The following is a 62,391-nucleotide window of genomic DNA, read 5'->3' as shown; positions in this document are numbered from 1 at the left end:
TTACAAGCAACAAGCTAACGATGACAACTAAGCAGACAGCAACCTTAAGAGGGTGGGCTTGTGGAAAGCTCTCGTAAGCCTTCGGTAGACCACCAGGGAAGGCTGGCAGAATTTTGCCCTCAAGCCTAACTGTGGGCCTCCACGCAAGTATGCTGCAGCTGCTCTGTCAAAAATAAATCTAATGCTTGTAACCTCCTCCTGGCGAGGAGAAAGTCTCAGACCCTGGATCACAGTTCTTCTAGGGAGGGACTGTCACATGCTCTGTGAGAGCATACTATCTACACCACAACTTGCCATAATAACAAAGCACAGCATGTGTTGAATGAACTCCGTGTTGACAGAGCCGTGTCCTTATTACAAGCAACAAGCTAACGATGACAAACTAAGCAGAGAGCAACCTTAAGAGGGTGGGCTTGTGGAAAGCTCTCAAGCCTTCGGTAGACCACCAGGGGAGGCTGGCAGAATTTTGCCCTCAAGCCTAACTGTGGGCCTCCACGCAAGTATGCTGCAGCTTCTCTGTTAAAAATAAATCTAATGCTTGTAACCTCCTCCTGGCGAGGAGAAAGTCTCAAACCCTGGATCACAGTTCTTCTAGGGAGGGACTGTCACATGCTCTGTGAGAGCATACTATCGACACCACAACTTGCCATAATAACAAAGCACAGCATGTGTTGAATGAACTCTGTGTTGACAGAGCCGTGTCCTTATTACAACCAACAAGCTAACGATGACAACCTAAGCAGACAGGTCTAGTGGTGCAATGGATAATGTGTCTGACTACGGATCAGAAGATTCTAGGTTCGACTCCTGGCTGGCTCTCTTTGGTCTTTTTGCTTTGCTGTCAGTCAGTGCACGGCGGTCGCCTTTCCCCCGCTGGAGCTGTTCAGTTCCACTCTGGAGTGAATCGAGTTTCTGGGGCCGCCAGCACAGAGCCCGTGGGGTGCTCCCCTGGTTTCAAAGGCTGTCCCAACTGCTGATTTTTATTAACGTCTACTACAGCTACACCAATCGTATACCCAGCCTACTTGTTGCAAAAGTCCATACCACTTTGAAGTCACCCAGCCAACTTGCAGCGTAATCTCTTCCTCTTGTAAGTCTCTGAGCTGCAGCATTACCTAAGTGCTTTGATAAAACATGCATAAAAGAAACTATGGCTTTTAACCTCCTCTTGGAGAGGAGAGAGTCTCCGACCCTGGATCTCAGGTCTTCTATGGAGGGACTGTCAGGAATCCTGTAAGAGCATCCCATCCACACAACCTCTTGCCATAAAAACAAAGCAGAATGTGTGGTGACGGAACTCCAGGTTGACAGAGCCTTGTCCTTGTTTCAAACAATGTTCTAACAAGGTGCTGAACAGAGTGCCAGTGGCACAAAGGATAACGCTTATGACTATGGATCAGAAGATTCTAGCTTACGGAAACCATGAGACTGTGTATGAGATCAGAAAGAACTGAAGTTTGTGCAGACCGGCCCTCACAAGTGATAGTTCCCATATGGTCTAGCGGTCAGGATTCCTGGTTTTCACCCAGCGGCCCGGCTTGGACTCCCGGTATAGGGAGGCTTGAGTGTTTTTGCTTCTGCCCTTTTTGGCCAGCAGTCGGACTGCAGCAACCTTAAGAGGGTGGGCTTGTGGAAAACTCTCGTAAGCCTTCGATAGCTCAGTTGGTGGAGCGGAGGACTGTAGGTGGGTTGTTGTTAATCCTTAGGTCGCTGGCTCGAAGGAGGTCTTTTGCGCTCAGAGCTGCTTTCATGCCTGTGCAGTTCGAACATATCTTTGTTGTTAGAGCTCAAAGTTCACCATAGAGGTGAAAAGGAAGGGACTGTCACATGCGCTGTGAGAGCATCCTATCGACACCACAACTTGCCATAATAACAAAGCACAGCATTTAAACAACATTTACCGGTAGGAATGACGTCTTGGTTTACTCATTCTCTCTTTTTATTGCCGTATATACGGCTATTACACAATCATAATACACTGTAATAGCCTGGGTCGTTAGTTGCATTGTTTTGTTTTCTCACTACAATCGATCGGCTTAATCGAGCAGAGACCATCTCATTCAGGCGATCTCGGACCGATTGATTTGGCGCGGATGCGAGCGAGATTGCTGAATTTACATATGCCAAACGAATTGCGCTAACGGGGCAAACAAGACAGATTCCGAAACAAACGTCTATGTGTGAAAGCACCCTAAGATTGTATTTACACGCAATTGACAGACAGTCACAGCCAAACTTGTGTGACAAGGCAGCACTGGCCTGATTGGGCCAGTAACATTCTGTACACTGGCCCAAGCGTCTCGCACACTGACCCCGGGCCATCGGGCAGTCTGTCAAGCCCTGAATTATGTTTCCTTTGGTTTGTTCGGTTTGTTTTACTTCATAACAGGATCTGCTGCCTAATTGAAGGCATGTGATAGCGACACCCGGTGGTTATTCATTGAATAATGCATTCATTGAATGTTCATTTTTGTATAGCGGGCCAAATTCTATAGATATTTATAAAAAACCTCGCGGGCCACCGTAGTTTGGACACCCCTGGTCTATAGATTCTAACTATCAAAATGTTACTTGTTTTTGTGCCAATTTTGTTTTCTTTCCTTCGGTTTTTATTTGAACAGAACATGTGTGAGCAGCTCAGCTTTCTCGATAGCCTCTTATTCACCTGGTAGGTAACAAAGATGTTTTTCCCTCTAATAATAACTTGTGTTTGTGCATAGAAATATGCATAAACATTCACAAAAGCATATATAAGATACCCTGTGACAAAACCTTTTCCTTTTAACGAGTAAAGCTATCACATACTGGCCATTTTTTGCTACTTTTGGCCTTTGTAGATAATTGTTTGTACATTAATCACAAATGGATGAGAAACACTGTAACTTCAAACTTATTTGTGTTAATTCCAGGTGCTGTGAAATGTGTATAATCTGCAGAGGTAATCAGGTGTAAAGTGCTATATATCTGATCCAGTCCTCCAGCATATTTTTTTGCTTCAAATTAAAGTCTTTTACACTAAAAGCATTATGAAATTGGTCTTTTGTTGCTAATAATTGATTTATATTATCTGAAATATAACTAATTCTATTATATTTGAATGTTATACATTCAATTAGTGTGAATTGTCAATTAATATGAAAATATACATTTAAATATGCATATAATTTTGCTTCAATATATAAAGCTTTTACTGTGTGTTGGCCTGTTTGTGAAGCTAAATCTTTAACTTAAGTTGATTGATTTGCACTGATATTATATTTTCAAGAGTTCACACTTAGCTGATAATCAATAAAGCGTATTTGGCATGCTGTCCTGGGAGAGAGCCCTGAGCTCGTAATATCCTCGAGCCCGGGGCTCCCTCCCGTTAGAAGGGCGAGAGGGGAGTTCGAGCTCAGGTAGGTCTCGAGAACTCCCCTGCTTGTCGCCGCGTGAGAAGTGTAAACTAGGGTTGTTTTCGGTAATAATTTGGTTTAATCTATTGCTATGGTATGTTTTTGGACGGTGGGGGGAAACCGGGGGACCCGGGGGAAACCCACGCGAACACGGGGAGAACATGAAAACTCCGCACAGAAACACCAACCAGCCTGATAGGAGGTTGGACCAGCGGTGTTCTTGCTGTGAGGCAACAGTGCTAGCCACTGGGCCACCGTGTCGCCCTATCGGAAAAAAGAGGGAGGAAGTAGGGGTGGAAGGAGGGGGAAGCTTCAAGACGAAGATAACTGGAGTGAAAAACTCTGGTTATTTATAATGCTTCCGTAATTATCTGATAGGTCACATTACGGAGCTAATGAGGAGCCAGCAGTGTTGATCATAAGCACGTGATCCTCTCGAAATTAGTTCATAAATAAACCACACTTCAAGAGTTCACACTTAGCTGATAATCAATAAAGCGTATTTGGCATGCTGTCCCGGGAGAGAGCCCTGAGCTCGTAATATCCTCGAGCCCGGGGCTCCCTCCCGTTAGAAGGGCGAGAGGGGAGTTCGAGCTCAGGTAGGTCTCGAGAACTCCCCAAAAAAAGCTTTAAAGCTCGGGACAGCAGCCGCGTATTGAAGTGCCCCCCAAAAGGCGAGAGGTCAGCGCCATATCCGGCTGCTGGATATGAACTGAAGGGAGATAGGTTCCTGCAGGAGGGAAGTTGTAGCTCTGGGGTTGACTCCGTGGGAGTTAGAGCTGAAGGGTTAGACTCCTACAGGAGTCTAAATAGGGAGGGGGTGGAGGAAGACTCCTGTAGGAGGTGGGCAGGGACAAGACTCCGGGGGAGTCGTAAGTTGGGGGGTGGTGCTTAGGCTGGAAAGGTGAGAGTAGCGGAAGAACTTACTGCACGAAGGAAGGGATAGTGGCGGAGCAACTCGACGCTGAAAAAAAAAAGAAGCGGAGAAACTCGACGCTGGAAATTGGGTTGGGGAGTAAAAGATGTTGGGGGGGTGGAAGAGGGAGGGGATGGAGGAAAGAGCGGAAGCATTCGACGCTTGAAGGAAGAGAAGGAGGTGCGGAGAAACTCAACGCTATAGAAAATATAACAAGAGGTGCGGAGGAACTCAACGCTAGAAAACCAGAAAGATGTCAATTGAAGTGGGTGGGGTAATTGATTGGCTCCGGGGGAGTCAGGCCTTGGATGGTGTTACTTAGGCTGAAGAGATGGGAGTAGCGGAAGAACTTAACGCTAGAAGGAAGAGATAGTAGCGGAGCAACTCGACGTTGGGAAGGGGGTAGGGAGTAAAGATGTTGGGGGGTGGTTTAAGAGGGAGGAGGTGGAGGAAAGAGCGGAAGCATTCAACGCTAGAAGGGGGGGAAGGAGGTGCGGAGAAACTCAACGCTAGAGAATTTAGAACAGGAGATGCGGAGGAACTCAACGCTAGAAAGCAAGAAAGATGTATATTGGCCAGGGTAAGGGGGGGGGGGTAATTGATTGACTCCGGGGGAGTCAGATCTTGGAGGCGAAAAGGAGTACTTTGACGTGTTTTTGGAACCAGAAATGGAGTTACTGGACGGTTAGCGTCATCAGTAAAGTGGGGAGGAAGGGTTGGGGTCTTAGGATCTGCTCATCTGTAGGAATGCTAGAAGGATTTGAAATGGGGGTGGGGAGATCAAAATGTAAATGAGTGGCCATTGTGGATTTGATCTGTTTGCTCTGCAGGATAAAGAAACCATCTTCTCCCCCATTAAGCAAAATTAAATCAGAGATGGTGGGGTGGATGGAATGGTTATGAATTTGAGCGTCCAATATGTCGTAAAAGCCTAGAGTGAACATGCTTGTGAGTGCAGGCTGTGTGGAAACACTGAAGCCTTAGCGTAATGCGTGTATACATTTGAAGAGGATGCTACGTGTAATGGGGGGCTAGTCAATAATAACGGTTAAATACGCTCCTGCGGAGGCATTTAAACTGCAGTAGCAGTGCTGGGGAGTGTGTCAGTAGTGGTATGTTAAATAGAAGTGTATGTGTATGTAGCTTCTCTGCTGTTGCGGGGGTGCGGCGGAAGTCAATATCGGAAGGCAAGTACGCTTCCCCAGAAGTGTATTATGTGCTGTGCAGCATGTCGGTAGTAAATGGCTAAATGGAAATGTGTATGTGAGCTAAGGCAGAGTGTTACTGCTGTGGCATTGGTGCAGAGGGAGAATAAGGCTCAGCTGAGCATCTCTGCTGATGCAGAGGTGCGGTGGTAGTCAGTATTACAGCGTTATGAGTGCTCCCGCAGAATATTAATACTTCCAGTCGTGACATATGGAGATGAAAGAAATAGGGGCTCAGGTAGAGTGTCACCACAGTTGTAGTGGTGCTATGGTGAGTGTAGCTCAGCGGAGCACCTCTGCTGTTGCAAGGTGCAGTAGTAGTCGGTATATTGGAGAGTTGTGAGTGCGCCCACAGGAATGTTAAACGCTGTCAGTAGTGATATGTAGAGATGAAAGTGAATAAGGGTTTAGCTAGAGTGTCACTCAGTTTCGGTGGTACTGTGGGTGAGTGTAGCTCAGCGGAGCATCTCTGCTGCAGCGGAGGGTCTGTATGGATGCAATGTGTGGAAGTATTTACTGCTGTAATAATGCGGGGCAGTGTGATGCTAGTGGTATTGGACATGTAAGTGTATATGAGCTTGTATTAGGGCGTCACTGCTGCGGCAATTGAAAATTGGGACGACTCCCAAATGTGTCTGGGCTGTGGTGAACGAGAATGATTGGCTGTATGGGATAGTTCAAGTTGTGCTTGTACCTAAAAACACATCTGAAATGTTTGAGATGTGAGTGGGGTAGGAGATGTCAAAAATGTATATAGAATGTGCTTTGCGGAATTGATCGGTTTTGCTTAATAGAGAAAGATGGAGTTTCTTCTGTCAGATCAGATATGGTGAGGTGGATTGTGGGATTGAGATTGATGTTAATTCAGAGTAACTCAAAACCCAAAAGGCTAGTGTAAAAATGGCATCGTGGATGTGGGCTGTATGAGTGGAAATGTATCCTTTGTGTAGAGTGTGATTGTATTTGGAATGGATGTGGAATATAATGAGTTGGATGAAGGTCAGCTTCTGGGGCCGGCTGTCATGATGTCTAGAATGAGAGAGAATCAGAAATTAAATCTTAGAACATGGTATATGTAGAGCAGACATAATAAACAGTTTTAGCTGAAATCCATGCGAGGCATCTTAATAAGGGTATGGGCAACTGTGAGCTTCGTTGTCGCTGTGTGCGAGGATGGTAGGTGTGGGCATTCGTCTCCCACAGGATGGCAGATGGAAGCAGAGCTGAGGATTTGGGGTGTGCTTGTCTGGTGGTCCTGGAAGTACCTCTTAAAGACTGAGTGGTGGAGTGGAGTTTAACCCCTTAGTGATATATGATGTTTAAAATGCGAATGTATCTAACGCCGAGTTAATAGATGAAGCATTACTCCGTTTATGTAACTGTCTGCCTCCTTTTCATAGCAGTCAAGCGGGAAGTTTGTTTCTTTGCCATTTTACCTCCGACCGATGTGCCAATATAAAGTTAAAAGTGACACTTGTGTATGGACATATGAGCCACTGGTGTATTACAATTGGACTTCTGTACTTGATGTGGTGAATGTATCTCGCTGATTGGGTAATAATCTTCTCAGCAATTAAATGGCTATCAGATGTGGCAGAGTTTTTTTTTTTTTTTTTACATTTTATTTATTTATTTATTTATTTATCTAAATTAAATATATCAAATGCCAACATCAAACTATGAACTTTAAAAGTCACCACTTAGTAAAAACTGTGTTAATGGAATGATTGTTATGGGCTTTACTTTAATCCATGTTTAAATAACATGTTAGGGATCTTACATGATTAAAGTTGCAAGCATATCTGGCCCGATTAATTCACGAAGTCTTTTACAGCGGAGTTCATTCATAATTTATCGAGGGAGGGCGGAACCGTATCGAGTTTTAGAGCTCATTGGATAGTGACGCCTCTCCTTTCCGCTATTGGCTCGATGAAGTGTCAATCAAAAGATCGGCGGCCATTTTGTTTACCAAATACTAGTGTTTGTAAAAGACGCTACTGCATGCCGGTGACTAGACTGGATGATAACAGCGATGTTTATCGACGTATGAATATGTCGTGGACTATTGTTTACGGATTATGTTGCCTGGATCCTTGCAGTCAAATACTTATGGATCTGTGGACGGGCGGGAGGCTTGAAGGGTGAGTTTTTCGTTTGAAATCTTTCTAGTCACACGAGTCTTGTTTTCCAAAATATTTATAAAAGGTTTAGTCTTTGTTGGAGAGAAGTTATTTTCGCTAGGCTTACTCTTAAAGCGTGTTATATACGTTACCGAGGGTGCACTGCTATGAGAGCAGTGAGAGTTCGGCTTAATTTCATGGCTTGGATCGCCGACGCCTTGAGTTTAGTTGGGAGTTTGTAGACTGCGTTTGTGTGAGGCAGTTTGAAGTAGAAGGTGGAAGAGCTTGTGGGACGGCGTTTTGCGGGAATCCAGGCTCGATAGCTGGCGAGGCTGCGGCTGAATTCTCAGGGAGAGCGGGGCTCTGGCTGGAGTTGTTGTTTGTTTGTTTGTTTGTTCTTCCGTCTCGATGGGTTAAATGGTGCGATGCTGGAGCGTTTTGTAGCGGGAAGCGAGCTTCAAGATGAAGATAACTGGAGTGAAAAACTCTGGTTATTTATAATACTTCCGTAATTATCTGATGGGTCACATTACAGAGCTAATGAGGAGCCAGCCGTGTTGATCATAAGCACGTGATCCTCTCGAAATGAGTTTATAAATAAACCACACTTAGAGAAAGCATTTGATAGAGTGGAACATGACTATTTGTTTGAAGTGATTAAAACATTTGGATTTGGGGAGAATTTTAGGAAATGGATCAACAATTTTTATTATAATATTTTAACATGTATTAAATGCAATGGTTTTTTAACAGAATGTTTTCAACCAACAAGGTCTATAAGACAAGGATGTCCACTATCTGCACTACTGTACACATTAGAAGCTGAACCATTGGGACTAGCAATAAAAGCAGTCAATGGAATAAAAGGAATACAAATAGAAGAAAGAACTGAACATGAGCCAGTTTACCAGTATGCAGATGACACAACCTTGTTGGTTGAAGACATTCAAAGTGTAACAAAGGCAATGGGGATTTTAAATAGGTATTGTAAGGGGACGGGAGCTAAGATTAATGTTGAAAAGAGTGTGTGTATGAGGATTGGAAGGGCAGATGTTTTACCTCAGCACATACATTTTAAGGAAGAGTATGAACATATCAAGATTTTAGGCATTTGGGTTGGTTTGGATTTTAATAAAGCGGATCATTTTAATTGGGAGGGAGTTTTAAAAGGGGTTGAAATTAGATTGAGGTATTGGAAATTGAGAAACCTGACATTGAAGGGAAAGGTTTTATTGATTAATTCTCTAATGCTCTCAAAAATGTGGTATGTGCTGAGTGTTACCCCATTGCCTTGTGAATATTATAAAAGAATTAAAAAATGTGTTTTAGATTTCTTATGGGGAAAAGGAAGAGCAAAAATATCATATGACACGTTGATTGGAGGGAAAGAAGTTGGGGGACTTGGGCTTTTAGACCCACTTTTAAGGATGAAAACATTAAGGGTGAAATTGGTCAAATGTTTTGTAGATGATAAGAGAAAAGAAGTATGGAAACATGTCATGGATTACTTTTTAAAGAAATGTGGTGGAGTAAATAAGGGATGTAGTGTATTATGTATGAAAACAAAAAAAGAAATGTGGACAGGTATACCAACATTTTATGAAGAGGTTTTAGAAGCTTGGGGAAACTTTTTAGAAAATATGATTATTGTACCTAAAGGAAGAAACCAGCTGTTAGAACAACCTTTGTTTTTAAACCTGAACATCACGAAAGATGAAAATGTAATATATTATAAAAAATGGTGGCAAGCTGGAATTAGGCAAGTAAAGGATCTGCTCTATGAGGTGATAAATGGCTATCTTCCATTACAAGCAATAGAAGACACGTTATCTGAAAATGAAGTGAATGTAGGGAAAGGAACACTTGTAAAACAGTTTGAGGATTTAAAAAGAGCAATACCACATGAATGGATTGAAAGAATTGAACAAAACGAAAAGGGAGAAAATGGAGACATGCCTGATTTGTATTTTAAAAAGAAAAATGGAGAGAACAAGATTTTTATTGGCTGTAAAGTAAAAGATTTTTATTTGTGTTTTAGAGAAATGGCTTTTGTAAAACCAGTTGCAAACAATTATTGGAAAGAAAGATATGATGATTTAAATGAAAGTGAAATATGGCAAAATGTGGGAACGAAATATATGGATCCAATTTTAGAAGATTTTTATTATTTATTGAGACATAATTGTATTTTAACTGAAATGAGGTTATGTAAAATTGGGATTGAAAGAGATGCAATGTGTAAAGTCTGTAAAAATGAAGAAGAAGGTTTTTTACATTTGTTTTTTTACTGTGAAGAATTGAGTGTGTTGATGGAAAAGATCAAACGTATTATTAAATCTATGCTGAAAGATAAATATAATGAGAACATGACTCAAAAGGAATGGGAGAAAATGTTTTTATTTGGTTACAAGGTTAACGGTTGTAATAGGACGGTTTTTAATTTATGTATAATAATTGCAAAGAATGTAATATGGCAAAGAAGGAATATTGCAAAATTTGAAAAAAGAAAAGTAGATGTATGGATATTATTTAAAAACAAAATGGAAACGTCATTTAGGTTGTTATGGGAATATTTTTTATTAAATGACAAAGAAGATGAATTTATAGAAATGTTTGTAGAACAAAATGCAATGTTAGAGCTTAATGTGAACGGTGTTACCTGGATGTGGGACAAATACAAATGAATATATTTTATATAATTATTTTTTTATTTTTGATGTTTGAAAAGTCACTCAATGTATTGTTTTATTGTATTTGAAAATTATTTTTAATAAAAAAAAAAAAAAAAAAAGTCTCCGTGGTGCAATTGTTTAGCATGTTTGGCTGTTAACCGAAAGGTTGGTGGTTTGAGCCCACCCAGGGAAGAACGAATGCTTTTGATGCCTTGCAACTGCTAACACGTGCACCGGGCAATGATCCTGGGCCACGTGCTGTCTGGCGTTACAAGATGACATCAGGATTTAGCAGAAGTTTGTTGTCCAGTGCCTAGATTGACCAAGTTACTTATTCCAGTTGACTTAAAATCAGCATCAAACGTTACACAGGTAGGGAAGGTATTGATCAAAACAGTGACTAGAAAAAATTTATCAGTAACCTTGCTAGCTCAGTCGGTAGACCTTTAGACTCATAAGCTCAGTGTCGTGGGTTCGAGCCCCACGTTGGGCGTTTTTCTCTCTCTTTTCGGCAGCTTTCAATTGGATTCTTTGAGCATACCTATTGAGACACAGTTCAGCATTTCTACTACAGCTGGGTTGCTCTTGAGGTCTCTGTGGCACAATTGGTTAGCGCGTTCAGCTGTTAACCGAAAGGTTGGTGGTTCGAGCCCACCCAGGGACGAATTAAGCTTTTCTCTGCCTTGCAACTGCTAACACGTGCACTGGGCATAGATCCTGGGCCACGTGCTGTCTGGCGGTACAAGATGACATCAGGATTTAGCAGAAGTTTGTTGTCCAGTGCCTGTATTGGCCAAATTTTTAATTCCAGTTGACTTAAAAAAACCATTAAACTTTACACAGGTAGGGAAGATATTGATCAAAACAGTGACTTTCTCTTGAATGAGCATCTCACAAGCCCTGTCTGGCGTTACAAGATGACATCAGGATTTAGCAGAAGTTTGTTGTCCAGTGCCTCTATTGGCCAAGTTACTTGTTCCAGTTGACTTAAAATCAGCATCAAAATTTACACAGGTAGGGAAGGTATTGATCAAAACAGTGACTAGAATGAGTGTCTTACAAGCCTGGCTAGCTCAGTCGGAGGGCATGAGACACTTAATCTCAGTGACGTGGGTTCGTGCCTCATGTTGGGTGTTTCTCTTACCTTTCTCTCTCTCTTTTCGGCAGCTTTCATTTGGTTTCATCCAGCAGACCAAGTGAGACAAAGTTCAGCGTTTCTACCACAGTTGGTATATTTAGTCTGAGTCTCTGTGGCACAATCGGTTAGCGCATTCGGCTGTTAACCGAAAGGTTGTTGCTTTGAGCCCATCCAGGGACGAACGAAAGCTTTTGCCGCCTTGCAACTGCTAACACGTGCACCGGGCAATGATCCTGGGCCACGTGCTGTCTGGCGTTACAAGATGACATCAGGATTTAGCAGAAGTTTGTTGTCCAGTGCCTGGATCGGCCAAGTTACTTATTCCAGTTGACTTAAAATCAGCATCAAACTTTACACAGGTAGGGAAGGTATTGATCAAAACAGTGACTAGAATAAATTTATCAGAAACCCGGCTAGCTCAGTCGGTAGAGCATGAGACTCTTAAGCTCAGGGTCATGGGTTCGAGCCCCACGTTGGGCGTTTTTCTCTCTCTTTTCGGCAACTTTCAATTGGATTCTTCGAGCATACCTATTGAGACACAGTTCAGCATTTCTACTACAGCTGGGTTGCTCTCAAGGTCTCTGTGGCGCAATTGGTTAGCGCATTCAGCTGTTAACCGAAAGGATGGTGGTTCGAGCCCACCCAGGGACGAATTAAGCTTTTCTCTGCCTTGCAACTGCTAACACGTGCACTGGGCATAGATCCTGGGCCACGTGCTGTCTGGCGGTACAAGATGACATCAGGATTTAGCAGAAGTTTTTTGTCCAGTGCCTGTATTGGCCAAATTTTTTATTCCAGTTGACTTAAAAAAACCATTAAACTTTACACAGGTAGGAAAGATATTGATCAAAACAGTGACTTTCTCTTGAATGAGCATCTCACAAGCCCTGTCTGGCGTTACAAGATGACATCAGGATTTAGCAGAAGTTTGTTGTCCAGTTCCTCTATTGGCCAAGTTACTTATTCCAGTTGACTTAAAATCAGCATCAAACTTTACACAGGTAGGGAAGGTATTGATAAAAACAGTGACTAGAATGAGTGTCTCACAAGCCAGGCTAGCTCAGACGGGAGAGCATGAGACACTTAATCTCAGTGACGTGGGTTTGAGCTCCACGTTGGGCGTTTATGTTACCTTTCTCTCTCTTTTCGGCAGCTTTCATTTGGATTCATCCTGCAGACCAAGTGAGACAAAGTTCAGCTTTTCTACAACAGTTGGTTTGGTGTCTGAGTCTCAGTGGCGCAATTGGTTAGCGTGTTCGGCTGTTAACCGAAAGGTTGGTGGTTCGAGCCCACCCAGGGATGAACTAATCTTTTCTCTGCCTTGCAACTGCTAACACGTGCACTGGGCAATGATCCTGGGCCACGTGCTGTCTAGCGTTACAAGAGGACATTAGGATTCAGCAGAAGTTTGTTGTCCAGTGCCTGTATCGGCCAAGTTACTAATTCCAGTTGACTTAAAAACAGCATCAAGCTCTACACAGGTAGGGAAGGTATTGATCAAAACAGTGACTAGAATGAGAGTATTAGAAGCCTGGCTAGCTCAGTCGGTAGAGCACGAGACTCTTAATCTCAGGGTTGTGGGTTTGAGCCCCATGTTGGATGTTTCTGTTACCTCTCTCTCTCTTTTCGGCAGCTTTTATTTGGATTCACCTGGATACCTATCATGACAAAGTTCAGCGTTTCTACTACAGTTGGATTGATTAGTCTGAGTCTCTGTGGCGCTACCTGGATCAGGATCGTCTGTCTCGGTCTCTCTCCTCGTCCAATCGTTGCGCTCGCTCTCCATTGTGAGAATGGATGGGAGCCAATCGCCGCTCTCGCTCTCCATTGTGAGAATGGATGACAGCCAATCGCGTCGCGTGCAAATGAATGACAACTCCGCTGTCTTCTGACGAGAGCACATCATCATATAACCGATCAAGGTAAGTTTTTTTTTGTCAACGTCTATATCTACTGATAGAAGTTGTTTTGTCGATTGTAGTCTTTTGTTATGTCAGTCTTCGCCTCCTAATGCTGATTTATAATTTTATGACAAGAACTTTAACAAAAGTCACCCTAAATTGACATGCATGGTGTCAAAGGTCAGGACCCCGCACCCTATTTAACATTACAGACTTTTGATACAGTTGCAGAAATCATTGATTTTGTTCGATCGTGTGTTTAAATTAATAACTGTATCTATATATACATGCATATTTACTGTATATACAGTTGTTTGGATGTGTTTATCAAAACGTTTGTCGACGCGTCAACAGCTCCCTCCCCCCGTATTTCTTAGCCAAAAACAAAATAAAGTTTACACAAAAATAAAATGTTAAATGCTAAATGTTCATTAGCTATATGAATTGTAAGAATAAATTAAAAGCTGTAATTGCCTGCCTTTTGTTGCTAAATGTTTATTATGTTTGTATGATTTATAACTGTTACTACAATGGTGTACCCATAAATGATATTGCTACTAAATGATAATTAGCTATATGAATTATAGTTATTTATAACTAATGTGTTACAGTCATTCTACAGTGAATAATAAAAATGTCTGTCTTTTGAACCTAAATGTTTATTATAATGTTTACTATTGTGTTATCGTGTTATAATTACCCATCTGATAACATTATCAATTAATTATATATTTCATGTTTCTATTAATTAATATGTTTTTAGTACTATCCCTTTACCATAGCAGAGAAATTACCTGGGAAATGTGATCTTTCTTTCGCTTGTTTCAGGCAACAGGCTACAGTATTGTAATTAATGCACTTGTTAAGTTTTATTTACATTTTATGTTCAGATGAGCACTAAGCCAAAAAGCCACAAGGCCATGGGTGATGGGGAGTGGATGGCCAGGTTGAGAGTCTTTGCCAGCTCTGGTGTTTGGCCTTCTGGAGCAGGCAATCGACCAGCTCCAAGACGGAGGAAGTGGTATGACATTTATCAGAAGGTAAGGCAAAATTACTTATACTTCATGACATTATATGTAGTATGCAGATTGGTTGGCAATGGTGCAAACAATATCAGTGCTTTGACGTTAAAAACTCTTATCTCCTAATCATGAAAATAAATAACCATGGAATAGAAAAATAAGTACACAATGTCAAAAACAATAAATATGTGATTAAATTACATGAAGAATGTTTCTAAATAATGATATGATTAATTAAAGTATTCGAAGCAAAACACAGAGGTTAGAAAGAATCCTCAGATCTTTCAAATCTATCTTTTCAGATAGAGAAATGTCCCATGCATGCCCGCGGACAGACCACCCTCTTTGGGGGATCCAGGACCTGCAGTTGTGTATTTCACACCACTAAGGTGATATACTAAAAAAGGCATTAATGATAATGCAACAAATATATATTTTTATTAGTGCTGTTATGCTTTTTCACTACATCTTTTTTTTTTTTTTTTTTGCAGCCTGCCACTTCCACTCAGTCTCCCGCTGCACCACCACAGTCTGAGGCTTCAGACACAGCTTCTGGCACCACTGGCCCACAGTTTGAGGCTTCAGACACAGCTCATGGCGTCATTGGCCAACAGTCTGAGGCTTCAAACACTGCTCCTAGCACCACTGGTGCTCAGTCTGAGGCTTCAGTGCCACGATCTTTCCTAAGGCCTCCTCTAAGTTTGTCAATGGTGAATATTTTCTGTGTAATTAATGCTTGCTTAAAACCATTTAGTATGTTTTTGACCGAATCTACATACCACTAGCTTCAGAATGTTTCTAGCATAGTTCTGCAGGTTGTAATTTCATTGAATTAGAAAATAATTATATTGTGTCATTTGTTTCTGTTTGTAGTTCACCAAGTTGCGCTTTGTGGGGTCCCAGTTGTCTACACTGAGGCCCAACCTGGTAGAACGAAGGACCCCAATCCCCTCTCCTCCATTCACTGTGAGAACCCCTTCTTCATCTGCTCTGAAATCCTCCACCCCTTCTCCATCCCCTGTGAAATCCTCCACCCCTTCTCCATCCCCTGTGAAATCCTCCACCCTTTCTCCATCCCCCATGATGTCCTCCACCCTTTCTCCATCCCCTGTGAAGTCCTCCACCCCTTCTCCATCAACCGTGAGCACCATTACTCCTTCTCCGTCCCCTAGGAAGTCCTCCACCCATTCTCCTTCCTTGATGAAGTCCTCCAGCCCATCTCCATCTACTGTGAGGACTCTCAGTCCTGCGACAGTGTCTGTGAGTATATGAGCACCAATTTATTTAACATTAACGGCTTTATTTATACACAAATTGTCTTTCAAACAGGATCAAACAACTGCTGGGGCACAGCTTCGTTCTGGTTGCCAGGTGAACTGAGCAAAACCATCCCTGTGCAGGACCAGAGATGGATTGCCCACACCATATTTCACTCTGGCAAGCTGCGGCCAGATTTACAGCTGTGGTATGAGCCCCCTGGTCCAGCTCTTATTTACCACCAGACACCAACACCTGACAGGTTCTTCACCCACCGGTTAATGGTGTGGATGCCCTACCACCTGTGGAAGATGAGGTTGTCCTGCCCAACTTGTGGCAAGAATCTGACAGGTTATGGTGTCCACAAGAGGGCTCGAAAGGTCCTGGACATTGACAGATACTACCTGATGTTGACTGAGACACTCAGGTGCACTGTGTGCAAGTCAGCAAGTCAGATTGTCCACGACCAACTTGACCTGCCACACCAGAAAATGTTCAGACTGATTCTGACCCGCAAGTAAGTATAGCAGAGTAGAAAATGTGGTAGTTCTGTAGACCCAAACCACTGACCCTCCAATAATTACCTGCAATTAATTACAGCGACAATGCGCATTTCAGGTATGCCTGTGACATCCGTGTCATTAGGTTGCTTCGGGACAGGACATTGGGCAACAGTCTGGCTTGACTGGTGAAGCAGCTGAGAGAAAACCATGGGGAGGAATGGCTGAAGAGGTTGGCACACTATCTTGGAGAGTGTGCTGACTTTGTTGATCGACCCAGTCTTTTTCCGTGGCCTGCCAGGAGCCTCCAGAGCCCATCAACATCCCCACCAGTCGTTGGCTACTCTCAGTGTATGGCAGGGACATCCTCTCCAGGCTAGACAACATTAAGGCCAGCATCACATCCATCTTTGGGACTATATTAAAGATGGATTCTACCAAACAGGTAATGCATCACTGACTCTGTGTTAGGCTTGAATGTTTTTAAATTCTATAATATTGCCATATTATTATTGTTGGCTGTGATAAAATTCGAACATAAATGCTTTGCTACATTTATAAATTCCAGATCACAAAGAAGCTGGCTGGTCATGGACGGGGAACAGCGCTCTGGTTGACCTCCATTAGCAATGAGATTGGCCAGATTCTGACCAGTGTCCTGTGAGTGCAAGAGGGGCCAGGGCTAGACAGAATGGTGGCTGGTGTCATGGAGCGGTACCGCCAGGCAGCTGTTCCACCCCCAATGCTGCTCTATGTGGACTGTGGCTGCTGCATAAATGAGGAAGCGACCAGTGAGTTGCAGAATAGGTTTGGAGAATGGCCAGCTCTTCACATAAGGCTGGACATCTGGCATTTTATGAGGCTGCTGGCTGTGGGCTGCACCACTGATGCCCATCCCCTATACCCCACCTTTATGGGATGCCTGTCCACCTGTATCTTTGAGTGGGATGCAGGAGATCTCAGCCTATTGCGGCAGGCTAAAAAAAAACAGCTGATGCAGGAGGGTGTGCCATCTATAAGTGATGACATGGTGGACAGAAGCATCACAAAAAAGGATCTTAGCCGTTACTGCCGCAGAAGGACACGTGGTGAGGAAGACACCATATGCCTGATTGAGAGGCTGCTGCAGGAACTCGGGGGAGCAAATGGGAGGCACCTTATGGGTGTGCCCTTAATGGATGAGGTGCGCATGGAGCACATCTGGCGTGTTCAAAAACGTCATGTCAGATGCATCCAGGATGTGCCTGGAGTGCCACTCTATACAGAGGTAGGCACCACCACAAAGTCTGGGGTCATCCTGACAAAATATCGGTGTGCTAGAGGGTCCACATCCCTGGAGTCTTTTTTCTGCCACCTGAACAGGTTTATTCCAGGTTGGTATCTCACATGTGTGAACTTTTAATTAATTTTTAAAATGTAGAAACGTGTGCCTTTTTATTAATTTGCTTTTTTTTCTGCTAGGAACCAGTGCCAATGCACTGAATTTTCAACTAGACCTTCTGGAAGGTCTGAACAGGTGGAACCAGGATCGAGGGACTGCGGCTGTGACCAGCAAGCCAGCATCCCTTCTCACATACTCCGGGGATATGACCCACTCTGTCAACACCAACAGCCTGAAGGTGTTTGGTTGGGCTTTTATACCAACATTCAGGCCTCCTGCCCAATACACCGGTATGTCCTACACTTAACTATGTGCATAATACTTTTGGTTTGGAGGTGTTCATTGTTATTTATTTTTATTTTTTTATTATTTGCATCACCAAAGCCAACCATGCGGTGAGTGGCAAATACAGAAGTCTAGATATTATTGAAAGTCTTTGTAGTATTATTATGGAATGCTTTAAATATGATAAGTCATATATGTCTGTGTCTTTTTGTTCTCCATTTGTAGGAGAGCTGCTTGGTGTTGACTACCTCCTGAGTCAGACTGGACAGCCATTGGCATTAAACCCAGACTCAGAGGAGACAGAGGAAATGTTGGAGGATGTGGATGAAGGTGGGGAAGAAGATGAGGGCTTCAGGGAGGACGAAATATATGATATAACTGTGCCAAGTCTCTCCGATGACCCAAACTTCTCCATCTCCTCCCACTTCCTGCCCACCTCTGAGCCCATTGCCATGACCCCAGCTGCTGTCTCTTCCATCCACCCTGCTGCCTCCACCGCCCTGGTAACTAACTCCACTATCCATCCTTCAGCCTCCACCGCCCTGGCAACTACCTCCTCTATCCATCCTCCAGCCTTCACCGACCTGGCTGGGACCTCCTCCATCCACCCTCCAGCCTCCACCACTCTGACTGCCACCTCCTCTGCTGTTTTCACCGGCCTGGCTGCTGCCTCCATTGCCTATCCTGCTACTTTCTCCACCCAGTCTGCTGTCTCCACCGCCCTGGCTGTTGCCTCCACTGCCTATCCTGCTTCTGCCTCCACCCAGTCTGCTGTCTCCACTGTCCTGGATGCTGCTGCACGCTCCACCCAACCCCCTGCCTCCTCCATCCAGCATGCTTCCTCCTCCCAACCTGCTGCAATTACCATCTTCTCTGATGCCTCCTCCCAGCCTGTTGCCCACTCCACCCAACCTACTGAACCCTCCACCCAGCCTGATGCCTCTTCCACCCTGGTTGCTGCCTCCATGTTGCAGCAAAGCACTTCGACATCGGAGTCTGGTGTACGTAAATATCTTGTAACCTATCTATGTTTACGCATCTAACGCATCAACAATCTATGTTTTGTGCCTATGTTTGTTATATATATATATATATATGTGTATGTGTATTATAATTATTATTTTTATTTTTTTAGGCTGTGGATGGCTCAGGTGTACCAGGTATGGACAGAGTGAACAGCCTGGCAGATTATCTTGTGGACCTGAGGAATCAACCCTCCCTTGTCCTCACCAACCAGCAGGTAAGGAATATAAACCCACTCTTTGTTCACTCTTTAACTTGTCATACTTGCTTACCTTTTGCACATTTTGCTTTCTCATTTGGCATGTATTATCTGCTTTTTCTGCTTAGGTGAACAATATTGTTGCTCTTTGGCAGAACCTGCTGGACTATGACATACAGAGGGTGGTGTTTGCAGCCAGGCATGCCCTGACCACCTCTGCCCCACTTGCACAGTGGCCAGATTGCTGTCACTTGGTTGAGACCATTTTTGTCAGGCTCTGTGCCATACATAGAACACCCAAAAAGAAGGGGACCGGCACAGTGTCGAGATGGGATCTCATCCTGGCAGACTACAGGAAAATCAGGCTTAGCATTCAGGCCAATGCTATAGTGATGAAGCAGACTAACCTTCAACTGGTGGATGTGAGTCACACCACCCTGGTACAGTGGCATAATAAAAAAGTTAAAAAGCAGGACACAGCCGTTGTGATGCAGGGGCTGCAACTGCCAAGCCGCTTGTCTGTGGCGGCTGACCCCCTATTGCCTGCCAATGTGCGCCCCCCATCTCCACCACCGGCTCACCAGTACCACTTGCTCAGTAGCACTGTGGGCCAGGCTAAACTAAAAAGAAAAAGGACCATTTTGTCAGACCCACCAGCTTTGCCACCTGCTCAGATCCAGCAAGTCCAACGGCAACTTTTTCCTGCTCCACCACCAGGGACTCAACTGGTGATGCTGATGCCAGTGGCCTCACAGGGGTCTATGCTGGCTTCTGCTCCACCGGCTTTTGGGTTTGGCCTCGCTTCTGCCCCTCCTGCCATTCCATCCGCCCCTGGTACTGCTGTCGCTCCCATTCGTAAACTGACCCGCAAAGTACAGCATAATACATGTCAGAAATGTGGGCAGTTTAAAACAGCGGAGACTGGATACAGCCAGTACAAGGGCATTAAATACTGCCCCTCTGTAGAGGCATTGCCGAAGGAGCAGTGGTTGGAAAGAATTAAAAAAGGAGAAAAATAATAAAAATGTTCCAGAAGACCTGGGCACTTCCTGAAGTGTTTATTTTTAATATTGACATTTAAATATTTTCAGGGGTCTTTTGTTTTACTTGTAGTTTTTTGTTACTTTAAATTATAATAAAAAAATTACATTTCTAATTTATTTGTTTTTATCATTTATTTTACAATTGAAGTTATCTTCCAGAGTGAGTAAAAGGGCTCGCAAAATCACTCTGGACGACTCACACCCAGCACACTACCTGTTCGAACTGTTACCGTCTGGTCGGCGCTTCAGAGCACCGAGCACAAAAACAGCCAGACACAGGAAAAGTTTCTTTCCTCAGGCTGTCTACCTTATGAACAGTTAAATATTCCCCTACTGTGCAATAAATATGTGCAATACTTTCTCATACGCACTTGTACACAGCACCTTATATCAATATACAATGCAATACTTTCTACATTCGCACTTGTACACAGCACCTTGTAACCCGTATATTTATAACAATCTGTACATACAACTCAACATCCAGGTTTCTTCACTAACCGCATCTGTTTAATGTTCATCATTTTTTATTATTATTATTTTATTTTTTCAGATTATTTTGTGTTGTCACATGTCACTTTATGTACACTGGAAGCTTCTGTAGCCAAAACAAATTCCTTGTGTGTGTGAAGCACACTTGGCAATAAAACCGATTCTGATTCTGATTCTGATCTTTGCTTATTTCATTTTGTCTTGTTATTTATTTTTGTTTAATTTATTTGCACATTTTGTATTATTTTTAATTATTCCAAGAAACATTTATTTATGTAAATTGCTTTATTTATGTGTGTAATTTTTTTCTCTTCTTTTGCTCTTGTTTGCACTGCTGTTGAGCTATTATATTGTAATTGTAAATAATTGGCTATGACTAATTTTAAATAAATGTTTGGTCATTTTAACTGTTTCTCTGTTTGTTTGTTTTTAGTTGGTTGTGTTATGCCATAGTATAATTCAAAAAATTAAATAGGCACAAAATGAAATAGTCCAGAAAATAATGTTTCAATAAAGAAACTAGTTTGTAGTTTCTCTATACTTAGCAAATTACTTAGCAGAAATGTACCTAAAAGCAAATATATTTATAATAAAAAAGCCAATAAAATATGTAGTATTAATCAAATGTTAATAGTACAGAGTGACTTTTTTACCTGTAAATAAATTATTAAAAACTAAATAAAAAATATTTTCCTCTTTCGCCCCTTTTTCTTCTCTTCTTTCTCTTTTTTCCTCTCCTCCCTTTCTTCCCCCTTCTTCCCTCTCTTCCCCCTCCGTAACAGACTATTGTTCCCCAACACTCACCAATGTATATAAAGCAGAAATGGGAAAGGGAAGCCAATATAAAAATAACAAAGGAGGAATGGTTAACTATTTGGGAAACACATATGGTCACAATTAATTCAGATTCATGAAGGGAATTTATTTGGAAAATGTAATCAGGTTCTTTATAACACCTGAAATAAAATACTTTCAAACTAGAGATCAAAAAATGGTCAATGCTGGAGAAAATGTGGAAATGTATTGGCAGATCATTTCCACACAGTTTGGCACTGTAATATTATACACACCTATTGGCAAGATTTAAATAAAGAGATAAATGTAATAATGGGATTGAATCTGGAATGTAATTTTAAAACTATGTACCTGGGAATTTACTCTGCAGAAATACCAAAAAATGTTGTGTATCTTCTTATCACGCTACTAACAACTAGCAAAAAGGCCATTACAAAGAAATGGCTCAAGGAAGATCCTCCATCTGTAGGCGAATGGTATGATATTGTTAAAGAGGTGTATGACATGGAAGTACTGAAATTTACCTTGAGACAACTAGACTATAAAATTTCTGCACACTGGGATAAATGGTTGAGAAGAAAAGTATTGTTTTAATTTCATTGTGGTGCTTTTATTTTATGTTTGGAGCCTGTTGATCTTTGTCACGTAACCCTTAACATAATTTTATATAGCAACATTTTATCAACAATAAATATGAATGTAAATAAGATTGTATTCGGTGACCTTTGACACTTGTATGTCTTTTTTGTTTCCATGTTCCTTTAAAAATGTCTGTTTGTTTGCTTGTTTTTATTGCTGTTTTGTTCTAAACTGTTTTGAAAAAGGAAAAAAACAAAAATGTATCATCATCATCCTGATGCAAACTCAGCATGCAGTTTTGCTGCTGTTAGATCAAAAACAACAGCTGCCATTCATGTTCATACACTGTAAAAATAACTCTATAGGCCTGTCTGTCTTTATAAATGTCTTACATTTTACACTAAATTTTGTCCAAAATATATTGACTTTTTTTTTTCTCTTTTGCTAAAATAAATTCTTATTGTATTTGACTGTATATTATCTCTTTTGAATAAGGCTAGCTGCCTTATTCTCTTCAAAGAGCAGCTCTCATACAGAGCCTGTTATTTCAGTGTTTTTTCCAGGATATTGTGGATATTCGTGGATTCCTTCTTTCTTGTCCTCGGCTGATCACATGGAAAATTTGGAACTTGATCATTGAGTTGTTTTTCCCGGTCATTTTCCTTTTTTTCTAATTTATTTAAACTATCACACACTTTTCAGGTGAAGAGGAAAAGTGTTGCACTTATCTGAAAAATCTTTTTATGTTTTAAATAATAAAGTGTTTTTTTTTAAAGGATTACTTGTTTTTAAATGAAATAAATAGTTAGAATTATTGTTAAATATATCCTAAACACTGTGTCTGTGTTTACACCTTTATTTAGTTTAAAAAGCATAATATGAATGTGAAATAACAGTACAGTGGAAGACTATATATAATAGTAATATCAAATAATAACTACACTAAAGAAAACAAACAACTTCCAGTACATACTGTAGGACTCTAATGGTCCATTGCATGTTCAAAAATTGACGTAGATCTGAGTTGAAAATTAAGAAGTTTTATTTTGAATGCAAGAAGTTAGAGAGTACAAGTTCTGCGCAGAAGAGATGTAACCTCAGTTCAGCTCTTTTAAGGCTCTCCTTCATGCTTTTATACTGTCTTTCGCACATTATCTAATCCCAACCCTCTTGATTTATATGGTGTCGCCTTGACAGTTTGACCATTCAGCAACCAGACGTTCCTCTTTCTGGTATCTGTGTATACCACAGAAAACTGAACAAAATCTGAACATTAATCAAACAACATAGAGACAACATAGGTAATGTCTTAAATTAAAAATGGTGGTGAATCCTAGGATGAATATACTATAGCTTGCTTAAAGAATTAACATGCCTGGTTAATTCTTGGCAGTGAGGTCCATGGCTTTTTTTGTGGTTGAAATTAAGGGTTCGTGGGAGGTAGGGTTACGAGCAGCTTCAGCATACTTACCAGGCTGTAATTCCACATGTGTTGCAAAGAATCCAGAGAGAGAGGAGAGAATATGGAGTAGCCTACTCACACTCTCACTATTGCATAAAGGAAACTTATGAGAAAAAAAAGAGTGAAAAAAGACAAGTCAGTAAGAGAAAATACAGTTCTCTGGAAGTAAAGTGAGTGGTTTGTAAGACCCACTCATTCAGCCTATTACAACCAAGTCTCTATTTAGAGAGAAGTGTTGGTGCTTGACATTGCAGGAAGAATCCTTCAGGGTGAGAAGAGCAGGGATGGTTGTCCAGAGTCCAGAGAGTGAGGAGAGAATATGGCCACAGGTGGAAACTTGGAGTTGGACATGCTAGAAGTGAGTGAGAATGGGGCATGGAAAGATGTTCTTTCACATCCAGTCCAATTCCAGCCCTTTCCCGGCAAAAGATCTCCTCTTTGAGCCATAATTATAGAGTAACTCCTCATCACTCAAAATGTCTTTTGTGGCAATGAAGAGAATGATGTCTCTATCATTAAGGACATACAGCCTGGGCCGGATATTGGCTCTTTTGCTGGAGTGACGTATCAGGCGTCCGTAATTGAACTTCATGGGATGGCACTGGCAACTTTCTTCATGTGCGTCAATGCACATGGCTTCATGTTGCTTGTTCTTATAAAAAAACAAATGTCCAGCTCTAATGCCGCTGGTCGAAACAATTGCCATCCCATCTTCATGGCTAACCAGCTGGCCGTGGTATTCACAGACAACCTCCCCAATTTGAAAGGGTCTTTTGGTGAAAACACCATCATCCTTGTCAGGGACGGGTCTGACAGTCAGTCCTTTCCAGCGTTGAGACAAAATCATTTTATGCACAAAGCTGCTGTCGATGACCGAGTCCAACCTGGCAACAGGCTTCCACTGCTTCAGAACCACTGAAGCCTGTGGGACATTTGACGTCCACCCTTGTTTGTCCATCCAGCGGTTTATTTTGGACTCTGATGGCTGCTGTCCAGCAAAATGTTCTAGAAACACAAAACACATCAGTATTTGGCTATTCTCACTCAATTTCACTGTTTGTGTCATTAATCATCTGTATACTCACCAAGAGCATGCTGTTCACGCAGCTTCAGCTGCTCGTTACGCCAGCGGTCATAGCAGTGCCTCTCATGTTCTGAGCCACACAGCTCATTCCTGCGTGCCCTTTTTGGAGGAGGCCCCTCCAGAGTCACTGGACAGAACTGCTCAAGAGTTTTGTAGGCTGTCTCTTCGTCCACCCTTGTCTCTTGGCTGGAAGCTCTACTGGACCTTTGTCTATAGGATCACAAAAAATAAATATTAAAGGAAGGAATGGCAAGGCTGTGGGTTGCAAATTTAAGAATAAGGATCATTGTTGTTAGATTCTTACCGTGTTTTTCCAGCAAGCTGATCTAGCACACTTAGAGCCAGAAATGCATCTGAAGACGTTTTCCTCATGTTGTTCCTTTCAGCTGTTTCTGGCATGTGCCCAAACAGCCGTGCCAACACATTTCTCTCCACTTCTGACTTCAGGTTTTGTGCTGCTGCCTCAAACACTCTCTGGGCATCACCAAAGGTCACACTGGGGAGACTGTATCTGAAACACAAGGCAACGTAAGAATGCAAAAATTGGACGGATGAACACGTAGAGTTAAAGACAGGTGTAATGTTGCTTACTTGTCATGTAGTCTTTTTAAGTCATTGGAGGGGTTATAAATCGATCTCCCACTACTTGATACAAAAAATGAATCAACTGCCACATCGTCGCCGGTGCGGTTTTCTTGTAGCATTGCTGGCCGCACCTCATTGAAGTACAAGTCAAACCACTAGTTAGAGAAAAGGACAAAAATAAGTATGACTTTACCACAATATATTTATTGCTGTTAATTTAAAGTACAATATAAACTTACAAGTTCCTGTTCATGTGACAACAATACTTTGTGCTCCTTCACTGCAACACAGACACCATTCTCTATCCGGCTTCTCCCCTCCCAATCCTCAACCTGCAAACAGACAGTTTTGCACATTGATGAAGCATAGGACGAAAGAAGAGAAGGGAGGGAAAAACAAACACTTACAGTCATCTGTGTCACTACACCAGGTCGCTGAAGTAGCTTCAGCATGATAATAGCCTCCAGGTAGTACAGGACGAGCAGCCGTTCATTTTTAGTCAAACAGTCCCCTGTGATGGCTCCTGGATCCTGCATTTTACATATCACGGCCTGGAAATCTTTGAATGCAGCCTCCAAAACAGCAAGGCAGTCCTTTGGCAAAATTTCTTTGCCATTCCCAAGCTCTGATTTTTTCCCTGTGACCTCCATGCTCACTTTTTTGGACATAGCACTCTCTATTTCATACAGCACATCCAAAAAACTCTCACAGTCCTGGAACAGAGATGGATTGTTGTGGCGAATGTCTGTGGAGGTAATAATGTATTTCATGAACCTTGAAAGAGATCAAATTAGGTTGTTACAGTCAGAACACAGCACAGCTGACATTATTAGTTAACACGTACATGGCAAACTTGTGGTTGTTCCACATTACTGACCTCTTGAGACTCTTCCAGTAGTTGAACACTGTCCATTTTGAGAGCTTTGTATCTGACAAGATGTTAAAGTACTCTCGCACTTTCTCCACCTGACGAACAAACATCAAGTTTGGCTCAGTGGGGTCCATGTAATGTAAGAACCTGGACACTGTTTCCACCTGAAATGACACATTTCACAATTAAATAAACTCTAGTGCATAAAACAAGACCTGCATGTACATTTTTTTTGCATGTATACCTTCACTCATTTAATTAACTTACTACTTGTTTGCTGTTTTTATGTCCTAGGTCAATGTGCAGGTCCTTATTAAATCCTGCTAGAAGGGGGTGGTCAATGGAGTGCTTATTGTAAAAGCCTTTTTTGACCATTTCCACCCTCACAGAAGAGGTCCACTTCGGTCCAACAGTGCTGAAATAAAAACAATAAACAGCAGGTGATCAAAACGACTGTGTCTTTTAAGAGAAATCATATCCACAGTGTACATTTATTTTTTGGGAATGCCGATGTGAAACTGTACCTCTGATAGTACTCTCCAGAGCTCTCGTCAGATAAGGGCTCATTTGGAGGCTCAACTGGACCTTCTCCAGAGCTTTGAGACACAGAAGATGTAGTCGATTGAGCTGGTTCCAGGAGGAGTGAAGGTAAGTTATTAATGACCAACCCCCTTGACTGCATCTCCGCAATCATCCTAAAACAAGGAACAGAAAATAAGGTCAAATAAACAATACCAAAAATGCAGATTTATTAATGTGTAGATGTTTGATTTGAAGCCAGATACATCAAATCAGAGAAGTTACAAACCTGTCCAGAGGATTAGTAGAGTCCAATATGTCACGAATTTCTCCAAACTCCCAGAAACGTCCTCTGTGACAGAACTCGGACAACTCCTTCTTGGCCTCTATGACGACAGCCTGGATCTCTGCCTTTGTGCTGTTCCTCATACACACCTCCCTGAGATGCCCAGGAAGAGAGTGAGGAGCCTTTTTGCACACAGGGCAGAGGAAAAACATGCTGCTGTGAAAGGATCTGTGTGGATAATAAAACAACATGTTATAGAATGAAAAGACCAAGAGCAGCTTTGTGAAGGTTTGGGGTTTACTGCAGCCCACCCCAACTCCAGGTACAGGAACAAAGGAATGAGCTTTTTTATTTAAAGATAAAACCTAAAATAAAAATATAATTTTCAGTAATAATCGATTATATGGTTTATATATATTTGTGTGTGTGTGTGTAATTTTAAATAAGACAATTAAATGAAAAAATAAAAAGCTTGTCAATAAAATTGTTTATCCATAAGAGTATGTGTTAGGGTCTTGAAATTCAAATAAAAAAAGAGACTTGTAACACATTTAAAGTTGATTTATACTTAGTTTGGTGATAGATACAATAAATAAAATAGAATATTTGATTTTCTGATATATGTCTGCTCCAGGATAGAGGAACACATATCCTTTCTTATGTCTTATGATTATTAATAAAGTTGAATGGTTAAGAGTCTAGATCATATGATGACCATGGTGTCATCTCTCTTTAGAGTAAATCTGGAGTAATATGTGCATGATTGTTTTTCTGTACGCCAAATGATTTGTTTCCTCAGGATCTACCCAGCCAGGTCAGAGGTCATGGAGACCTCTCGAGTGGACCTGGACTCTTGAAGAATCGGAAACAAATGTTTCCTGAGTTATTTGCCATTTTAAGTTAAATCTTTTAAAGTCAAGTGCTTTGTATGTAAGCTGCCAGTTTGGATGTTGAATGTATTTTAATATATATTATTCTTATATTGTTACATACATGTAAGAACAAAATATATTTTAATAATACACATATATACTGTACGTACAAAATTTATTGAAACATAATTTGTTCTTACATGAACACAGATCTATACTCTCAATTGTTGGCCGGAGTGGGTGTTAATGTTATTAATTAGCTAATGTTGCTGGGTGATGGAGGTATGAATAGTCTCGTTAGCAACTTGTTGTTCTTACATGAATACTGATCTGAACTCTTAATGGCTGGAGTGGGTGTTAACGTCTAATTTGCTTATGTTTTGCTGTGGATATATGAATGGTCTCATTAGAAAGGTATTGTTCTAAACCATTGGTGCTTTGTTGGTAATAGTCAAATGCAAGCTTTCCCAAATTACTGCCAGAATTTTATTAAAAACCCATAAATAACTGTTCTGTTTTATTGATCTGTTGGTTGAGGCTAATACAATTACTCCTGTGTTTTCCATTGTAGACATGGGCCGATATAAGATTCTGACGGTATGATAACCTTGGATGAAAAAATCAGTTTCTCAATATTGTGATTACTGCTCTAAAATATATTCTCTTTAAATGTCTGGGTAAAAAACAAAACCCTTTTCCCTTTTGAGCACAATATATTTTATTTTGAGAAACATTTTAAATTATTTGGAATAGTAAAGTAAAGAATGAAAATAAATCATTGACTTCTGCTGTCTTTATTAGCTTAAAAAACACTAACTTCTTTACATTTTAAAATGGCATCTTTGGATATATTTTCTGCTGGAGATACTGTTGTCCTAAAAAAAAAAAAAAAAAAAAAAAAAAAACGTAATAAAAAAAAAAAACCTTACATACACCGTAGGAACAATATAGCAGAAACTTTTGGCAGTTTTGAAACCTTGACTTTTTCAAACTTCGGTATACATTGAAAACGTTACACAAACATGTTTGTGTGTGTGTATATATATATAACTATTTAAACCAAACCCTAACACATACACACACACATTTTAATTTCTAATCTAATCTATTGTGTGTGTGTGTGTGTGTGTGTGTGTGTGTGTGCGTGTGTGTGTGTGTGTGTGTGTATGTATGTATGTATGTATGTATGTATGTATGTATGTATATATATATATATATATATATATATATATATATATATATATATATATATATATATAGGGGATCAACCTACGTTTTAAGATCGATCAGGGATTTATTAGCTCATTTCAATGAACTGTATCTTAAAGATTTGAATCATTGATTCGACTCAATTAAGATTCGACTGAATCAGATTAAAAGATTCACTCTTTTGTCTACCATTTGTCCTGCAAATAGAAGACATTGTATCTTACCAATCTTGTTAATATTATTTATGTGGCCAACGATAATAACATAACACAGTATTGGGTTAACTTTTAGCAAGGTAACAAAATCTACAGCTCGAGACAATGACTTTTTTGTAATGAATTACAAACTGAGAACAAAGATTTATTGAGCTACACTACGATAGATGAAACTAACTACGTAATAAGCAAACAACAAACAAACGCACACACACATTCACACATACACATAGAGGAAGTTCAGAGGATGTAAGATGAGTTGAACAACCGTCCCAAACTAATTCTGATACTTCTTACAAGATCTTAGAATAACACCTGAGAAACCACAAAAGCAGAGATTTGGCTTATCTGTAACTGCTTAAGATCAATCTGCACCAGATCAGCAAGAGACAAAATTAGTTTGTGGTACTTGCGCCCTTTTTGCCAAAGTCGAATTTCCCTTGCCGGCTGACCTCAAGGTAATACGGTGCTCCTGATTGGCTTGTGGTTTCTGTGACGTCCTTGGGATTCCCTCGCTCGTGAGTGGGTCGTTCTGGGTTACCGAGGTGACGGACTGCTGAGAGTTGGTTTGCGGAAGTTCGTGCGGTTTCGGTGGTCCCGAAACTTAAGAGGTTTGCATGGAGAGTTCGTGGTGACCCAATCGCTTGGCGGCGCAATGTCCGAGCAGGCGAACGGGGGCAGAAAGCAATAGCATGTGCAAGCCAGCTAATGCAAAAAGCAAAGTTTCTTGCAAGGTGTTTTAAGTGACGTGGTTTGGTCCATCCCCATGGCACTGTCTTCCAATGAGCAGTTGCCATGAGGGGCGGGGCCACGCCCCGTACCATTGTAGAAAGGGTCAGTAATTAACAGACTGCATGTAGAATTCTCGTGGTAAGTTTTGTGACTATATCACATCAAAGGTTACAAGACGAATACTGTTTGTGCTACTAGTTTTTCATTTACACCAATGTATTGCAAATGTCACTAGCTTTCGTTCAATACCAGACATCATACATTTCAGACACATACAGATAATTTTAATCTGCTATAAGGGTTAAAACAACACATTGATTAACCTGGTTCGTGGAATAAACAGCATATGAGGAAAACTAGGGCATATTATTTAAAGATACATCTGCCTTAGTTCTAATATTTTAAGAGATTGTCTTTTGTTCGTATGCATTATTTCTCTTTGTCTCTACGGAATTGTACATCTGGCAGGATGTGCTCAAGGCGAGCACATGACCATGTAGAGGAGTCATTCTAAAGTCTCGTGAGGCGGTTCCTGCTGAAAATCCTGTAAAGCCCCATTGTCATTTGCTAAGTTGGCTAAAGGGTCTTTCGAACATCTGCGTACAGAGTATTGGTCAAAATAGTCAATCAATTGATCCTCTGTTATCGTGATGTATAAGGCCCTCAAGCCAGTTCAATGACTGAGACAATCTGGCACTTGCCCAAGATTTCAGATTCAACTCGTGTTGACCATTGCAATATGCCCATGAGTTACTTCACACCATATTCATCGAACCACTTGCAGCAGCTATTCGTCAAAACATCTACATTAAAGAAGTTCAAACATTAAACATACACCACAAAATAAGTCTACGCTGATGACATATTATTATACTTACAAAATCCCAAAACATCATTACAAGAAACAATAAAACTTATTGACACTATCAAATATTTCTGAATACTCAATCCATTAGAATAAGTCTGCTATACGCCTATCAAATTCCACCAGTGTGGATGTGACATCCCAAACACCACAAATCCCTCTGTACACCAACTACATCACATATTTGGGTTTAATGTTCCCCCAGGCTGTCAGAGTTGTTTGCCCTCAACTACACTCTGTTACTTAAAAAAAGATGACGATCTTCAGCATTGGATAAACTTACCACTATCCATCATGGGCAGAATATCAGTAACCAAAATGTCCATACTCCTAAGAGTAAACTATTTATTTTCACTGATTCCAATACAACCCACCCATACCTGTTCAATTCTACTGGAAAATCATGACCCCAAGAATTAAATTGACAACCCTACAGAAATATCACGAGTCCAGTCGAGTCCACATCATTCACAACACAAATAAAGAGATTAAAAATTAATAAATAACAGTATGAAACTATAACAAGAATTTAGCGAACTCTCTGGTTGCCAGCATTTATTTCCGCCACCGCACCGGCAGGCAGCAGCAGCACGCCTTTACCTTCAACGTCTAACCAAAAATAGCCATATCAGCGTGGCTAGGTCTAGGACAATAATGTCTTTAAAATCAGCAATAGTTTGTCTTCTACCGATGTGTTGAAAGAAAACAAAGAAAAGTAAGAGCTTATTTGAATTGTATATTCATATCATAGGGACGATGTTTATGTATACTGAAGATATTGTTTTGTTGTTTATATTGGTGTCAATATATCTGCAAAGAACTGCCAGATTTAAAGTTTTGCACTTTGGCTCTGGGCCAGAGAAAGATGCGTTCAGCGCTTGATTTAGGCCAGGGCTTCTCAAATCCAGACTCCATAATATACAAAGTTTTCCTACAATGACGTGCCACTGTCATCCCGTTTCATTTTCCATTACTTCCCCCTTATGTTTAATATTTCAATGCAAAGTGAAAGTACCGTCAACACAGCCGATCTCAAAAGTGATAGAACTGCAAGAGCTGTTCAAGAGAATTTTGCTTTCGCTTTATTTTTTACTTGAAAGCACGTTAAAATGAATATAAAAACGTCTGCATTCACTTTCTTTCCATTAAAGCGGTGCATCGATCGTCACAATTTCTGAATCAGTGTAGCCTGCATGCTGACTGACGGACGGGTTCCTTATAATAAACTCATCGCAGATCCCAGATCAGCTTCTGATTTTGGGGGGTAGAGTTAGGAAAGTATAAAGAGTGTGTAAACTTACAGTAATTAAATGATGGAATAGCTAAAATGTTGTAATAATGATCTTGCTTCTAGTTGCATATTAAGTCAATATAAGCACAAATGGACTTAATGTATAGTATATATATTTAAATCCAGTCAACAATCAGAATGTATCATCACTGGACTAAGTCCACAAATTCAAGCAATATTATAATCTTTTTAAAGATAGAATGAGGTTTTGTGTAAAAATTAATATCCAGGTAATATTATGATGAGAGACATTGGAGAGATTGAGTTTTCCTGTGTCCACAGTGTGAGTCTTCTGTGTGAGAATAAACATTTACTGATTGTGAGCGGCAGTGTATCTGCCCTACATGTTGAATATGCAAGAGAGAATCTGATAATGACAAATTTCTGATTTGAAAATAGTCTATTTATATGTAGTCAATGACAAAGTGCAAGAATATGAGTATAGCATAATTAATCATCTCATAGTTTCATTTAGAAATTATTCAGAATTATGCATAGTTGTATGCTGATGTCATCACTCTTTTAAACTGAGGACCAGGACCATGACCTATCTTCAAAAGCCCCCTGCCCACCATTTATTTAAAATGTTTTTTATAAACAAATAAATTAAAATATTTAGATTTATTTTAAATAAATAAAAGTATTATTATTATTATACAATTAATATTCTAAATAAATAACATAAATTTGTCCTAAATGTAACTGGAAGACAAAGACACAGCTGGAGTGATATACTAAGATCATTTAAGAAGTCTTTTGCAAGAATATTAATTTAATTTGACAATTCCATAAGATACAATAAATATGTTTTATAGAATTATCTGTGGGCTGCACGGTAGCGTAGTGGGTAGTGCTGTCACCTCACAGCAAGAAGGTCGCTGGTTCAAGCCACGGCTGGGTCAGTTGGTGTTTCTGTGTAGAGTTTGCATGTTCTCCCCGTGTTGACGTGGGTTTCCTTCAGGAGCTCTGGTTTCCCCCATGGTCCCAACACATGTGCTATAGGGGAATTGATGAATTAAATTGTCTGTAGTGAATGGGTGTATAGATGTTTCCCAGTATTGGGTTGCAGCTGGAAAGGCATCCGCTGTGTAAAACATATGCTGGATAAGTTGGCAGTTCATTCTGCTGTGGCGACTCCTGATTAAATAAAGCGACTAAGTCGAAAAGAAAATGAATGTGAAATATCTGTTGTCTTTTTAGACCTGAATCGTGAACTGTTTTAGGCCTAATCTTACCTCCCTGACTCTTCATCCCTCCTTTCTGCTTTATAGCTTGGTTAGATAAAATAAGATCATCCTCATATTGTTTTAATTTTTCTTTTTTCCACTTGCAAAACTCACTGTGCCGACACTTCAGCATGAAAGGCTGTTACGCAGGTTTCACAGTGCATGAGCGCTGTGTATTTTTTCGACGTGTCCCACAGTTGCAAAAACTTCTAAGTATTTTGAATGTACAATTGCTTGATTTAAATAAAAGAATGTCCAAGATGAAGCTAATAAGTTTCTTATGAGTATATGTACACTAGCAGTGGAATTTACCGGAATTCACTCGAAATCTTGCCTAGGGCTCCAAATTGGTTAAGGCTGGCCTAATCATTATCAAGCTGCATAATCGCGAGCACACACCTGCTTTAACACACTGCAGCAAAGCGATCATTTGAATGTATGAAGATGTCGGCCTCATGGAAACGAAAACTTGATGAAGAGAATAGACAGTTAAAAGTTGAATGAACAAATAAGTATGTGTTCATTTTGCCACAGCCAGCTCGAATCAGTGACCTTCTTGCTGTGAGGCGATTGTGCTACCCACTGCGCCACCGTGCTGTCTGTGATGCATCTTATCGATGTTTATTAAAAACAAGTTATGTAATATCAATTGTTTCATACCTTTGACCTTAATAAAAATTCAGATTTGGACCTTTTAATATAGACATTGAGAACCCCTGTTTAGGCTATCACTAACAGGCGGACCCAGATCATCAGCCTAGAAATCTGCACTGGACAGTTTTTTTCAGTCTCATTCCTGCTGGGTTTTATTTTGCACTCATTCGCCCCCGCTATTTATTCACTCTGTTTATTTGGAACAAATTTCTTCTGACTGTTAATTCCCTGTTAAGACAAGAGCGAAGCCGAATGGTCTCTCTTTGCTGAACCTTTATGTTCTGTGCAGATCTGGGTCAGTCGGCATGAATATGGTTTCATTCACTGGGGCTGATAACAGAGTTCTCTTGAATTAATGTTAATTAAAATAAAATGTTGCCTCGGTAACGTAAGCGTAATTTAAACAGAAGAAATGTGAGAAAGTGGCATGAGAATAATGTCAGATGTGTGGGTCTTGTAAAATAATAAAAGTTCTACATATATTCTCCTATTTTCATTTTAATTTGAAGCAAGTAAAAAAAAAATACAACCCATTTTGTAAAATGTATCAAAAGTTTAAAATATTAATTTATCAGTTTAATTGTTCATTGAAATTTGTATTTGAGTTATTATTTTTATTACTATTATTCTCAATTTTTTTAACTTTGGTGTTACCATGGCTCAGTGCTTAGCAATGTTGCCTCACGGCAAGAAGGTCACTGGTTCAAGTCCCGACTGGGCCAGGAGTGTTTCTGTGTAGAATTTGCATGTTCTTCCCGTGTTGGCGTGGGTTTCCTCTGGGGGCTCCTTTTTCCCCCCACAGTCCAAACACATGCACTTTAGGGAAATTGAATTTACTAAAATATCCAAGATTTGTGAGTGAGTGTGTGTGTGTGTGTGTGTGTGTGTGTGTGTGTAAATGAGAGTGAATGGGTTGCGGCTGGAAGGGCATCCGCTGCGTAAAACATATGCTGGACTAGTTGGTCGTTCATTTCACTGTGGCGACCCCTGATAAATAAGGGACTAAGCCAAAAGAAAATTAATGAGTGAGTTTTATGACTGTGTGAACTCGGCCGGACTCGACTCGGATGTTAACGACTCAGACTTAAGTCCAACTCGACCCCTTTTGGACTTGGACTCGAATGGTTAAGGACTTGGTCTTGACCCCAACTCTAGCAAATTCCATAAGGTCACAAATTCCCCACTCACACCATTTAAGTAAGCCCCAATCTGGAATAATCCTGACTTCCTAGCTAAGTAGCCACTGAACTTTCGCACACGGGCAGATAAGGGAATCACACAACTTCAGCATATCTTTAATAATAATAACCTGGCAACATTTTCCCATATATCCCAGACATACAGCATTGGGAGTAATTGCTTCTTGGAATATTTACAAATCAAATCGTCAATTAAATCAAAATTACTTAACCAATCAATCTTTCCCACTGTTTCCGGTCTAAGCTGCAGTCATTGTCGAGTTATTATGGGTTTCACACATCAGTATCTGCTTTTAACTCGAAAGAGCTTCAGCCAATAACAGGGGACACAGGGAACAACTTCAAAGTTGTTTCAGCATTTGTATTTTCAAGTTTGTCAGATTTGACAAGCATTTAGTTTGTCCAATAATACAACACTGTAGCGGTGTAACAGTAGTAGTAGCAATAGGTTGATAACCTTAGAAAAGGAACAAAATATCTAAAATATACATTATTACCAATACTGGCTTAAACAGAACACAATATAATGTAAATAAAGACATTTACTTTACAAACCTTGTCTCAGTGTCCGATAATTTGCATATTGAAGAAATATTTCCAGTATTAATGCAAGCATTTCACTTTACATGAACTATTTAAACAAATGAACAGTATAATTAACTGAATATTGTGCACAAAATACTATAATGCACAAAATAATCTACTACAGTGCAACAAAATAGCAGTTATGTTTTATATTGCACATAATTATGGATAAGGCGATGCATATGACGGTCCTTTATAATTAGAAAAAGTCATTTCTCATACCATCAGTGTCCCTGAGATGACCAAGTGCTGATGTGCTTCCCCTTTCTCACTCACTGCAGCTTTAAACTTTATGCATGCAATCGTGAGTGTTTATTAATGCAGCGATGGCGTTCTCCAGCTTTCAGCGCTTGTCTGCATGCGTCTGCCATGTGAGTTTTCCGTCTTCCGCGTTGACTCGGCACTTTCCGTATCTCCTCGGCAAGCTCCGTCAGCCAATTGCCTCCGCCAAATACTTTCAGTTTTGATAGTTCCGCCTAATTCCTTAATGCACTGGTAATTATTTTTTTCTTCTTTTTTTATTGTTGCAAAAAAGTTTACATCGCAAAACAGGGAACAATCAACATCGCAAGACATGTTTATCATTAAAAGAAAATTTGTAAAATTTTTATAACTGCAACACAGAGCAAGGAGCTGTACAAAAGACCTACATCAAAGGAAAAGACAAAACATAACAATAAATATTCTGAAAATGAAGTACAGAGAGCTTAATGCATTGATTAATATGAAGTGCAAATCCGCGATTTACAGTCATGCTGGGCTTTTCCCTCCATATACTTCCATTCATACGCATGCGAATGCGTCAGACGGGAAACGCAGGGTCATGCGTTAAGTTTCGCAGTTTGCTGCGGTGCAAAGTTCAAGCTTTATGAACGCTGACCTGCGAAATCGCATCACTGGGGGATACTACAAGTCTGTAAAAATGAAATATCTGGTTAAATATTTTAATATTTTAAAAAAAAAGTATTGTGAAAAGTACAGAGAGCCAGGAGTGACACTTAAAAAAAATAAAATTAAAAATTTAATCATTCAAACAAGTAAATCACACTTAAATGTGAAAATAAATAATTATTGGATAACACGTTATTTTGATGGTCCATTTGAGTATTAGTAGACTGTCTGCTTAATATCGGTTAATACTGCTCCCTTAACAGACATTTAAATGACTATAAGTAACTTTGCAGGTACATGCCAATTTACACTAACCCTAACAGTCTGCCTATAATCTAATGAGAATTAGTTGGCATGTAGATGCACTGCAACTTAAACAGGTCAGCGCCAATAGCCTAGTGATTAAGTGTGCTGACATAGCACCCTGGTGCTCATAGCAACCAGAGTTTGATTCCCAGCTCGAGGTCCTTTGCCAACCCTTTTCCTCTCTCTGCTCCCAATACTTTCCTGTCTGCGACCTCCACCATGCTGTCCAAATTAAAAAGGTGAAAACCCCTTAAAAAAAAAAAAAAAAAAAAAAAAAAAAAAAATTAAAATGATCATTTACTTTGTTCATGCTGTGGGTAGTGTATTAAAATAAACTTGAACAGTTTTAAAAGAGTATGTTTACACATGTCAAATTCTTTATAAAAAAAAATAACACAATTAAAAATATATCAAGTTAAGAGGTGATTTATTAATATTTATAATAGAGTAATCAGAACAAACAAATGATATTGTATATCCATACATTCCTTATTAACTGCATTGAGTTATCAAAATAAAAGCACAGCTCGATCATGAACACTTCTCACCAGCCAACTTTGCTTAGAAGCCATCAAATCTTAACACCTATACAAAAATAAAATACCACAGCATACAGTTTGCTTTGGTTTTATTGGTTTAAAGTGGGATACAGAGAGGGTATTAGGATATTCAGTTGAAGTTATTCTCAACACTGTAAAGTGAGCAATTCAGGCAACTGTAAGAGGATCACTGCATTCAAATCACAGTTTTTTAGCACACAAATAGCCCATTGCGGTTGAACAGCCCAGATTGTTCCAGCAATGCTTTGCTGTAGGATAGGAAAAAAAAAAAAAAAAAGAGATCAGCAGTGGAAATGCACATATACATACAACTTCAATCTTTTAACAAAATGAGGCCCCACCTATTTCTTTATATAGCTAAACCTCTAAAACAGGGGTCACCAATCTAAGTCTTGGTGGGCCGGTGTCCCTGCGGGGTTTAGCTCCATCTTGCCTCAACACACCTGGCTGGGTGTTTCAAGTATACCTAGTAAGACCTTGATTAGCTCATTCAGGTGTTGATTAGGGTTGGAGCTAAAATCTGCAGGACACCGACCCTCCAGGAACAAGTTTGGTGACCCCTGCTCTAAAATGACCACTCACATGTCCAATTGATCTCCAAGCAGTTCTCGTTCCCCTTACTAGGCTCTCCTGAGCACCAGTTGGTATAACTAAACCTAGACCCATCAGTCCACAACCACTGTCCATCCTGAGTAGAGGAAAATCTGATTTATTAGAAATATATATAAAAAAAAAAAAAAAAAAAAAAAAAAAAAAAAAAAAAAAAAAAAAAAAAATTATATATATATATATATATATATATATATATATATATATATATATATATATATATATATATATATATATATATATATATATATATATATATATATATATATATATATATATATATATATATATATATATATATATATATATATAAAAAATTGTTATTATTATTGCTTATGCCTACTTGTTCACCACCATGACCACCAATCCAGCAGCGTGTGGAAGTGGGCACCAAACTCAGCAGAAAAATATTGTCTGCTTTCTTATGCACCGAAGCGAGATTCGCACCAAGACTTTGACAGTTTTTCTGAAGGAGACACAGGTTGTTTGTTTATATACTTCTAATTGTCAAAAGTTTTGCAAGAATTATAAAAATGGCCTCAAACACATTACCTCTGCTGTGTTCCAGTTAACAGACGTGGAGAAAAACTTAAAGCATCGAGATCCAGAATTTTTCCATCCACAGGGGCATTTCTCATCTTGGCCTATACAGCATACAAATACAGCCATCATGATAATGCCAGCAAAATTACTTATTAAAAATCAATCAGAAAAAGCTTTGACAGACAAGAAATTTTAGCTAAAGAAACCTTCAGTACATTCTGTAAACGAAAGAGGCAAATATAGATGCTTCAGGGCAAAAAACTTAAGCAAATCAGCTTCACATTTTTAAATTCTCTTGTATAATCATGTCTGGTAAATACAGCAATTATGAGGGTTTTGACAAATTGATTGGTTACCTGCTGCATTCCCCATGCAGAACAAGAAGAAAAGCAGCAGAAGTCTTCCCAGCATCATGAACCTGAAAGTAACTAAGGTTCAGTGTTTGATTTCATGTTAAGAGGAAAACCCTTAAGCTGCAGTCACACTTAAACTTTTCTTCCCATAGACTTCCATTCATACGCACACAAATGCGTCAGACCGGAAACGTAGGGTCATGCATCAAGTTTCCCATGTTGCTGCGGTGCAAAGTTCAAGCTTGGTGAACTCTGACCTGCGAAATCGCATCACTTGACCGCGTGAGATCAAGTGAGGATCAAAACATGACCTCTCTGGACAGAAATTAAAAACATGGAGCAATTGCTCATATTATTAATGTCTAATCATCTTGTTTAATCCCACCCCTTTTCGCAGCACGACAGAATTTCGCACACACAAATCCCAGTGTGACTGTAGCTTCAGTATAAACAATGTTCAATAGCTTGCAATTATTTAAGAAAAGACATATAATCACCTTGGTGTTCAGATTGTTGCCTTCAGTGAAATTCAGACCAGACAAAAACACTTGAGTACAAAAAAAAAAAGGGGTGCTGAGGAACTCAAATACACTCACTGATTAATAATACAGGTGATTCAGATTGAACTAAGCCTCGACACAGGTGAAGGAAATTAGTGGCAGGAACTGAAACAAAGGGAAACTTTCGGTGTTTCAAACGAGATATAAATGGCCCTCTGAAGGGCACACATATTCATTGTACATATCGCTGTCAATTTTACATTGTCCTGTTTTTTTTTTTGGGAGTACGCTGTTGTATTTGCACTGTCTGTATTTTGAATTGTCGTTGTATTTGCACCGTCTGTATTTTGTACTGTCTGGAGCCAGCATCTAAGCTTTTCACTCATCACAGCACACATGCTGCTGATGATGTGACAATAAAAGTGATTTTGATTTGATTTGACTCTGAAGTAAAAACAAAAATGACCACCTTGTTGAAGAGTCCTACCGAAGTGCTCAAAACTGGACCCTTTGAAATTAAGGATTTTGAAGGGTAAAACTAATGGACACTTCAGACATCCATGATCCTTTGCACAATGAAGTTTTGTTTTATTATAAATTTATATATTACAAACATATAATAATGAAAATACAAATGGCAATGACTGCAGGTCCTGAAGCATATTGATAATGAAGTGAACATTTACATGTTGCATTATTTGTTTACGAGACGTGTATATAGTATTCATTTTCCCACCACAGTTAAAATTTTTAAAGTATTTTAGTATTGTTTTAAACTGACCTAAAAAAGCCAGATAAAATGTAAGATATTCAGGGGAAGTTTAATTTCAGAATATAATTTTTGTAAAGATTGTATTGGTACAAATAAATGGAGTACAAATCAATGTAACTGAAGCAGAACGACTGCATTTGAGCTCAGTTTTTTACCAAACAAATATCCCATTGAGGTTAAACAGCCCTGATCGTTCCAGCAACGGTTTGCTGTAGGACAGGAAGAGAGAGAGAAAAGTTAAATTTACATTCTTTCGGACAAATGAGGCATTTCATATTACTGGATAAACTTAAGCAACTGTAAATAATTCCTGAAACAAATAAATAAATAAATATTGCACTCTCACAGGTCAGTTATCTGCAAGTAGTTCCCAGTCCCCTTGTTAGTCTGCTTCATACACAGAAACATACACACATTTAGAGCATTACATTAAAGTCTTGACAAACAAATACATCTTATGCCTACTGGTCAACCATCATGACCACCAATCCAGCAACTTGTGGAAACAGTCACCAGACTCAGCAGAAATTAATACAAACAGGTCTGGAGGAAAATCAACCTGAGGTTTCTTTGAGAGATGTTATAAGCCATGTACAGTAGACATTGTTCATTAAGAGGTCAGACAGTATATGTTAGGGATCTGAGTTCAGAAGAATGAAAATAAATATTCATATAACATCTGATTTATTATTCAAACTTTTTTTAAAAAATTATGATTAGAATCTGACATTCAGTAATTGGAGATACTTTAATTCAGAGGTGGCAAACTCGGTTCCTGAAGGGCCGCAGCCCCGAACAGCTTAATTCCAACCCTGCATCTAAATTGACTTACTTTTGGGTTTTATGCATTTACAAGTCTTTTTTACAAGAAAAGGTTTAGGAAGCAAGAATAAGTTCATTAATTAGGAGGACTTAAACCCATCCTAATAGAGCTTTGGTGCAGGCCTACTGCTTTCTCAGAAAAATCTCAAGAGGTTCCAAACCTTTAGGAGTTTCTGTTTTGTTAAACACGACACATTTCAGAAAGCTGAAAACCTGTCATCCATTTCATGTCAAAAAATAAAAAAATAGAAAGAATTATTAATAATTAAAATATAATAATGTTTGCATAGCCATGGTATTATGACATCATCAAGGCTGGAATTTACGCGAGTTGTGCACAGCTGACAAACATTAAAACACCATGTCAGTGCCACGCGAGCCATTGATTTACCTGAATTGCAGTTTTAACTTAAGAGCATCAAGTAGTCATCTGCTGGTATATATTATTTAGGGCACAAAAACTAGGCTTACATTGTAGATCAGCAATTAAGTGGTCATGTCATATGAATTATTTTTTTTATTTATAAATTTTTTAAACTGAAACAGAGGTTCTTCATCTGCAAACTGATCTCGAGCATAGAAATGTAGACTGTTTTTTTTTTTCAGTTTCTTTTTGGAAAACAGGACAGCAGTGTGTGCTCTTTTGAATAGTTCCATTTAGTAGTCCTGTCCTTCCTAGGGTAAGTGTTTTTCCCCTCTTTACAATAATGGATGATGAATTACAAGAATTGCAAGATTTGGAAGTTCAGTTGACAGCTGACAGTGCGTGGCTGCAGACTCTGTGTAGTGCAATCTGAGCTGCATCCAATGCTTTTTAAAGAGCTCACCTAACCCTCATAGTGACATTACTAGCTCCATTTGAGTGCATAATGTCTGATATTGCGTCGCTGAGTGATGCAATCTCTGCTTGCATCATAAAGAGTGCATCCAGATACTATTGGCTGCAGCAGGCTCAGGCACCTGTTGGGTTGCTTGGCCCTGATGCTGCCCTCTGTAACACTTCTACGGTTCCAGCGGTTACACCTCCACCATGTGGTGTTACACCAGAGATATTTGGTTTCATTCCATGAGATCGACGGTGCCCAAAACTTAAATGGCAAAAATCAGGTTGGCCATCGGTGAATGGGTTGAGGAGGCACAAACATGCATAAGGTTGCATTTTATTTCGATAGCAGATAAAGCTTTTTAAATTGATCATTTGGAAGCAGAGGCCAGAGAAGAGATCAGATACAGTTCTGATCTAGAACGCAGGGATCCTGACAAAATCAAAAGGCATTGCGTGATGTCTATGGTTGCTTTCAGTTGTATGTTGCCTTGCATGAAGCCTTGTCTAGAAAGCAACTTGAGTGAGACTCTTATGCAGTGTTCACACTAGATGTGGAACGCGCGACAAATCTTGAGTAATTTAAATGTTAAAGTCGATGCAAACGCGCGAATAGACATCCTGCGGCACGATACGCGTGACACAAATGATGTGAATGGAGCATTTTTCACGTTTGAAGTGCTTAATACACGAAATGCTGGAGTTAAAAAAAAAATAAAAATTTGGAACTTCAGCAGACATTCACGCTGCGTTAACCAATCAGGAGCTTGCTTCTGTGGGGGCATGACTGTGACATACTGCCTGTTGTTGGCATCCCGGGGAAAATGTTCCAAACTTACGCCAACAAGTTCATCAAACAGGGCTTGGCTAAATCAGAAGCACTACTGAAAGCCTCCATCCAGAATAAGTTTCTGAAGGAGTTTGAGCTCACAGAGCTGGATGCACCACTGAAAGGATCTAGTGAACGGAGACACGGGTCTAAACGTGTCGACGCTGTTTTTCAGCCTTCATAAAAGCACATAAACACTTTTTTCAAAATCCATGTTAGCCATTTAGCAATGAAGCTACAGTCACTAAGTAGGCAGACAAGCCCTGCCCATGAGGTGAATCCACGTCTGTTCTGAAGTGAATTTTATGCACGAATGAAGAGTAAACTCAAATGTTTACGCGTCTATTTACACACGAACAGACTTTCATACACTTATTAGAAAGGTTTAAAGGAAAAAATAAATTAAAAACACACACTGTATTTCAAATAGCACAATATGAACACTTTAATCTGTATTTCCTGCAACACCTGGTGCAAAAACATACATTTTAAAAAGACTAAAGCCATTGTGTCACTTTTTCCCATATTACATCCACAATGCAGGGTTCCTCAAACAGATTTTCATCTGTGTGTCACCGGACTACCAGCACCTTGGATGACACTTAGTATTCTGAGGACCACACCCTTAAAATTAACCATGTTTTACACACATACACCACAAGAGATGATTACAACAATTTAATTTATTGAAGCAGTTCAGAGCTGATGACAATGGAATCTGAATTTAGCCCAGTCATGACTGCACACCACAGGTATCAACTCACAGTTTTCTGGCACAAAGTGAAGTTTCATAAACCAAATTTCGAGAGGAGCACGTGATATGATTGAGCACGTCTGGCCACTCATCTGTAATCAGTAATAATCCAATCAGAGCGATCCTAGTTTACTATAAATGGATCATTTTCTCCCTAATGTTTTATCTTCATTTGGAAGAATGCTTCCCGCTACAAACGCTCCAGCATTTAACCTAGGCTTCAGCATTGATTAAACCTTTCAACGTGGAAGAACAAACAAACAGCAACAACAACTCCAGCCAGAACCCCGCTCTCCCCAAAACTTCAGCCGCTGCTTCGCCAACTATCAAGCCTGAATTACAGCAAGACGCCGGCCCACCAGCTCTTCCAACTTCTACTCCTACTGCCCCACTCAACGCAAGCCACACCTTCCATTAAACTCAAGACGCCAGCGATCCAAGCCATTTCTATGAAGCCTGACTCTCACTGATATCCTAGAGGTCCACTTTCGGTAACGTACATGCTTTAAGCGGAAGCTTCGCTACATAACTACACTCTAACAAAGACTAAACATTTTATAAAAGTTTTGAAAGATGAGACCAGCGTGAATCAAATGATTTCAATAAAGAACTCACCTCTCAATCTTCCGCCTGTCCACAGATCCATAACTTTCTGACTGCAGAAGTAATTCGATTGCAACTGATCAAGCAATCTTTTCCAAAAACATTAGTCCACAACATACTCATATGTGGATAACCGTCCATGGAAGGATGCACTGTTTTCAGTCAAACCAGCTGCTGGAGCGCGTGCAGCAGAATAGTCTTTCAAGCACAAACACTATAGCGATTTTGCTTGTCAAAATGGCCGCCGACCTTTTGCACTCTGACGGATACTCCAAGGAGCCAAAAGGAGAAATGTCACCATCCAATGAGCTTTCCAAACTTAAGATGACCCCGCCTTATCTCTTGACAGTTTCATGAATGGACTGAGTGCTAAGACTTTGTGAATGAATCCGGCCAGATCACGTTAAGATTCCGAACGTGATGATATTTATCTTGGACTTAGTAAAAGCCCATGACAAACAGTACATTCACACAGTTCCTACTAAGTGGTGACATCGTTTTTTAAAGTTAAAGGTTGATGTTGGCAGTTGATTATTTACACTTTATATTAAAGAAAAAAAAATAAATATATATATATATATATAATAACCCCTCTGCCACATCTAATCTGATAGCCACGGAACCAACGAAAAGAGTATTACCCAGCCAGTGAAAAACATTCAACACAAAGCATTGAAGCTCTTTTGCAACCTGCCAATAGCTACTCTTATATCAATACACATGAGTGCCATAGTCACGCTTATAATGACAAGTCAGTGGGACGAGAAACAGCGAAGAAACAACTTCCTGCTTGACTGCTACGAACAAAGAGGACATTTCCTGGCAGTAGAATAACGTTTCATCCACTGACTCTGTTAGATACATTTTGCTTTTAAACAAACTACTATATCATTAAGGGGTTAAACTCCACTTCACCATACTATCACCTCACCTGCTCTTCAAGAGGTACTTCCAGGACCACCAGCCAAGACACGGCCCATATCCTCAGCTCTTCATCCATCTACCACCCTGCAGGGGGACGAATGTCCACTTCTACAACCCTTGCTTATTGTGACATCTAAGCTATTGTAACATGTATTAACAAAGGCTGCTTCCATTCACAGTTGACAACGCTCTGACGAAGCGACCTTGCATGAATATCAGCTAAAACATTTAATTATGTCTGCTGTACATGTACCATGTCGTGACCATTTAATCTCTAATTCTTTCTTGTTTTCTCATTTTAGAGGTCATGGCTACCAGCTCCAGAAACTACCCTTATTCAACCCATCACACTCTATATCCATTTCCAAATGTATTCACACTCTTCACAAAGATGCATTTCCCCTCATACAGCCCACACACTTTAGACCATATTCACACTAGCCCCTTTTGCATCATACAGCCCACACACTTTAGGCCATATTCACACTAGCCCCTTTTTGCCTCATACAGCCCACACACTTCAGGCCATATTCACACTAGCCCCTTTTGCCTCATACAGCCCACACACTTTAGGCCATATTCACACTAGCCCCTTTTTGCCTCATACAGCCCACACACTTGAGGCCATATTCACACTAGCCCCTTTTGCCTCATACAGCCCACACACTTTAGGCCATATTCACACTAGCCCCTTTTGCCTCATACAGCCCACACACTTTAAGCCATATCACACTAGCCCCTTTTGCCTCATACAGCCCACACACTTGAGGCCATATTCACACTAGCCCCTTTTTGCCTCATACAGCCCACACACTTTAGGCCATATTCACACTAGCCCCTTTTGCCTCATACAGCCCCACACACTTTAGGCCATATTCACACTAGCCCCTTTTGCCTCATACAGCCCACACACTTGAGGCCATATTCACACTAGCCCCTTTTGCCTCATACAGCCCACACACTTTAGGCCATATTCACACTAGCCCCTTTTGCCTCATACAGCCCTCACACTTGAGGCCATATTCACACTAGCCCCTTTTTGCCTCATACAGCCCACACACTTGAGGCCATATTCACACTAGCCCCTTTTTGCCTCATACAGCCCACACACTTGAGGCCATATTCACACTAGCCCCTTTTTGCCTAATACAGCCCACACACTTGAGGCCATATTCACACTAGCCCCTTTTTGGTTTTTGAAAAGTCTGAATTAACATAATTTCAATCCCACATTTCATACCATCATAGCTGATCTAACTAGGCAGGAGGAGGAAGCTCTGCCTTTCTTTATTAATAAGCACCCCCCCCCCCCCCCCATTCACCCATTTCAAACACTATTCGCTTTTTACACCTCAAGAGAACAATACCACATCACGGAAGCACAGCTGATCTTCTCCAACTGACCTCCACCCTCATGCATTTCTAGCCCTTGTCTACTCTTTTCTTCCTTTAATTTCCCTCCAAATTCAAACTATCCCATACTTCCATTTACTCTTTCACCACAGCTCTGACCCATTTAGAGGTCACCCAAGTGTCAATTGATGTAGCAGCAATGCTCTAAACAAGTCAGATACACTTACACTTCAAATACCACTATCGTCACACTCCCAACCCCCCATGAATACAGTAATAGATGCTTCTGCAGGAGCACATATTGTCTCCATATTGACCCACCGCACCTCTGCAGCAGCAGAGACGCTCAGCTGAGCTACCCCCCACCCCCCCCCCCCCCCCCCCCCCCCCTACAGTGCAACTGCAGTGACATTCTAACCGACCCCTTATTCACTCACCTCTACATATCACTAACAACAGTATTTTTCATTCTTACGGGAACATGCATAACCATCCAATGCTGATTACCACTGCATCTCGGCGACTGCAGAGACACTCCACCCAGTTTCATTCACCAATAACACCATGGCACTGTCACTCTAGCTAAGCTCCTCTTTTACCCATCTCTACATATCACTACTGACAGTATTGTTATTCTTTCAGGAACATGCATAACCATACAATACTGACTACCAACGCACCTTTGCAACAGCAGAGATGATTCAAGTAACTTTCGCCCATAGCACTACTGCACTGGCATTCTAGCTGAGCCCCTCTGTTACTTCATCTCTACATATCGTTACTGACAATATTTAGCACTCATAATGCTCCAATGCTGACTACCACTGCACCTCTGCAACAGCAGAGACGCTCCGCCGAGCCTTATTTTTCCCTCTGCCTTCCCCCTGCCTCCTCCCCTCTCCCCCTCCCCATTTATAGTTGACAATTGCCCAGTAACACTATTCCGAATTTAGAGATGATTCATAGCATTCTCCGCCTCTCAGACTCCCACTCACTCTCCAGTCCCCCTTTTCACAGGGCCTCTGCGAGGGGTTAAGGAGATAAGTCAATATAGAAAAGTTTGAGGACAAGTTTAGATAGTCTTAGATTCCTGCAATGTACTAAATTTATCTATTTTATACAAGGTATCATTGTATGGTAAAATTTGACTGTATTAAATCTGTGAATATCAGGATGTTGTGTAGTTACGAAATCAGTAAAATCCTAGTAGATTTGACAGCTTGTTGCTTATTTACCACAGTTACCAAGGCAACACCATTATTTCTGCAGCTCTATAGGGACACATTGAATCGGCTAGATTTTATAGATCTATATTCCATATGTATGTTTTAGTTTGGATTAATTTCTTTCATTTTAATATTTAGTAAATATATTGTAAGATAAATATCGCCAGTATTTCCGGTTGAAAAGTGGTTATAGGTCTTTAAACGTATTGAAAGAGTCTTAAAGGTATTTAAAGGTGTTGAATTACACTTCTGATTCCTGTATATACTCTGTTTCAGAATATGAGCAGCCACCACAGAAGCCCAAAGGGCTTAACAACAACAGATCCAGACCCTGGGAAGGTGGTCATCCAATGCCTTAAAGACATGCATACGTCTTCGCCCAAGGCACCTCAAAGAAGCCCAGATGACTCTCGCCAGCCATCAACCCACAGCTACTCAAGGGCGAGGGCATGACCCAGCCACCTTCCCTCCTCCTTTCCCTTACCTTTAAACTGAGTAACACTCAACCGTCTCCCCCAGTCACATTGTAAATCGAAGGTGCATACAAGTCCCCTCGTCACCCCGCCACCCCCAGCCGTTTCTGCAGGAGTCTTCACAGCCCCCTCCCATTTCCCGACTCCTGCCAGACCCTGCCCCCCCTAAGGCTCTGACTCCTGCAGGAGTGTTACCCCGAGCTTCGACTCCCGCAGGAGTCATCTCACTGTCCCCCCCAGGCCTTAGCAAATTTCTCTTATATGTTTGCATATATATGGGTGTATGCGTTTGCGTACGTATGTATGTATTTGTGCGGGTGTAGATGTGGTATATGCATGTATGTATGTACACACGTATAGAAGTATACGCGTGTATGTGGGTTTATATGTATATACGTATGCGTGCGTGTATGTATGGATTTGTGTGTGTATATATATATATGTATCTATGTGCGCAAGTACATAGACATATATATATTTTTTACTTATAGCGCTGTCACTCCCCGCTCCATCTCCTCACGGAGTGTTCCTCGAGCACCTAACCCATCCCGTCACCCTCTAACAGGAGTCTTCACCGTCCAAATCCCCTTTTCCCCAGTCTCCTGTCAGAGTCGGCCAGCTTGCCCTGTTCCCCGGGCGCCGACCCCCGCAGGGGTCATGTCACTGCCCCCCCCCAAGGCCACTGAAACTCATTATTTATATATATCTATGGATTCTCGTCCATGGTTATATATTTATATAGAGCGCTGTCACTCCCTGCTCTATCTCCAAGTAGGAGTGTTCCTCGAGCATCGACTCCCTCAGGAGTCTCGCCAAACTTGCCACTCACCCTCTAGCAGAAATCTCCACCACCCAAATCCCAATTCACGATTTCTGCCGGAGACGGCAAATAATAAGAATTGCTGCCCCCAACTCCCGCAGCGCCTATTCCGACTCACAGAAGTCTTCTGAGTGCCCCCTCCAGGCCTTAGATTACCCCATTATATATATATATTTATATACTCTCATATATACATATATATTTATATATAGCGCTGCCACTTCCCAGCTCTATCTCTGTCAGGAGTGTTCCTCGAGCATATTTTGTTTTGATTCTTAATGAGTCAACCCTGGCCACCCCTTTCTGGCCCCTCCACTAGTCACCTCCCCCCCCCCCCCCCCCCCCCCCCCCCCCCCCCCCCATTCAGGCTCCAACAGGAGTCTGTTTCACCCTTTGCTCCAACTAGAGCTCCCTAATCTTTTTTCCTTTCCATATCCTCTATATCTAGCAGCCGGATATAGCAAAAACTTTCTAGCTTTTTGGGGGAAATTCTTCGAAATACACGGCTGCTGTCCCGAGTTGATAGCATTTTTGGGGAATTCTCGAGACCTACCTGATCTCGGATCCCCTGATATGCTTATCGACCGGGCGGGAGCCCTGGGCTCAAAGATCTCCGAGCTCAAGGTTCTCTCGTGGGACAGCATGCCAAACCAGCTTTATACGCCAAGCATATCTAAGTGGGAACTCTTGAAGTGAAGTTTCATAAACCAAATTTCGAGAGGAGCACGTGATATGATTGAGCACGTCTGGCCACTCATCTGTAATCAGTAATAATCCCATCAGAGCGATCCTAGTTTACTATAAATGGATCATTTTCTCCCTAATGTTTTATCTTCATTTGGAAGAATCCCCCCTTCCACCCCTTCTCTCCTCCTTTCCTCCCTTTTCAAAAGGGGGAATTCTCGAGACCTACCTGATCTCGGATCCCCTGATATGCTTATCGACCGGGCGGGAGCCCTGGGCTCAAAGATCTCCGAGCTCAGGGTTCTCTCCCGGGACAGCATGCCAAACCAGCTTTATACGCCAAGCATATCTAAGTGGGAACTCTTGAAATAAGCTGAGTCCTGCATTGCAGAATTTGTCATTTTGCAAACTCTCTCATTTCACTCAGTATTCACTTGCAACTTGTTACAACATGTTTAATACTGCATATTATGTTGTTAAAAACAAAAAGAATTATCATTTTTACTGTTTTGAGCATGTTTTTATCACTTTCTGTTTTTGGCCTTAGAAAGCTGAAATAAGCTGATTCCTCTAATGCAGAATTTGTCATTTTGCAAACTCTCTCATTTACTCAGTATTCACTTGCAACTTGTTACAACATGTTTAATACTGCATATTATGTTGTTAAAAACAAAAAGAATGATCATGTTCACTGTTTTGAGCAGTTTTAATAACTTGCTGTTTTTGGCCTTGGAAAGCTGAAATAAGCTGATTCCTGCAATGCAGAAAGTGTCATTTTGCAAACTCTCTCATTTCACTCAGTATTCACTTGCAACTTGTTACAACATGTTTAATACTGCATATTATGTTGTTAAAAACTAAAAGAATGATCATTTTCACTGTTTTGAGCACTTTTATCACTTGCTGTTTTTGGCCTTAGAAAGCTGAAATAAGCTGATTCCTGCAATGCGGAAATAGACTGTTCTGCAAACTCTCTCATTTCACTCAGTATTCACTTGCAACTTGTTACAACATGTTTAATACTGCATATAATGTTGTTAAAACAAAAAGAATGATCATTTTCACTGTTTTGAGCAGTTTTTATCACTTTCTGTTTTTGGCCTTAGAAAGCTGAAATAAGCTGATTCCTGCATGCAGAATTTGTCATTTTGCAAACTCTCTCATTTCACTCAGTATTCACTTGCAACTTGTTACAACATGTTTAATACTGCATATTATGTTGTTAAAAACAAAAAGAATGATCATGTTCATTGTTTTGAGCACTTTTTATCACTTGCTGTTTTTGGCCTTAGAAAGCTGAAATAAACTGATTCCTGCAATGCGGAAATAGACTGTTCTGCAAACTCTCTCATTTCACTCAGTATTCACTTGCAACTTGTTACAACATGTTTAATACTGCATATTATGTTGTTAAAAATAAAAAGAATGATCATTTTTATTGTTTTGAGCAGTTTTTATCACTTGCTGTTTTTGGCCTTAGAAAGATGAAATAAGCTGATTCCTGCAATGCAGAAAGTGTCATTTTGCAAACTCTCTCATTTCACTCAGTATTCGCTTGCAACTTGTTACAACATGTTTAATACTGCATATTATGTTGTTAAAAACAAAAAGAATGATCATTTTCACTGTTTTGAGCAGTTTTTATCACTTGCTGTTTTTGGCCTTAGAAAGATGAAATAAGCTGAGTCCTGCATTGCAGAATTCGTCATTTTGCAAACTCTCTCATTTCTACTCATGTATTCACCTTGCAACTTGTTACAACATGTTTAATACTGCATATTATGTTGTTAAAAACAAAAAGAATGATCATTTTTACTGTTTTGAGCAGTTTTTATCACTTGCTGTTTTTGGCCTTAGAAAGCTGAAATAAGCTGATTCCTCTAATGCAGAATTTGTCATTTTGCAAACTCTCTCATTTTACTCAGTATTCACTTGCAACTTGTTACAACATGTTTAATACTGCATATTATGTTGTTAAAAACAAAAGAATGATCATGTTCACTGTTTTGAGCAGTTTTAATAACTTGCTGTTTTTGGCCTTAGAAAGCTGAAATAAGCTGATTCCTGCAATGCAGAATTTGTCGATTTGCAAACTCTCTCAGTTCTCTCAGTATTCACCTGCAACTTGTTACAACATGTTTAATACTGCATATTATGTTGTTAAAAATAAAAAGAATGATCATTTTTATTGTTTTGAGCAGTTTTTATCACTTGCTGTTTTTGGCCTTAGAAAGATGAAATGAGCTGATTCCTGCAATGCAGAAAGTGTCATTTTGCAAACTCTCTAATTTCACTCAGTATTCACTTGCAACTTGTTACAACATGTTTAATAGTGCAAATTATTTTGTTAAAAACTAAAAGAATGATCATTTTCACTGTTTTGAGCAGTTTTATTCACTTGCTGTTTTTGGCCTTAGAAAGCTGAAATAAGCTGATTCCTGCAATGCGGAAATAGACTGTTCTGCAAACTCTCTCATTTCACTCAGTATTCACTTGCAACTTGTTAAAACATGTTTAATACTGCATATAATGTTGTTAAAAACAAAAAGAATGATCCTTTTCACTGTTTTGAGCAGTTTTTATCACTTTCTGTTTTTGGCCTTAGAAAGCTGAAATAAGCTGATTCCTGCATTGCAGAATTTGTCATTTTGCAAACTCTCTCATTTCACTCAGTATTCACTTGCAACTTGTTACAACATGTTTAATAGTGCATATTATTTGTTAAAAACAAAAGAATGATCATTTTCACTGTTTTGAGCAGTTTTAATCACATGCTGTTTTTGGCCTTAGAAAGCTGAAATAAGCTGATTCCTGCAATGCAGAATTTGTCATTTTGCAAACTCTCTCATTCAACTCAACTTCAACTTGCAATTTGTTACAACATGTTTAATACTGCATATTATGTTGTTAAAAACAAAAGAATAATCATGTTCATTGTTTTGAGCACTTTTAATCACTTGCTGTTTTTGGCCTTAGAAAGCTGAAATAAACTGATTCCTGCAATGCGGAAATAGACTGTTCTGCAAACTCTCTCATTTCATTCAGTATTCACTTGCAACTTGTTACAACATGTTTAATACTGCATATTATGTTGTTAAAAATAAAAAGAATGATCATTTTAATTGTTTTGAGCAGTTTTTATCACTTGCTGTTTTTGGCCTTAGAAAGATGAAATAAGCTGATTCCTGCAATGCAGAAATTGTCATTTTGCAAACTCTCTCATTTCAATCAGTATTCACTTCAAACTTGTTACAACATGTTTAATACTGCATATTATGTTGTTAAAAACAAAAAGAATTATCATTTTTACTGTTTTGAGCAGTTTTTATCACTTTCTGTTTTTGGCCTTAGAAAGCTGAAATAAGCTGATTCCTGCAATGCAGAATTTGTCGATTTGCAAACTCTCTCATTTCACTCAGTATTCACTTGCAACTTGTTACAACATGTTTAATAGTGCATATTATGTTGTTAAAAACAAAAAGAATGATCATGTTCACTGTTTTGAGCAGTTTTAATCACTTGCTGTTTTTGGCCTTAGAAAGCTGAAATAAGCTGATTCCTGCATTGCAGAATTTGTCATTTTGCAAACTCTCTCATTTTCCTCAGTATTCACTTGCAACTTGTTACAACATGTTTAATACTGCATATTATGTTGTTAAAAACAAAAAGAATGATCATTTTCACTGTTTTGAGCAGTTTTAATCACTTGCTGTTTTTGGCCTTAGGAAAGCTGAAATAAGCTGATTCCTGCATTGCAGGAAGTTGTCATTTTGCAAACTCTCTCATTTCACTCAGTATTCACTTGCAACTTGTTACAACATGTTTAATACTGCATATTATGTTGTTAATAATAAAAAGAATGATCATTTTTATTGTTTTGAGCAGTTTTTATCACTTGCTGTTTTTGGCCTTAGAAAGATGAAATAAGCTGATTCCTGCAATGCAGAAAGTGTCATTTTGCAAACTCTCTCATTTCACTCAGTATTCACTTGCAACTTGTTACAACATGTTTAATAGTGCATATTATTTTGTTAAAAACAAAAAGAATGATCATTTTCACTGTTTTGAGCAGTTTTAATCACATGCTGTTTTTGGCCTTAGAAAGCTGAAATAAGCTGATTCCTGCAATGCAGAATTTGTCATTTTGCAAACTCTCTCATTCAACTCAGTATTCACTTGCAACTTGTTACAACATGTTTAATAGTGCATATTATGTTGTTAAAAACAAAAAGAATGATCATGTTCATTGTTTTGAGCACTTTTTATCACTTGCTGTTTTTGGCCTTAGAAAGCTGAAATAAACTGATTTCTGCAATGCGGAAATAGACTGTTCTGCAAACTGTCTCATTTCACTCAGTATCCACTTGCAACTTGTTAAAACATGTTTAATACTGCATATAATGTTGTTAAAAAGAAAAAGAATGATCATGTTCACTGTTTTGAGCAGTTTAATCACTTGCTGTTTTTGGCCTTGGAAAGCTGAAATAAGCTGATTCCTGCAATGCAGAAAGTGTCATTTTGCAAACTCTCTCATTTCACTCAGTATTCACTTGCAACTTGTTACAACATGTTTAATACTGCATATTATGTTGTTAAAAACAAAAAGAATTATCATTTTTACTGTTTTGAGCAGTTTTTATCACTTTCTGTTTTTGGCCTTAGAAAGCTGAAATAAGCTGATTCCTGCAATGCAGAATTTGTCATTTTGCAAGCTCTCTCATTTCACTCAGTATTCACTTGCAACTTGTTACAACATGTTTAATAGTGCATATTATTTTATTAAAAACAAAAAGAATGATCATTTTCACTGTTTTGAACAGTTTTAATCACTTGCTGTTTTTGGCCTTAGAAAGCTGAAATAAGCTGATTCCTGCCATGCAGAATTTGTCATTTTGCAAACTCTCTCATTTAACTCAGTATTCACTTGCAACTTGTTACAACATGTTTAATACTGCATATTATGTTGTTAAAAACAAAAAGAATGATCATGTTCATTGTTTTGAGCACTTTTTATCACTTGCTGTTTTTGGCCTTAGAAAGCTGAAATAAACTGATTCCTGCAATGCGGAAATAGACTGTTCTGCAAACTCTCTCATTTCACTCAGTATTCACTTGCAACTTGTTACAACATGTTTAATACTGCATATTATGTTGTTAAAAATAAAAAGAATGATCATTTTTATTGTTTTGAGCAGTTTTTATCACTTGCTGTTTTTGGCCTTAGAAAGCTGAAATAAGCTGATTCCTGCAATGCAGAATAGTCATTTTGCAAACTCTCTCATTTCACTCAGTATTCACTTGCAACTTGTTACAACATGTTTAATACTGCATATTATGTTGTTAAAAACAAAAAGAATGATCATTTTCACTGTTTTGAGCAGTTTTTATCACTTGCTGTTTTTGGCCTTAGAAAGCTGAAATAAGCTGAGTCCTGCAATGCAGAATTCGTCATTTTGCAAACTCTCTCATTTCACTCTAGTATTCACCTTGCAACTTGTTACAACATGTTTAATACTGCATATTATGTTGTTAAAAACTAAAAAGAATGATCATTTTTACGTGTTTTGAGCAGTTTTTATCACTTGCTGTTTTTGGCCTTAGAAAGCTGAAATAAGCTGATTCCTCTAATGCAGAATTTGTCATTTTGCAAACTCTCTCATTTCACTCAGTATTCACTTGCAACTTGTTACAACATGTTTAATACTGCATATTATGTTGTTAAAAACAAAAAGAATGATCATGTTCACTGTTTTGAGCAGTTTTAATAACTTGCTGTTTTTGGCCTTAGAAAGCTGAAATAAGCTGATTCCTGCAATGCAGAATTTGTCGTTTTGCAAACTCTCTCAGTTTCACTCAGTATTCACTTGCAACTTGTTACAACATGTTTAATACTGCATATTATGTTGTTAAAAACAAAAAGAATGATCATGTTCACTGTTTTGAGCAGTTTTAATCACTTGCTGTTTTTGGCCTTAGGAAAGCTGAAATAAGCTGATTCCTGCAATGCAGAAAGTGTCATTTTGCAAACTCTCTCATTTCACTCAGTATTCACTTGCAACTTGTTACAACATGTTTAATACTGCATATTATGTTGTTAAAAACAAAAGAATGATCATTTTCACTGTTTTGAGCAGTTTTTATCACTTGCTGTTTTTGGCCTTAGAAAGATGAAATGAGCTGATTCCTGCAATGCAGAAAGTGTCATTTTGCAAACTCTCTCATTTCACTCAGTATTCACTTGCAACTTGTTACAACATGTTTAATAGTGCATTTTATTTTGTTAAAAACTAAAAGAATGATCATTTTCACTGTTTTGAGCAGTTTTATTCACTTGCTGTTTTTGGCCTTAGAAAGCTGAAATAAGCTGATTCCTGCAATGCGGAAATAGACTGTTCTGCAAACTCTCTCATTTCACTCAGTATTCACTTGCAACTTGTTAAAACATGTTTAATACTGCATATAATGTTGTTAAAAACAAAAAGAATGATCATTTTCACTGTTTTGAGCAGTTTTTATCACTTTCTGTTTTTGGCCTTAGAAAGCTGAAATAAGCTGATTCCTGCATTGCAGAATTTGTCATTTTGCAAACTCTCTCATTTCACTCAGTATTCACTTGCAACTTGTTACAACATGTTTAATAGTGCATATTATTTTATTAAAAACAAAAAGAATGATCATTTTCACTGTTTTGAGCAGTTTTAATCACATGCTGTTTTTGGCCTTAGAAAGCTGAAATAAGCTGATTCCTGCAATGCAGAATTTGTCATTTTGCAAACTCTCTCATTCAACTCAACTTCAACTTGCAATTTGTTACAACATGTTTAATACTGCATATTATGTTGTTAAAAACAAAAAGAATGATCATGTTCATTGTTTTGAGCACTTTTTATCACTTGCTGTTTTTGGCCTTAGAAAGCTGAAATAAACTGATTCCTGCAATGCGGAAATAGACTGTTCTGCAAACTCTCTCATTTCACTCAGTATTCACTTGCAACTTGTTACAACATGTTTAATACTGCATATTATGTTGTTAAAAACAAAAAGAATGATCATTTTAATTGTTTTGAGCAGTTTTTATCACTTGCTGTTTTTGGCCTTAGAAAGATGAAATAAGCTGATTCCTGCAATGCAGAAATTGTCATTTTGCAAACTCTCTCATTTCAATCAGTATTCACTTGCAACTTGTTACAACATGTTTAATACTGCATATTATGTTGTTAAAAACAAAAAGAATTGATCATTTTCACTGTTTTGAGCAGTTTTTATCACTTGCTGTTTTTGGCCTTAGAAAGCTGAAATAAGCTGATTCCTGCAATGCAGAATTTGTCGATTTGCAAACTCTCTCATTTCACTCAGTATTCACTTGCAACTTGTTACAACATGTTTAATAGTTGCATATTATGTTGTTAAAAACAAAAAGAATGATCATGTTCACTGTTTTGAGCAGTTTTAATCACTTGCTGTTTTTGGCCTTAGAAAGCTGAAATAAGCTGATTCCTGCATTGCAGAATTTGTCATTTTGCAAACTCTCTCATTTCACTCAGTATTCACTTGCAACTTGTTACAACATGTTTAATACTGCATATTATGTTGTTAAAAACAAAAAGAATGATCATTTTCACTGTTTTGAGCAGTTTTAATCACTTGCTGTTTTTGGCCTTAGAAAGCTGAAATAAGCTGATTCCTGCAATGCAGAAAGTTTCATTTTGCAAACTCTCTCATTTCACTCAGTATTCACTTGCAACTTGTTACAACATGTTTAATACTGCATATTATGTTGTTAAAACAAAAAGAATGATCATTTTTTACTGTTTTGAGCAGTTTTTATCACTTGCTGTTTTTGGCCTTAGAAAGCTGAAATAAGCTGATTCCTGCAATGCAGAAAGTGTCATTTTGCAAACTCTCTCATTTCACTCAGTATTCACTTGCAACTTGTTACAACATGTTTAATAGTGCATATTATTTTATTAAAAACAAAAAGAATGATCATTTTCACTGTTTTGAACAGTTTTAATCACATGCTGTTTTTGGCCTTAGAAAGCTGAAATAAGCTGATTCCTGCAATGCAGAATTTGTCATTTTGCAAACTCTCTCATTTCAACTCAGTATTCACTTGCAACTTGTTACAACATGTTTAATAGTGCATATTATGTTATTAAAAACAAAAAGAATGATCATGTTCACTGTTTTGAGCACTTTTTATCACTTGCTGTTTTTGGCCTTAGAAAGCTGAAATAAACTGATTCTGCAATGCGGAAATAGACTGTTCTGCAAACTGTCTCATTTCACTCAGTATCCACTTGCAACTTGTTAAAACATGTTTAATACTGCATATAATGTTGTTAAAAAGAAAAAGAATGATCATGTTCACTGTTTTGAGCAGTTTTAATCACTTGCTGTTTTTGGCCTTGGAAAGCTGAAATAAGCTGATTCCTGCAATGCAGAAAGTGTCATTTTGCAAACTCTCTCATTTCACTCAGTATTCACTTGCAACTTGTTACAACATGTTTACTACTGCATATTATGTTGTTAATAATAAAAAGAATGATCATTTTTATTGTTTTGAGCAGTTTTTATCACTTGCTGTTTTTGGCCTTAGAAAGATGAAATAAGCTGATTCCTGCAATGCAGAAAGTGTCATTTTGCAAACTCTCTCATTTCACTCAGTATTCACTTGCAACTTGTTACAACATGTTTAATAGTGCATATTATTTTATTAAAAACAAAAAGAATGATCATTTTCACTGTTTTGAACAGTTTTAATCACATGCTGTTTTTGGCCTTAGAAAGCTGAAATAAGCTGATTCCTGCAATGCAGAATTTGTCATTTTGCAAACTCTCTCATTCAACTCAGTATTCACTTGCAACTTGTTACAACATGTTTAATAGTGCATATTATGTTTTTAAAAACAAAAAGAATGATCATGTTCACTGTTTTGAGCACTTTTTATCACTTGCTGTTTTTGGCCTTAGAAAGCTGAAATAACTGATTCCTGCAATGCGGAAATAGACTGTTCTGCAAACTCTCTCATTTCACTCAGTATCACTTGCAACTTGTTAAAACATGTTTAATACTGCATATAATGTTGTTAAAAACAAAAAGAATGATCATTTTCACTGTTTTGAGCAGTTTTTATCACTTTCTGTTTTTGGCCTTAGAAAGCTGAAATAAGCTAAGTCCTGCATTGCAGAATTTTCATTTTGCAAACTCTCTCATTTCACTCAGTATTCACTTGCAACTTGTTACAGCATGTTTAATAGTGCAAATTATGTTGTTAAAAACTAAAAGAATGATCATTTTCACTGTTTTGAGCAGTTTTATTCACTTGCTGTTTTTGGCCTTAGAAAGCTGAAATAAGCTGATTCCTCTAATGCAGAAAATGTCATTTTGCAAACTCTCTCATTTCACTCAGTATTCACTTGCAACTTGTTACAACATGTTTAATACTGCATATTATGTTGTTAAAAACAAAAAGAATGATCATTTTTCACTGTTTTGAGCAGTTTTTATCACTTGCTGTTTTTGGCCTTAGAAAGCTGAAATAAGCTAAGTCCTGCATTGCAGAATTTTTCATTTTGCAAACTCTCTCATTTCACTCAGTATTCACTTGCAACTTGTTACAGCATGTTTAATAGTGCAAATTATGTTGTTAAAAACTAAAAGAATGATCATTTTCACTGTTTTGAGCAGTTTTATTCACTTGCTGTTTTTGGCCTTAGAAAGCTGAAATAAGCTGATTCCTGCTAATGCAGAAATTGTCATTTTGCAAACTCTCTCATTTCACTCAGTATTCACTTGCAACTTGTTACAACATGTTTAATACTGCATATTATGTTGTTAAAAACAAAAAGAATGATCATTTTTCACTGTTTTGAGCAGTTTTTATCACTTGCTGTTTTTGGCCTTAGATACATGAAATAAGCTGATTCCTGCAATGCAGAAATGGCTGTTCTGCAAACTCTCTCATTTCACTCAGTATTCACTTGCAACTTGTTACAACATGTTTAATACTGCATATTATGTTGTTAAAACAAAAAGAATGATCATTTTCACTGTTTTGAGCAGTTTTTATCACTTGCTGTTTTTGGCCTTAGAAAGCTGAAATAAGATGATTCCTGCTATGCAGAATTTGTCATTTTGCAAACTCTCTCATTTCACTCAGTATTCACTTGCAACTTGTTACAACATGTTTAATACTGCATATTATGTTGTTAAAAACAAAAAGAATGATAATGTTCACTGTTTTGAGCAGTTTTAATAATTTGCTGTTTTTGGCCTTAGAAAGCTGAAATAAGCTGATTCCTGCAATGCAGAAAGTGTCATTTTGCAAACTCTCTCATTTCACTCAGTATTCACTTGCAACTTGTTACAACATGTTTAATACTGCATGTTATGCTGTTAAAAAATAAAAAGAATGAACATTTTTATTGTTTTGAGCAGTTTTTATCACTTGCTGTTTTTGGCCTTAGAAAGCTGAAATAAGCTGAGTCCCTGCATTGCAGAATTTGTCATTTTGCAAACTCTCTCATTTCACTCAGTATTCACTTGCAACTTGTTACAACATGTTTAATAGTGCATATTATTTTGTTAAAAACTAAAAGAATGATCATTTTCACTGTTTTGAGCAGTTTTATTCACTTGCTGTTTTTGGCCTTAGAAAGCTGAAATAAGCTGATTCCTGCAATGCGGAATAGACTGTTCTGCAAACTCTCTCATTTCACTCAGTATTCACTTGCAACTTGTTAAAACATGTTTAATTCTCCATATAATGTTGTTAAAAACAAAAAGAATGATCATTTTCACTGTTTTGAGCAGTTTTTATCACTTGCTGTTTTTGGCCTTAGAAAGCTGAATTAAGCTGAGTCCTGCATTGCAGAATTTGTCATTTTGCAAACTCTCTCATTTCACTCAGTATTCACTTGCAACTTGTTACAACATGTTTAATACTGCATATTATGTTGTTAAAAACAAAAAGAATGATCATGTTCACTGTTTTGAGCAGTTTTAATCACTTGCTGTTTTTGGCCTTAGGAAAGCTGAAATAAGCTGATTCCTGCAATGCAGAAAGTGTCATTTTGCAAACTCTCTCATTTCACTCAGTATTCACTTGCAACTTGTTACAACATGTTTAATACTGCATATTATGTTGTTAAAAACAAAAAGAATGATCATTTTCATTGTTTTGAGCAGTTTTTATCACTTGCTGTTTTTGGCCTAGAAAGCTGAAATAAGCTGATTCCTGCAATGCAGAAAGTGTCATTTTGCAAACTCTCTCATTTCACTCAGTATTCACTTGCAACTTGTTACAACATGTTTAATACTGCATATTATGTTGTTAAAAACAAAAAGAATGATCATTTTCACTGTTTTGAGCAGTTTTTATCACTTGCTGTTTTTGGCCTTAGAAAGCTGAAATAAGCTGATTCCTGCATTGCAGAATTTGTCATTTTGCAAACTCTCTCATTTCACTCAGTATTCACTTGCAACTTGTTACAACATGTTTAATAGCTGCATATTATGTTGTTAAAAACTAAAAGAATGATCATTTTCACTGTTTTGAGCACTTTTATCACTTGCTGTTTTTGGCCTTAGAAAGCTGAAATAAGCTGATTCCTGCAATGCAGAAATTGTCATTTTGCAAACTCTCTCATTTCACTCAGTATTCACTTGCAACTTGTTACAACATGTTTAATACTGCATATTATGTTGTTAAAAACAAAAAGAATGATCATTTTCACTGTTTTGAGCAGTTTTTATCACTTGCTGTTTTTGGCCTTAGAAAGCTGAAATAAGCTGATTCCTGCAATGCAGAAATTGTCATTTTGCAAACTCTCTCATTTCACTCAGTATTCACTTGCAACTTGTTACAACATGTTTAATACTGCATATTATGTTGTTAAAACAAAAAGAATGATCATTTTCACTGTTTTGAGCAGTTTTATCACTTGCTGTTTTTGGCCTTAGAAAGCTGAAATAAGCTGATTCCTGCTATGCAGAATTTGTCATTTTGCAAACTCTCTCATTTCACTCAGTATTCACTTGCAACTTGTTACAACATGTTTAATACTGCATATTATGTTGTTAAAAACAAAAAGAATGATCATGTTCACTGTTTTGAGCAGTTTTATCACTTGCTGTTTTTGGCCTTAGAAAGCTGAAATAAGCTGATTCCTGCAATGCAGAAAGTGTCATTTTGCAAACTCTCTCATTTCACTCAGTATTCACTTGCAACTTGTTACAACATGTTTAATACTGCATATTATGTTGTTAAAAACTAAAAAGAATGATCATTTTTACTGTTTTGAGCAGTTTTTATCACTTGCTGTTTTTGGCCTTAGAAAGCTGAAATAAGCTGATTCCTGCAATGCAGAATTTGTCATTTTGCAAACTCTCTCATTTCACTCAGTATTCACTTGCAACTTGTTACAACATGTTTAATAGTGCATATTATGTTGTTAAAAACTAAAAGAATGATCATTTTCACTGTTTTGAGCAGTTTTATCACTTGCTGTTTTTGGCCTTAGAAAGCTGAAATAAGCTGATTCCTGCAATGCAGGAAATTAGTACTGTTCTGCAAACTCTCTCATTTCACTCAGTATTCACTTGCAACTTGTTACAACATGTTTAATACTGCATATATGTTGTTAAAAACAAAAAGAATGATCATTTTCACTGTTTTGAGCAGTTTTTATCACTTGCTGTTTTTGGCCTTAGAAAGCTGAAATAAGCTGAGTCCTGCATTGCAGAATTTGTCATTTTGCAAACTCTCTCATTTCACTCAGTATTCACTTGCAACTTGTTAAAACATGTTTAATACTGCATATTATGTTGTTAAAAACAAAAAGAATGATCATGTTCACTGTTTTGAGTCGTTTTAATCACTTGCTGTTTTTGGCCTTGGAAAGCTGAAATAAGCTGATTCCTGCAATGCCGAAAGTGTCATTTTGCAAACTCTCTCATTTCACTCAGT

At 38.9% G+C, this 62,391-nt stretch overlaps 2 protein-coding genes and 1 non-coding gene across 5 annotated transcripts; 1 reads left to right on the top strand and 2 right to left on the bottom strand.

Moving 5' to 3' along the window:
* Positions 1–12,020: 12,020 nt before the first annotated feature.
* trnan-guu (transfer RNA asparagine (anticodon GUU)) lies at positions 12,021–12,094 on the top strand. Its single transcript has one exon. It is a non-coding gene; the product is annotated as a tRNA-Asn (tRNA).
* Positions 12,095–23,041: 10,947 nt separating this feature from the next.
* Positions 23,042–35,970, bottom strand: LOC130241865 (uncharacterized). Of its 3 annotated transcripts, none has more exons than XR_008838909.1 (11): positions 26,731–27,119; positions 26,447–26,617; positions 26,190–26,337; positions 25,929–26,086; positions 25,459–25,825; positions 25,291–25,383; positions 25,058–25,206; positions 24,771–24,977; positions 24,468–24,676; positions 23,392–24,387; positions 23,042–23,156 (listed from the first exon to the last, which is right to left on the bottom strand). XR_008838909.1 is itself a non-coding variant. In XM_056473829.1 (11 exons), the coding sequence occupies exons 2-11, from the start codon at positions 26,937–26,939 to the stop codon at positions 23,774–23,776; spliced, it is 2,325 nt and encodes a 774-aa protein (XP_056329804.1). In that variant the 5' UTR covers positions 26,940–26,955; positions 35,798–35,970; the 3' UTR covers positions 23,042–23,773. The 3 variants fall into 3 exon arrangements, 2 of the variants coding, with proteins under 2 accessions (XP_056329804.1, XP_056329803.1); XM_056473829.1 differs by adding an exon at positions 35,798–35,970 and having other exon boundaries at positions 23,042–24,387; positions 26,731–26,955; XM_056473828.1 differs by having other exon boundaries at positions 23,042–24,387.
* Positions 35,971–37,383: 1,413 nt separating this feature from the next.
* Positions 37,384–39,399, bottom strand: LOC130242317 (ladderlectin-like). The gene is made up of 6 exons (XM_056474396.1): positions 39,335–39,399; positions 38,841–38,902; positions 38,494–38,585; positions 38,285–38,407; positions 37,915–38,020; positions 37,384–37,580 (listed from the first exon to the last, which is right to left on the bottom strand). Exons 2-6 carry the CDS (start codon positions 38,896–38,898, stop codon positions 37,513–37,515), a joined length of 447 nt encoding a protein of 148 aa, XP_056330371.1. The 5' UTR covers positions 38,899–38,902; positions 39,335–39,399; the 3' UTR covers positions 37,384–37,512.
* Between the last annotated feature and the right edge of the window lie 22,992 nt (positions 39,400–62,391).

Source organism: Danio aesculapii, chromosome 15, assembly GCF_903798145.1.
Source record: "Danio aesculapii chromosome 15, fDanAes4.1, whole genome shotgun sequence".
Classification (NCBI taxonomy): Eukaryota; Metazoa; Chordata; class Actinopteri; order Cypriniformes; family Danionidae; genus Danio; species Danio aesculapii.
The sequence above is the reverse complement of the archived record's forward strand: the minus strand, read 5'-3'. Positions and strand labels throughout refer to the sequence as shown.

Coding starts and splice junctions, on each gene's coding strand:
- LOC130241865 (XM_056473828.1), bottom strand. CDS start 26,978: ATGTTGTTTTATTATCCACACAGATCCTTTCACAGCAGCATGTTTTTC. Junction 26,618..26,730: donor TCTACTAATCCTCTGGACAG/GTTTGTAACTTC, acceptor TCCTTGTTTTAG/GATGATTGCGGAGATGCAGT. Junction 25,207..25,290: donor TGTCACATGAACAGGAACTT/GTAAGTTTATAT, acceptor TTCTCTAACTAG/TGGTTTGACTTGTACTTCAA.
- LOC130242317 (XM_056474396.1), bottom strand. CDS start 38,898: ATGATGCTGGGAAGACTTCTGCTGCTTTTCTTCTTGTTCTGCATGGGG. Junction 38,586..38,840: donor CTGCATGGGGAATGCAGCAG/GTAACCAATCAA, acceptor TATGCTGTATAG/GCCAAGATGAGAAATGCCCC. Junction 38,021..38,284: donor GTGGTCATGGTGGTGAACAA/GTAGGCATAAGC, acceptor TCCTCTACTCAG/GATGGACAGTGGTTGTGGAC.